This window comes from Prinia subflava, chromosome 3, assembly GCF_021018805.1.
Source record: "Prinia subflava isolate CZ2003 ecotype Zambia chromosome 3, Cam_Psub_1.2, whole genome shotgun sequence".
In the NCBI taxonomy this organism is placed as follows: Eukaryota; Metazoa; Chordata; class Aves; order Passeriformes; family Cisticolidae; genus Prinia; species Prinia subflava.
Genome location: NC_086249.1, coordinates 28,605,091 through 28,658,093, shown reverse-complemented (window position 1 = coordinate 28,658,093; position 53,003 = coordinate 28,605,091). Strand labels below are relative to the sequence as shown.

General features: G+C 43.0%; 2 protein-coding genes and 2 long non-coding RNA genes across 5 annotated transcripts; all 4 read right to left on the bottom strand.

The window, feature by feature from the left end:
* Nucleotides 1-11,841: 11,841 nt before the first annotated feature.
* LOC134548596 (uncharacterized) lies at nucleotides 11,842-28,594 on the bottom strand. Its single transcript, XR_010079818.1, has 4 exons — nucleotides 24,576-28,594; nucleotides 17,750-17,831; nucleotides 16,615-16,651; nucleotides 11,842-12,338 (listed from the first exon to the last, which is right to left on the bottom strand). It is a non-coding gene; the product is annotated as an uncharacterized LOC134548596 (long non-coding RNA).
* Nucleotides 28,595-30,026: 1,432 nt separating this feature from the next.
* LOC134548595 (uncharacterized) lies at nucleotides 30,027-32,554 on the bottom strand. Its single transcript, XR_010079817.1, has 3 exons — nucleotides 32,206-32,554; nucleotides 30,666-30,726; nucleotides 30,027-30,573 (listed from the first exon to the last, which is right to left on the bottom strand). It is a non-coding gene; the product is annotated as an uncharacterized LOC134548595 (long non-coding RNA).
* Nucleotides 32,555-36,356: 3,802 nt separating this feature from the next.
* FUT4 (fucosyltransferase 4) lies at nucleotides 36,357-40,940 on the bottom strand. Its single transcript, XM_063394503.1, has one exon. The coding sequence runs from the start codon at nucleotides 40,923-40,925 to the stop codon at nucleotides 39,708-39,710; it is 1,218 nt and encodes a 405-aa protein (XP_063250573.1). The 5' UTR covers nucleotides 40,926-40,940; the 3' UTR covers nucleotides 36,357-39,707.
* A 6,246-nt stretch (nucleotides 40,941-47,186) lies between these two features.
* Nucleotides 47,187-52,482, bottom strand: C3H11orf97 (chromosome 3 C11orf97 homolog). 2 transcript variants are annotated; one of them, XM_063394506.1, is made up of 4 exons: nucleotides 52,029-52,482; nucleotides 51,412-51,516; nucleotides 49,671-49,796; nucleotides 47,187-47,960 (listed from the first exon to the last, which is right to left on the bottom strand). In XM_063394506.1, exons 1-4 carry the CDS (start codon nucleotides 52,465-52,467, stop codon nucleotides 47,953-47,955), a joined length of 678 nt encoding a protein of 225 aa, XP_063250576.1. In that variant the 5' UTR covers nucleotides 52,468-52,482; the 3' UTR covers nucleotides 47,187-47,952. The 2 variants fall into 2 exon arrangements, with proteins under 2 accessions (XP_063250576.1, XP_063250577.1); XM_063394507.1 differs by having other exon boundaries at nucleotides 52,152-52,482.
* Between the last annotated feature and the right edge of the window lie 521 nt (nucleotides 52,483-53,003).

Below are 53,003 nucleotides of genomic sequence, written 5' to 3'. Positions count from 1 at the left end.
GTCACTTCCTGCAGGTCCCCTCTCTAGCTGCTGGAGGATCTGGGTGCACGCAGGGCAGAGCCCCACCTGACACAGGGTTCCCTCCCCAGTGGCACGGGAAAGCCAGGGCTGCTCCCGGGGTATGAGGCTGGTTCAATTATAACCCCCACCACTAATTACTCTGAGCAAGATTTTGGCCACCAGTCTTATCTAAGGCATGATGGTGGGTGAGCCCCTGTTACCATGCCCTGCCTTTTTCTCTTTGGTTCTCGTGAAAAACTAGAGAAGACTTGATGCTCTGCCTCAGAACAAATCCCAAAACTGAAACTTCTAAATATCTCAGTAGAGAGAAGTACCATTTTCTAGCCAGATCTACTTGCTACTTAAGAAAAAACCTGACTAAAGCAGAAAATACCAGCACTGCAGTGGCATTTGTTCCAGCTGAAATGTGAAGCACGTCATCTCCTCTCCTTTCAGGTTACCACCTCAGTATTTGTTAGACTTTTATTTTGTATCAATAAAGGGGTTTCAATTTGTGCATGTTGTTTAAACTCTCAGCAAGGAACCACAGTAACAATTATCCACCCCCTGGTTTGGTGATTCAGAAGAGACTCTGACGAGCACTGATGCCGTGCAACCAGGATGAGCTATCAGTGAGGAACAACCATAAAAAAAGTGTCTGCTCAGGTCAATTATAGAAGAACAGCGTCTGACAGGATGTATCCAGCTGCATCCTGGAGACTCAGACACCTGGTGATTTAATCATCCCTTGAGGTAGTATTACTTTCATATGCACATTACTGAAAAATTCATCAGCAATCCAACATTGGTGGTAGCACTTCTCGAATGGAAACAGCTTCAGGTGTGGAGCAAAGAGAGACCTCATCCAGTCAATAATATTTTCCCTGACTTCAGAAATAACGGAGCAGACGCCACATTTGCAGCAAAATAAATGGATGGCCATAGCTCTTTGTTTTACTATATGGTACCAAATAAATGCCCTACACTTCTTAATGGCCAAGAAGATACCTCCATTAATTCTGACATGGTTGTGATGTTGCAAGTAAACTAAAAAAACTTCCTGTGGCTTTACCACACACTTCATTGTAACAGTCAGTCCTACCCACATTGACCATTATGACTCTTTAATCAGAAATATCGTAGCTATGAACTCTTTTAGAGACTGCTTAGGATTATTTTTGCTACCATGAACAAACAAAGAATAAGCTTTAAATTCTATTAAATGCATTAATTTTTGCCTGATTCCTTCTCTCCCAAAGAAAGCAACTGCTCTCAGGACTTTTTTTGTTCTTATACTGGAAGCATTCTTAGCAGGTCTGTGCAAATTTGGGGCACATTCTTCTAGAGCATGGAGCAATTCCATGTCTCTTCCCAAAAAGAGGGTGCACTTTCCCCTTTCTTTCCTTCTAGTAAGCCTCTACATTTAGGTTTGCCTCAAAAAATTATGGCAGTCTTTGATTCCCTCCGTATCTGAGTCTTGTCTCTCCCCAACACACAGACACGGTCCCTGGCAAACCCATCTTCTCCTCCCCTGTGGGGACACTGAATCACATTGAATGTAGGAATGGATTATCTGCAACACCAAGGTTTAGGCTTTTCCTTCAAGAATTTTTCATGATGGATGAAACATTTCATATGTTCCATGGATGGGGCTCGAAGGAGACCAAATTTGCCTCTTCTCCCCCACAAACAAGCTGTAACAGCCAATTCTTGGCTGTCTGTGGCTTGGGCTGTGCCAGTGGGTTTTCCATTGCTGTTTTCTTTCCCAGGCACTGGAGCTTGCCCACTAGTCTCTGCAGTTTTCCAAAGGGCTGTCATTTGTGTCTGCAGTGGCCAGGACACACAGAGACCTCAGGGATGCTCCCTGTGTGTGGAAGTGCCTTGTCCACTCAACGCTTGAACTCATGAGGATCAGCAGCAGCTCCTGTGGCCCCTGTGCTCACCTCACTGCCTCCCAATTGCCAGAGGAATCAATATTTCCCTGGAAAATATCAACTAATCCTTTTTTTTTTCTTTCCCCTTCCTCATTTCAGGAATGTACCACTTTCAACAAAACTTCTGCCAGGAAAAGTTTCTTAGGTTGGAACTTTTAGTCCACATGTGGAAAAACTGCCTGGGAGGCAGCAGCAATCAGCAGTCAGGGCAGGACAATGGTGGGACCTCAGCTGGCCTGTTTCAATGCAAGTCTCTGACCTGAGCTTCCTACATCCTTAACCCTTTGGTTACGTGTTGGGCTCTAAGTCTTCTTCCAACAAAATTAATAAATAAAAAAAAAAAAAAAAAAAAAATAAGGATGGGATTTGATCCTCCCATGAAGCTGGGGGTGGGGGGGGGGAGGGTAGGGGGGAAGCTATATAAAGCTTGAAAAGTGTTTCTTCCCAGCCTTAGCTCAGGTTGTTTTACTCCCAGGGTAAGTTCTGCACACGTTTCCCGTGATGCTGCAAGTCCCAAGCCAAGACTGCATTACCCACACCCTCTGGAGCTCAGCTCTGGGAGACAAGAAGGGCTCCAGGTTCCAGAGGGTGCTTAATAGCCTGCAGCCAGACTGAAATGCAGAGGTGATGGATGTTCTGTGCTAACTTGGCTCAGCCCTTCTGCCCAGCCTTGTCCTGCCCTGGCAACAAAACATCACATACGGCTGGGACTGCTTTTCCCTGCTAGCACTGAATGAGTCCATCCTCACAAACAACAATGCCCCACCAAAACATCTTCATGGCAAAACTCCCGTTCCTCACGTCTCATCCTGCTCACCAGTTCTTCTGAACTGATGGGGGAAAGGTCTTGTGCTAAACATCTGCCCAGCTGCAAGCACTGCACTCCTCCAAAAAAGCAGACAAATTGAGAGAGAGGGTTGCGCCAGGCAGCGGGATGAGAAATTCTATGGCTGACTAATTCTGTGTGAAAACAGACACTTTTTCCTAACAAAGCCTTTCTGGGCCTCACTTCTCAGGCAGGAGCCAGGTGGGAGCTAGTCCATATCCTGGACACTGGTGGGGTGCTGCACTGCTGCCTCTTGGGGTCAAGAAGGGAAGATGGTGGGAGGCTGCCACCTATCCAGCATTTTTGTGAAACGAGCCCTTTGTCTCCCTTGTTTTCCTTTAGCCAGCACCAAAGTCAGACAGGTATCTCCAGCACCATCCAACATTCTGTTATGAACAGAATTTTATCTTCTTTACTTTGCTATTTTACTGACAAAACCACCAATAGAGAGTAACGTTGATTTAGTTACACACCCAAGTGTGTTTCCTTTCCTCTTCCAATTAGTCAGTTCAGCAGCCAAACCAAACACAGCCATCCCTGTGCCTGCTCTCTGGCCATCACTGCATCAATAAATAACAGCACTCCATTTCCAGCTTACCTTGAGAGGCCTCTCCTCGCACTGCCAGCTGTATCCAGCTCTCCTGTTGTGTGTTTTCCCAGCCCCAGTCTCCTTCCCCCCAGCTGTGTGGCTGAGCCACCTGCAGAGCAAAGGCTAAGGGGTCTGTTATGACACCAGGCATCGAGTGCCACTGCTTGGGACAGGACTCAAATCTACCTGGTGGGAGAGTTATTCCTGGTGCACATCAGTGTGTGTGGGCACAGGACTCCCTGCAGGGAGCTAACATGACCCTTTGACATCACTGGTTAAATTTAGGGAATTAGCACAGTCCTAAAATGCTCTGGAGGGAAGCTACTGCCAGGTTGACAAGAGAGAGACAACACCTTGCAACCACCTCCCCCCAAGCACAGGGCAGGGGATGGAGCCAGGGGTTTCTGTGCCAGTTCCACTGCCATGCTGCATCATCCCTTCAAAAACAACCCCCCATCAAGGTGCACTCAGCCCTGCTGCAGCACAAAAGCAGACAGCCTCCTCAGGCTTGCCCGTGACATGGACAAAGAGACTCCTCCTGAAGCTCCACGGCCCCATGGAGCTGCTGGTCCTTGCTCCACTGGTCAGGGTAGAAGGTTGTGGAGTGACAGAGGTGCCCTCACATGGTGGGGATATGGCAGGGGAGGTAAAGCTGGGCACGTCCCAGCCCATGGACTCCCCCAACACCTTGTGGAGCTGCCTAATCCCTGCCCCAGAGATCCTTGCCCCTGCAGCTCTCACTAACTAGAGCAGCCACAAGAGAAGAATAGCTCCAAAGAAAAGGAATGGGGAAAAGTCACAAGAGAGGCATCCTCCCCCAAAAGATGAAGAGGAAATTCTGAAACCCAAGAGGAATCTCTGAACCCCAAGTCTGTCTCATGTTTGTAGAGCTGGGTGGAAGCTGTAGCTGTGTAATTGCAATTCAGGTTGGTTTTGGCAACCTCAGTCCTGCCAGAAGATGGCTTCTGCAGTTTGTGGTGTCTTTCACAGACACTCTATTTTTCTCTTGATTCTTTGCTGATTCTTGCAAAGTCCTCTCTAATCTCTGTGTGAAGCACATCCCAGAAAACTATTGCAGTAACAGCTTTGAATTTTCATATGCCTTCTGCGTGGCAATTGTGAGACACCCAATCCAACATGACCAGCAGCAGCTCTCTCTTTCTGAGCGTACCATCTTGCACGAGCAGCTGCCTTGCTTTGCTGCAGTCTTGTGGCACCTGAAAAATGGAGACTGGAGTATTTTGGGTGTGAGGAAGGAACATGTGTTTGTTTTCCTGAGGGAGTAGCTCCGCAGCCACCAAACAGACGGTGAAACCGCAGCCACAGGAAGTACCTGATTCCAAACCAGACTGTGAGAAACAGGAGAACCCTTAATAGCTTTCTCAGAACCCATGCCTAGCCCCTGCTAATTGCAAAAAGGCAGTGGAGCCAAGCAGGCTGATGACCCTCAAGCCCAGCCTCTTGATTTTGACATTAATGCTGCCTAAGAGTACACTAATATAATCTGTAGAGTTTACCGTTAATATAATGAGATCTTCTTCAGATCTTAATCAAATTTATTGAATATGTGTGAGGGCTGATGAGATATTTCCAGATTTCTCTGTCTCAAGGAAAATCATTCCCATAGCTTCAGCCAGTGAAACAGTGCCATGCCTATGGGATGTGGAAGGTTCAGGTCCAGGATATTCCCTCACAGCAGAGCGCAAACAGGCCCGTATCAGCACTGTGCAGTGCAATAGTATACCTGCTGCATCAGGCATTATGTATTTCTACTAATTCTCAAATAGTTGACAAAATCAGGTACTTTTCAGAGAGAAGTCCAGAAGTTTCCCTCTTGGGATACAAACACCTGGCGTCTTCAAGGATCAGGTACCATCACTTTCAATTTCTTTCCAATATTACTCTTGTGCATCCAGACATTAATTTATGCGTTTCACAACCACTTTCATTGTGCATCATCAGGCTTTCAAAGTCTGTGACCTCTGAGGACATCTGCTGCAATTTGACTCTCTAGCTAACAAGAAAGACACGGTGCTGTTCTCAGATCAGTCATCCCTCTGCCCTTTGTTGTTCCCACTTTGATTTATGTGTTCTCTTTGATGCTGCTCAGGGACACGTTACAAGCACCTTCATCTTCCCACCTCCCACTGCAGATTCCTGAGTGTCTTCAGCCATTTCCACCAGGGCAATTACCTCTGCCAAAGGGCACCTGATTCTACCTCACAGCTCTCATGTCCAAGCTTTTGGACATAATGAACTTGATGGTGATTAGTGTAGATGCAAGCACATCTTGTGAAGAGTCATGGTGGTGATTAACATAAAAGGTACTCATTATATTATACCAGAACCAGATAATGCCAGAGCAGAGCTTCTGTGCCATCATAGTCCATAGCTGTCTGCCACAAGGAATCACCTCAGGAGATTGTGCTAAACCAGCTGAGGTAGATCTCACAGCCACTTTCATCCTGTATATGCATTTTTACTCTCAGAAGGATGTTTTCATCTTCTGATGATTAAGGACATTATTCTCAATTCCAGCCTAAATACACTCATGGTCAGTTTACATCCATTTGTTCTAAAACCTATGTTCTCTTCTAGTTTAAATAGTTTGATCCCATTCCCTTCCCTAACCCAGGAATCTACCTTTAAAATAGCAATTGCAACCAGTATACACAGCTCTAAGCTGTTTTGTACATTTTGGCTGGTCTACACCAATACCCAAAGGCTCTGACACGTAAACATTCATCTGCTTAATTCTATTCTAGTATGTAGGTCTATCAAAATTAAAGAGATTACCTGGAAACAAATGAAACATAACTTTGCAAGAGAATTGGTTGTGTAACTAGCTGTGTCTATGTGTATTCTGCATCTGAAAAGTACGTTCTTTTCAAAAGTATCATAACATGTATTTTCTGTTTTCATTTCAGAGAAGTGAATATCCTTTGATTTGACTTCTTTCATTATGAAATTACAGAGCACTTTGACAAATTAATACAATTACTTAGGTTTAAGAGATGTTACAAGCATATCTGAAGCTGAAGTACTTTTTCCCTAATACTGTGTTAAGTAATACAAAAGCAAAAGCAAACCCCTTCATCCAGAAAAACCCTTCATCCAGCAAGATGCCAAGACAGCAAAAGATCTGCATCTTTAATGATAAGTTTCTTCTTGCTCAGTGTGCAGCACTCTGTCATTTCTGATTGCTAAATATGGATTTATTAAATATACAATTTAATAATGAAAAGCTAAGAAAACTTTGGCCAAGTCAACACCATATTCCCATAAAAGTATAATATGTGCTGTTTTTACCTACACATGGGTAGCCTGCAGCTAACAAAAATGTATTTGTTGAGTGACTGAGCAAAAAAGACTTCCCACTATCTTCATCTACACAGTACCTGGGCACAAAACTGAATTATTATTCTTCATTACAATGAACTTCTGGTACAGAAATACCTATTTCAGATAAAACTACTTTGCTGTTTTTACCAACATGAATTCCTAACTCTGAGTGCACAAGCACAGCTACAGCCTGTAGTAACTGGCAATATGATGTTTCAGTGCAGAAAATTAGTTTGTCATGTGCAACCATACTGAGCTCTTTCCTCTTCTAACCTGTGTGCTGGAGCATAAAGTGAGCTTCAGCAGCTCCTTCCATGTCAGTTCATTTGATTTCTCTCTGTATAGGGATAGACAGAAATCTTTCTCATTCTCTCATTCTCTCATTCTCTCATTCTCTCTTTCCCCTGATCCAGGGTGAGACAGCTGGCCAGCAGGTAAACACCTTGGCCCAGGTGTCAGCCCTGTGAAGCTGCATCCCCTCTCCACTGCTGCATGAATGCCCTGATCAAACAGTGTTTGATGTCTCATCCTCAAGGACTACTCTGGGAGTCACACTCCTTATTTTATCCAAGATCAGAGAACTTATGGGATTTTATTTGTCTGGCACATGTGTAAGTGCCAGCTTAGGGCTCACTTCCTGCACTTCTGTCCAGTGCTTTCAGCAGTGCAGCCAAGCCAGCCCCCAACTCTCCCCCTGCTAGCAAACCCCTGCATTTCTAGCTCATAAACCAGTCTCTGTATTCCCAAAAATACTTTTTTCTTCTTTTCAAGCAGTTTTTGTTAACAGTGACCTGCCTTATCAGAAGGCCTGAGCGTTTCCAAAGGATGATTCAGCCAAGCAGCCCACCAGCTCTCCCAAAGCAGATGACTATCCTGCCAGAGGTGCCCATTCTCCTCCACTGATTAAAAAGAGAGCCTAAAGCAACTACTTTAGACTTGAATATATGATTTCTGAATATTCTAAAGCAGGGACCAAAATGGTTTTTTTCCCCAAAAAAATGGATTTATAATGGCAGACTACATTCAAAACTTTCTAACCAGGAAAGGCTACACAGATGGGGTTAGCTTTACCTGTTCTAAGCTCTTAAACTCATCCCAGGAGAATGGAGGAGCCTACTTTCAGGATGAGATTAATAAGACAAAATTCCTGTCTTGGGGTGATTTGATTCACCTTCAAAAGCTGCACCCCTCTCTGATCTCACACACCAGCAGATGGACAGTCAAGCCAGAGCTGGGAGAAGGTGGCCACTCCCTGCAGTCCCTGTCTCCAGGAGGGCTGGAGCTGGGGCACCTGTGGTCAGCTTTGGTGTGTATTTCTCGTGTTTAAAGGCTGTTATCTTCTGAATTCCTACAATGTCGTAAACTTTAGGTAGATTTCCATTCCAGTGCCCAGTGACATACTTGCAAAGCTAAATTAGGCATGCACACAGGCCTCCTGTGCCTGTTAGGTGAGGCGTGCTGATCAGCTGAAGGTTTTCTCAGGAAGAGATGGTGTTCTGCAAACTATGTTATCTTCTGGCATTTTCAGATGCTCTGTGGTTTCCCTTTGGGTGTTTTCTCATCTGTTTTTGCTGCTAGCATGTTCAGGCAGATTGAAGTGTCAGTGAGCATGGCAGAGGAATACTGCATGTGAAGCTGCATCTGCACAAACAACAGCCAGCTCCAGAGAGAAACGCTTCCCTACAGACTGGTGTGATAGAAAAATGTTCCTTTGCCTTCTGTAAAACAAAAATATCACAGTGAGTCATCCACAAAACTCTAGGGAAGCAAGCAGGACATTGTGAATATTCGCAAGGCTGCAATTAGCAGATGATTTTAATAAACCTGAAGTCACCAAAGCATAGAACCACAGAGTATTTTGGATTTAAAGACATTTTAAAGACCATCTAGTTACAACCCACCACACTGTGGGCACGGACACCTTCCGCTAGACTAGACTTCTCAGGGCCCCATCCAACCTGGCTTTGAACACTTCCAGAGACTGGCCATCCTCAGTTTCTCTGGGCAACCTGTGCCACTGCCTCACCATACACATCATAAAAAATTTCTTTCTTACTTTCAGTCTAAACCTGCTCTCAGACAGTTTAAAGCCATGCCCCTTTGTCCCATCAATATCTGCCCACGTAAATAATGATCTCATGAGGATGGATCAGGTGGAAAACACAATTTCTTTCAACACTATGGAAGTGTCTCTGTCTCTGTCTCTGTCTCTCTCATACACATACACACACACACACACATGCCTTTTGCTGTCTGTCTCCATTCTCCAATTTTTGTTTTTGCACTGTGCCAGTGGCTTCAGTTCAAAGACAATTCACACTTTCTCTGATTCAAAGTTAGTTTTGCTTTATTGCTCCATGACCGCAGGGACCAAACCAGTTTTTCCTGACACTTTACTGTGGAACTTCATAGAGGGTTGCTTCAAACACCAGAGCTGCAGTTTTGTAGCTCACCTGCAAAAGGTGACCTCCTCTGGAGGAACAGCCTGGCTGAGTGCCCTGCTTTGACCTCAGCCTTCTGCACCCGCTGCCAGGACCTGGAGGAAAATCCCTTGGCCACTTAAACAAAAAACAGGTCAGATTGGCAAAGTTTTACTATTTGACTCACAAATTCTATGACAGCCACTCTTGTCAGTGGTGTGCACACCCAGGGTGTTGCTACTTTAATTAAAGCAGTAAAATGCTGCATGTTTAAGCAGATACACCTTTCAGTTTAGCACTGGACATCTGGCATGACATAGCTGGGTCCACACTCAATTTAACAGAGTCAAAACCAGACTCCAAAGACCAAGCTCCTGTAAAATTTAGAGTAAATATTCTGGGCCTTGTTCTCTCAGTTTTATTCTGTTAGTTACATCACAGTAGTTACAGCATTAACTTCAGTCATGCTTCTAAGACCAAGGAGTGAGGGAGTAGGGGTCACACATGCTTTGTATCTTGTCTGGTTGAAGTTACAATTGATAAGGCAAAATCGGTTCTGTTTTGATTTCCCAGAACACATAAAAATAAAGCAGGCAGCTAAGATTGGTGTGATCAGTTTGAGAGACAAATCATCTGGGAATGGTGCTGAATGTGAAGAGCAATTTTGTATTACTATGATATTCATTACTTTCTGGAGGATCTCAGATGGAAATCTGAAGAAATCAGCATTAATTCCTCTATTTTACTGCTTGATAGAGAAAAACTTTCTACTGACTAGAAATGGGCATGGAGAAATTATTTTTTATTAAGTGTCTGCACACTTGCTGCTTTTGGAAATAAAAAGCATTTTACCTTAAGCGCTCATATGTGCAGAAAAACCACAAGCAGAAAGCCAATGTGCCATGTTCTAATACAAAATGAAATATGACCTTTTAAGAAACCTTCAACTTCTCAAGAGTAAATGTTGAATCTATATATATTTCAAAGTATATCAGCTAAATTAGATGCTGGATTCAAACCTGTCCTGAATAAAACCGTCCTCACATTCTTTTTTTGGCTTATTTTATTCCCTATGGTTAACTAAAAGACTTTTGAAATTTTGCTGTTATTAGCCAGTTTAGTGGGTGGGGAAACCTACTGTCAGAAGCAGAGTGGCTGCTGTGCCCATGCCCATATGCAGCTCCAACAACCAAAGTGCTCAAGGGCTTGGTCCAGGCACGAGTGGGGGTCCCCAGAAGTCAGATGCTTCTAGACCCAGCTCTTGTCCTGGGACTCCAGGACAGAGCCTGGATCAGGTCATGGATAAAATGCAAAGTGAGATATTGCAAGGTGATGTTCATTTCCTGGTCCTCACCAGATTTACTAGCTAGCTGTTTGCTGAAAAGTGAAGTTATTTCAATAAAAATGTAAAGTATTGGATACTAGTGCATGAAGTTTCCATAGTTTTTCCTTGGCCCATAAATTAGTCTGCTGCAACATTATCAGGGAATAAAAACATTGGGTCCAAACCATTTTTATGATGTTAAAACTCCCACTCCTATTTTGAAATCAATTTAGTTATTTGAAAAGAATTTTAAAAGGAAGTACACAAGTGCATGTATTACCTTGGCAGGAAGTGTAATATACTTGTAGGTGTTTAATAGCACCACTGATTTAAAGAAAGTCTGATCCAACTGGGTATGGCAAGATGGCAAGGACTTAATTAAATTTGGATTTTGAGAGATCTTTTACTGATGCATCACTAATGGCAGGTACACCTTGACCTTGACAGTTCTCAGTAAACTCATGCAATCCCTTCCTCTTCACTCTTTCTTTAAAATAACTTCCAGAAAATCTTTTTACCATTTAAGAGTGTATCAACTGTTCTTGTGCCAGTATTTAAACTCACAGTCACACATGGCTCAGGTATCCTATAACCACCATTAGAAAGTAATTGGGGGAAGACCTTGGACCAGCATATGGACAAAACACAGGGGGATTGGCAAATACAGGGAACAGCAGAGGTGAACAAATGTGGGTGCCAGTATTGCCAAACCATCTGTAAATGAAATTACCAACTTGTTGCCTTCCTAATATTTGAAATACAAGTAGGAAATGCACAAAATACTGTCATTTGAAATGTGTGACACCATCTTTTCATCCCCTTGGATTCATCACCTGAACATCAATGTTTATAGTGCAGAAAATCCAAACCACAGTAGGAGCCCTCTTCAGTGCCACATTTGTATGGCCAAAGGCTGTGCTTTAGATGGGGAAACAGTTTGGACAGACACTCAGTTGTGTCCATCAAGGCTGGACAGGAAACATGTAAACTTCTTGCAGAACAGGCTTAGTCAGAGTTTGTCTTTACAAACCCTGTGTTTGGGGATCCAAAACTGCACAGCAAGCCTGAGCACAGACCTCCTTCAAGTCACTGGTGGGGGCACAGCAAGAACAGAAACAACACTGGAGTTTCACAGACTCAGACCAGAGCAAGACCTGGAGCACTTCCTCCATTTCCAGCCCATGTGTCAGTGAGTTTTATCTGTTCATCTGTTCCCAGACTGCACAGCACTGACATCAGGGTTCATTTTCCAAAACAGCTGTACCAGTGCCGGTTTCCTTACCTTGGTATCCAGACAACAATGGAATGAGTTCAGAAAAAGCCTCAACACAATATATTTTTGTTATCCAATGTTCATACATATCAAAAATATTCCTATGATGCAAGGAAACTTTATTTCTTAAGAAATGTTTGAAATTTCATATAAGCAGACTGTAAATAAATTCTGTAAGTGGAAACAAGACCTTGAAAAGAAACTCAGAAGTCAAATGTATATGCCTGCAGAGTAGGATGTGGTCTATTTATGCCTCACATCTCAGGGCACTAGTGGGGGGTTTGCCCCTGGACACCAGAATGTGTATTCAAATGTCATCATTCCTGATGCTCTGCTACCCTGGGCACAAAAACTCCTCAGCTGTCCTAATTTAGAGAACAGATTATTCCTCATTTTAAATGTAAACCCAAGTGGTTCTGCCTTGCTAATGAGAGGGGAAGTGAGGGATGTGGAACAAGACTTTATTAGCAGCCTTGAGATTCCAATGAGATTTCAGAAGATCATTTTTACAATATGAGGTTATTCACTTCACTGGGCAGAGAGGCTGGTCAGGCAGCTCCAGACTTGGCTCCCCGTGGCTGCTCTGTCTCTCTGTTTGTGAGCATGGGGTGCTCACAGCCCAACCAGGCCCTGTGAAAAAAAGTATTTGAGAAAGTAAATGGTCATTTCTTATCTGCACCAGGGCTTCTTCTTTTTATTTTTTCCCTGTATAGCGTGCTGCTATGGAATTGCTCTCCCGAACACTGGTGGCCATAGACCACCCAAGGTCACATTCTGTATGTTCAGCCAGAGGCTCAATTTCACAATAAAAACTGTATTTTTTGGACCTGAAACATATAGCTGGTAGAGGGAAAGCAGGTTTTTACTGTTTTTGGACTAAACATGCCTAAAAACTCCTTAAAACTTGGCTGAGGAGCTGGCATGACACCTTCAGGATTTCTCTTTCCATCAGCAATTGTTGGACGCTCTCTGAGGCTGCTGCTTCTCTGTTCTTTAGCCCTTCCTTACCCCACCTGGGCTAACCTGTGGGTGATCAGTCACCTGCACTGCCTGTCCCTGCCAAGGGAACAGCCCTGCCTTCCTCATCTGCCTGCCCCCATCAGGCTCAGAAGCAGGGCTGGCAGCAGAGCACCACCCTGTCATGGTCCCTGCTGCAGTGTGCAGATGAGACGCTGTGGAGAGATGTCTGCTGACTGGCCTGCTCTCCTGCCTGCTGAGAGGGACTGGTGGCATGCCTGCAGTGATGCCTGCAGTGCCACTGGGGTGGTGCCTGGTGGGATGTCAGCTCTGATGCATATTGAGGCACCCTGGTGGGACGCCTGCTGGGATGCCTTCTACATTTAGCCAACTTTCAAGACAAGCAAGACCAAACATCTAAATATTTGTAATTCTTTCTTCCTTCACCACAGTGAAAAGAGTGTGTGCTCTGAGTAGATATGCAAAAGCATTTAAATTTTTGTGTTTACAGGCTCTGTCTTGTTCTGGAAGGAACGGTCCCAAAAGGCACAGGCTCCACAGCCATGCTCCCAGCCAGCCCACTCCAAGGCTCTTAGTCTGCCCTGAACACCAGCAGAGAAAGAGAAGCTACTAGCTTAGATTCTCCCCTGCAACTACCAGTGATGCTCTTCAGAGCCAGCTGCCCTTCACGGGGACACCAACAACAGGTTCAGAGCACAGGCACATTGCACAGTTTTTCAGCAGTTGCAGGCTTTCTGGGAAGACTTGGCAGTGCCTGGCAATGCCCCCCTGCCCCATGCCCACTGCCAGCCTGTCCCATACCCCAGATGATTCACCAGGAACCTCATGGAGAAAGCTGTGTCCTGCTGAGCTCCCTCAAGTCTCCCCTGAGCCCCTTGGAGATCTGAAAGGAGTTTCAGCATTGGTAGCACTGCTTGTGCCCACAGAACCTGTGCTGCAGGAGGTGGAGGAGCATTTTGTGCATGAGCATGAAATGCCTCAGATGCAGAGGGTGCACTTGCAGTGAAGGGTCACAGTGTCACACACAGAATTCCTCTGTCTCTGCTGCTGGCTCCACGTTCACCTCTGTGGCAACCCTCTTGTTTACTTTCTAGGAGAGCCTTTCTTCTCCAGGATACCTCATTTTCTGATTTTGAGTGTTATGAAATACCCAAATGCACACTTCTTCCATGCATGATTTCACAATATATTACCTGTTACAATACCTATTTAATATGGTTTCTTGGCCATTAAGGTTATTATTACACTTCACTCTAAAATTGTACTGGCAGCAATGCAGAACTGCTGTGAGAAACTGTGGTATCAGATTTATGTGGATCACTTAAAGAGAAATTCTGCAGTTGTATTTTTCTCTTCCAGAAGGAACATGTATGAGGAATTACTTTTAAAACCTAAGACTACATGTGTCATATTGTTCTATATGCAATTTATTCTATTTTTAATGAACTGTGATATCCTAAAGCAAAATAAAAGTTAATATGGATTGGTATGCAGTATGCACCCTTTGCAATGCAGCCAATGACTCTGTCAGCAAGTTCCACACTGGAATTTTAATTTATATCTGTAGTTTTAAAAATACAAAAATTTCTGTAAAATAGTATAGGCAAGGCAAGTTTTATTAGATGAAGAAATGCTAAAAATAGTCATGTACAGCTTCATTCAGTTCAGGTTTATGGTCTGGTTTTGAGTTCAATATTTTCTCAGAATGAGTGATGGCAGATACCCTCTGAGCCACGTATTCTCCCTTAGCTTGGCTCTCCATGCTGGGCCGTATGCAGATGCCAAACTTTTGCTCAGCAGGGTGTGAATGTCCTTGGCATTCAGGGTACATGCAAGGAACCAAGGCATGCACTTGTCCCAGGCCACAGCTGTGACAATTTGGGTCTTGAAACAATAGAGAAAACAAAGGCCTTATATCCAGGCACTTACATATATATATTTTCTAATTATAAGTGAATTTAAGCTCAGGTTTATCTCACATGCACTTGAAGTAGCTAAGTTTTAGGAAACCTTGAAACTACTACCCTTGACAATCACTGAGGATGGGCTCAGCCCTTGTAAGGTCTGCTTTCCTTCCAGGAGCTTCCTGACCTTCTTCACTGTCTAGCAGTATAGCCTACAGCAACCACACATCTTCACTGTGAATGCAGCAATTTGTTGGGCATGGAAGAGGAAAAACACCTGGTGATAGAAAACTAGGCAGTATCTCTCTACAGCTGATTTCCTTAGAGAAATAAGAAACATTAAGACTTAAAAATTTTTGGATATATGTTTTTTTGGGAAAAACCCCCAAATTCTCACAGAGCAGGTGTGTTGAACCTGCTCAGGCTCCTAGGGTGTGAAAAAAACCCCAAGAAATCTCATGTATCCTGTGGTGATGTTTAGCAGCGGGAATTTCAACACTTATGGCCATCTCTGGCTGATTTTACTATCAGGATAAAGAACAGAATGGGTGCATAAGGTATGTGAGTTTATCCACTGTTACATGTGCTATTTAAGACATTCTTATCATTGAAGATGATGTCATGGTCTCAGTTTATTAGAAGTCCTGGATGGCCTGGGATGTCTGATTCCCAGTTAGGGCTGTATTTCTGCATCCCTCAACTTCTGGATGAGTCGTTCCTCGTGATTCTGCTTATCCATCTGTGCTTCTCAATACCCATTCACACCTCAGCTGGCAGCACTCTGACAACTGTTAGCTGACTGTATTCACAGAATCACAGAACCACAGAGTACTCTGAGTTGAAAGGGACCCACAAAGGTCATCAAGTCCAACTCTGAAGTGATTGGGCCATACAGGGATTTAACTCACAACCCTGGCGCTATTAGCACCATGCTCCGACCAAAGTAACGAAGATTTACAACCACTCAGTCACTGTCAAAGGTATTAGCACAAGAAGTTTAATATATATTTGTGAAAGTGAAACAAAGTTCAATGGCAAGATTCACTGCATTACTTCACTGTATTGGTGAAGCACACAAAGAATAATCCATTTAGAATCAATCTAGAAGGATTTACACAGGAATGCATTCTGGTAGTTGATGCAGGTCATGGTGTTGCAGTAATTTCTTCACCAATGTAAGATTCATTCCAATGGGGTAGGCAGTAATAGTTGGATTGTAAGAATTGGTGGATTTCAAGAGGACCATCACACTAGGCAGATTAAAATGTAAATACACTTTTCTAAATAAAAAACTCTTGAAAAATCATGCCTAGGCTTACAAAGACCAGCGTTATCGTGAGGAATTATGTGCAGTGTACTGCTGGTCCTCAGCATATGCTCTTATAATCAAACCATTACCTTATCCTTTTTTTCTCATAAAAATGCTGGACAGTAAATTACTTAACATTTAAATGTATTTAAACCTCTTGATGAAAACTGCTCTAGAGTGGAGTACATCTCGAGTGCTGGCTAAACATGCTGAGGACAAAGGATACGTGTTTTTTACTATGAGCTCACATTGAGTCTGCATTATTTGAAATAAAGGTTAAGCCTCTGATTGTCAATTAGTTGCAACACCGTAATGCTCATATGTGGTTTTCATCAGAAGTGTTTCACATTTTGTGAATTACAGAGATGAGTAATGAAATGCTGCATTTTAGTGAATCATTGTCTCTATCACACTGACAGCTGCAAAGAGTGAAGTATGACTGTCCATATGACCAAGGCACAGGAACTAAGTCTAATTTAAGCTGCCTCTTGATGGTGGAAGTATTTATACTTTTACAAGAAGAATAAGTATTTTGCTGAATATCTGTCCAAGTGACAAAACAGATCATTGGAAACAAAGTTGTGGTTTTGAGGCTATTGAATGCAGCTCTGTGTGCCTTCCCTGGGCTGTACTAGAGGGAAATGAGGCCAGCACCACTGCTCAGGTTCACCCACTCAGATACCACAGCTTGCATCAGGAGGGGCAGGGGACTCACCTGAAGGTGATCCACTCTCCTTTAAGGTGGACTGTATCTGTCAAACAAATGTATTTGATTTAAAATACAGCAGAGGACTGATCATAATCCACGGCAACTTATTTTCCAAAAATCAGAAATCTTATTGAAAAGATTTACTAGTGATTATTATTGACCTCTCTCCTGAATCCATCTAACTTTGACTTCAGCCACTGGATTTTGCTGTGACTTCATCTGATACACTAGAAACTCCACAATCTAATTTGTTCCTCAAATAAACAGTTACAGGGATCAAAGCTGGCTCTCAATCCTCACTTCATTAAGCTAAGTAGATGAGCTTATTAAGAGTCTCACAACAAAGGCACTTTACCCAATACTTCATTAAATCTGTGACTCACCCCTAAACTGTCCCAATGTTAGGTGACACTACGACACTGCCAAATGAGAAGGTGCATTAGCTCCTCTACTGGATATTTTCCTGCACATATATATCTCTGCCCACATCTCCCTTGGTAGCACTGGGCTTTTCCATAATATGAGAGAAAAATTCAGGCTAAAAGGGACCTTGGGAGGTCAACTCCAAGATCTGCCTCAGGTGCTCAGTGCTTCACTCGGGTCTTGACAGCCTCCAAGGAGGGAGGCTGCAGAGGCTTTCTGGGTGGTGGGGTGGGTGTCCTCATAGACAAAGGATTTCTCCTTACACCCATCCAAACCTCTCAGATTTTAGCTTTTGCCCATTGCCTCTTATCCTCTTGCCTTGCACCACCATGCAGAGCCTGATTTGGGCTTCTCTATGCCCTCCCTGCAGGCTCTGGAGGTGCCCTTGGTTCCATCCCAAAACCATGCACTTTTGGGTAGGACAAAGCCCCATGCAGTATAACAAGGCTGACCAGATGAGTCACTACCTCCTGCTATTCTGCAAGGATTTGGCTGTGGCTGGAGGTAATTTTGGCATCTGCAGGTTATCCTCCCTACTCTTTTACCCATTTCCAGAAGTTTGGGTCAGCTGCAAGTGTTATGGTAAGGGCTTTGCCATCTTCCAGTTCAGTGATGATTTGATCTGTCTGAGGCTGTCCAAGAAGAAATTAAATCTCAGATTTCCCTAATAAGGAAGGCAGACACAGCAATAATAGCAGCAGTGTTAGCAAAGCCTTACCTCACAATGCTGGAATTAGGGTGGGTCACCAAGACCATTACCCAGCCTTCTGCACTGGTGGGATCTTTACCAGCATCCATCACTAGGAGTGAGGTGAAATAACATATTTAAATTTGGAGTGACTTAGTGATAAACTGATTTAGATGAGCTGATAATGCATTATTACATTTTCTACATTACAATTTTTATGATGCCTCATGCCATGTCCTGCCCCTCGTATAATCCCTGAGTGCTGATAGAGGCTCTGAAGGAAATAATTTTATGTCTGTATCTGAGGCAGGAATCTTGCCAGTACTGGAGCTGGCCCCTGACATCCTCATGCACAGAAGTCAAACCAAATGGGCAGATTTCAATAATGAGGCCAATACTCATAGTGAGGGGTCACTTCAAATCAAAGTGTGTGACCCAATTATCCTGGTGGTTGGACTTCTACAGTGCTGACAAACCTTTTTGAAATAATTGATATGGGAGAGAAAAACAGCAAAGAAAGACACTTTTCCTGTTGATGTGTCAACAACATAGGGACAAACTTTTCCTACTAGTAATACACTGATAAAAAAAGTACAATATTGTCTAAAAAATTGTCTAATTGTGTAACTAAACCACCTGCTTATTTTGAGAATCAAGAAACGTTTTAATGTGAGCTTAATCCACCCTCAAATGACCAATTTAAAAAGGAGGTTGAAATAACTTCTTTATTGGTGAATAGAAAGAGCTAATTAGTTTTAGAGTATTCTCTTGTGTCAGCTAATTCATGTAATCTGGCTGAAAGACCCCACACACGCAGATGCCTTTGTGTTTATTATTTATTATAATTAAATCTTGCTGTAAATTGCACAGAACCCATGGGTCCCGTCCCCAGGAGACATGGAGGTGGTATGCAGGGCTCTGCTTCCACACACCTCCCTATAGCAAGGTTTTTCCACTGTTTTAAACACATAAAGTTTTTCTCATGAAATGGGAAGAATTTATCAATTCTGACTGATCTGGTTACCCCACAAATTGCTTCTTCATACAAGATGACAGCTGGAAAATAAGATCCATGTAGCAGAGCTGAAGATACCTGTCTAAATGGTCTGTGCGGAATAAACTGGTGACAGCTCCAGACCGAATCTTGTCAGGATCAAAAAGCTGGAGGGGAGACCTCTGTGGTGGCAATGCTTCCGGACCAGGGAGAAAATGCAGCATGCTCCCTCTTACCCTTTTCGGGGGGGGAATTAAAGCAAATGTGCTTCATTAGAGGTGCAGAAGGACAGAGTGTCCTGACAGCTGTTGACCCTGCACCTACTGCACTTCCATCCTGCTCCCTCCTCAGCCTCTTCACATCTATCCTAAAAAACAAAGAAATTACTCCCTGTGCACAAATATGCCTTATACAGCTTTCAGTGAGCTACTCTAATATCAATCACAGCCCACCCATGGGAGCAAACCTCCAGAGCAGGTTGTAGGGCAGCACGTAGCTTCTCTCCCTTGCAGTCATGCTGGTACCAGTATCCAAAATAACTACTCTAAGTTTTCTGATCTCTGCACTCTCAGCACTCGCTTCCCTCTCTGACTCTCCTCCCTGAGGGCCAGAAGTCAGGCTGCATTTTCTTCAAGTGCAAAACAAACGGGTGCCTGAGTAAACAAAAGGCAGTAGCCTCAGCTCTGCTTCAGATTTGAGTGTTGCTGCCTTGCCCCAGGAATGCCACCCTGCACTCGGGCACTTGTAATCTGAACAAGCCCATGTGCAGTAAACACATCCAGCTGTGCCCTAATAACTGCCAAACACCAGTCTCCTGCTCATCTTCCGAGATAAGGAGCAGTCATCAGTGTGATACCACATCTACCAGATATAATTCTCAGAAAACCTGTTTTGTGGTTGGGTTGTTTGGGGTTTTTGTGGGGTTTTTTTGGTAAAATCTGGATTTTTGGGGTAACTAGTTCAATTGCTTCCAAAATGAGTCTATAAGGATACTGCAACAATACCTGCATGCTGTAGCATGCTCAACAGCAGCTTCTTCAGTTGGCAGCAGACACATTGGCCACTGTGACCCTGGAAAATGACTGTCTGCAGATATACAAGCCTTGTTCAAACACGTGTGTGCCAACGTGAAGTGTGTTCAGAGGAGAGAACACCTCTGCTATAAGTACAGGCTGGAAGAGCTGGGGTTGTTCACTGTGGAGAAGAGAAAGCTCTGATGAGACATTACAGCACCTCCCAGCACCTTAAGGGGGCTTACAGAAGAGCAGAAGAGGGACTTTCTGCAAGGATATGAAGTGATAGGACAAGGCAGAATGGCTTTAAACTGACAGAGTGTAGGTTTAGATCAGATAATAGAAGAATCTCTTTACCGCGAGGGCAGGGAGGCAGTGGCACAGGCTGCCCAGAGTTGTGCATGCCTCATTCCTGGAAGTGTTCAAGACCAGGCTGGATGGGGATTTGAGCAACCTGGTCCAGAAGAAGGTGTCTCTCGCTGTCATAGTGCAGGCTGGAACTGGATGATCTTTAACAAATCCATACCACTCGGTGATTCTGTGGTCCAAAGCAGCTACCCCAAGTAAGCCCAGCTCTAGCAGGAGCTTAACCAGTGAAACGTGCTGGGTAATGAGCACCAGCAAAGCAAAGAGGTGCCAGCACAGCACCTACTGATGCCACTCCTTTGCCTCCCCACACTTCCACAATCAGCACAGTTTCCCTTCACAAACAACCTCTTCCAGCAGCAGACAGGAACTGTCATTCCCAAGAGCTCCTGCTCCTTGATAAAGAGACAGTCCAGTGTCATTCCCTACAGAACAGCAGCACAAGCAGCCCCTGCAGCCAAGGAACTTCTATTCATGGGGGCATACACCACAGATACAAACTGTGTAGCACTGAATAGCAACCCTAAATCAAAGACCATCTTTATTTTTCTCTATGACTGTTACAAGGACATAGCTGTCCTTTCTCCAGGAGCAGGCTTTTCTCCCCGTGTTTTGAAAGCCCAGTTGTGTTATTATAAAGAACACTTGATAGGCAGCTCCAGACTGTGGAGGCACATAGAAATATACAATTTATGGTGAAAGTTAGGTTTGTGAATTTACTCTCTGCTCTTCTAAGGTTTGTTACCTTGTAAGAGCTGGTTCACTCAAACAAAATTGGCCCACAATCTGCAACATCAGACATGCCTCTGTATCTGCAGAAACATTTAATTTGATACAAAAGACAAGAATTCAAGGGCGCACTGACATAATTGAGAAACAGCTGTCAAGTAAGAAAGCTTCAGTTTTCAAAGAATCTGGTTGTATTTCACACAATTACTTGAGAAAAGCAACCCAATGCTGGCTGATTAGTTTGGGTGGCAGCTGCCAACACGATGTGACCCCTCCAAAGACCCTCTTAGGTCGTTGCCTGTTTCACCAGCCGCTCCCTTCAGAGTGCAGATGGAGCAGCAGGAGCAGCTGAGAATCGCAGTGCTCTAACCCCATCTAGGGGCCTGAGCCAGGGCTCAGCTCCTGCAGAGGCACCTGCAGCTGGCAGCCCAGGCCTAGCTGAGAAGGGCGCTGCTTTTGAACAAAAAAGCACCGTTCCAGCCCCAAAGCCCCACTTACTCTGCCTTTTCCATATAACTCATTTGTCACTCAGCTCTTAAACCCTATTATACCTGCACTATGTCACACTGCTTTTGTTTTCAGTTTTCATTTAGTTTTACCACATTGTGCTTCTACTCTAGCCTTCATTTTCCCTGCTTGTTGCCCCCAATAAATACTGATTAAATATAAACCTAAGTATGTGCTTTAAAAGATCAAATACTTTATGAGGGATTAGACTGGTTAAACATGATTGAAACAAACATTATTTTTAAAAGCCAGTAAACCCATGAATTTGCTTCAGTAAGAGAAAGCCAAATCAAACTTTGAAAATGGAACATTCAGCTTCTGTTCACATCAAGATTAGCACTGAGGAGTACAGTGCATCTCCCTCTTCTTTCTGTTCATCCTAGACTTTACTGAGGGCTTTGGAGGCAAAGTCCTCAGTTTTAGATGCATGGGCACTGTGGGTCCCAGTTCTTCTGAAAAAGGAAGAATTACAGAATGGTTTGGTTGGAAGGGGCACTCAAACCCAGAAAGTGTAATATTTAAAGTGCTCACAAAGCAAGTAAGTAACAATTTTTAAATTTTTTTCTCTTGCCATACACACATGCAAAATTGCATGCCTATTTATTTACCTCGGCAGGGTCAAAAGCTTCTGGGTCTTGTGACAGCACCGCGAGGTGCTCCTGCTTTCCTATGAAATTCTTTCAGGCTGTACAGGCCTGCAAGTAGCAGGCACTCTGAAGCCAGTTTTGAGTCTATCATTGTGTAGTATTGATACAATTGCAGCCTCCTTGGGAAACCTTACACTATAGAGGCTCGTGTGTGCTTTCCCTTCAGTTCCACTACAGTAGCCAGTTTTAAATGGAAAAAAAATTGTCTTAAGACATTATTGGTAGAAATATCTTAGTTCTTATTGGTTTGTGATAACAGTATCTTCCCTTTGAAACACAAAAAAAATTAAGAAGCCTGACGTGAGAATAAAAATATTATTTTTCCACTATCAATATGTACTACCTTGTGGAAATTATGATGACAGCAAATATAAGGAGGGAAAATTAATTCTAAAGCCACAATTAAATATGTAAATTGACACTGAGTTAACATTTAGGGGTCTTCTGAAGGACTGTGGAAACAAGGCTTCAAATCAAGAACCAACTGCACTGAAAGCAAACCCAAAGAGCCCTGCAAATCTGTGTCACAGAAGGCAGATGAATGTAAAACATTCATTTTCAATGTTGTTACAGTATAACACAGAACTGGGGCAGAATTGAGGAGTTCAGCACAGAGCCCAAATTCCCACAGACAGGCATTGTAAAAGCACACACCATTACAGATCTTTCGTAGCTCCCAACATAATGGGTTTGCTGCAAGAGAACAGCACCTTCTGAGTCTGCATTTCAGCATCATCCTAGGACAAATCCCTCTCATAGCAGCAGATTGCATCCACCAGTGCCCCTCAGGAAGCACAATGCCATAATCCCTTCAGCAGGGATTAGGAGAGGAGCAGAGGGGCCATCCCATCTGAACAGCTCCCGCTGGAAAGTCGCCAGCAGAGCCTGCCCAGCTTCCTTACACGATCCCACTGCAGCCCACTGGGATTTCTGGTGGTATCTCCCTGCAAAGGTCAAACCCAAAATGTCTTTCAGGTAACTGCTGATGGGAGCAATGGGCCCTGCATTTCCCCTCTGCACCATACCAGAGTGAAAAAAACCAACCATAGTCTTTCTAAAGATTTCCATATAATTTAGGCATTTTTAAAACCCATTACAAGAGACAAGCAAAAGGATGTTCATAGGGAACAGAACACAGCAAGTGTATGTTTTGAAGGAGCAAAGAGGCTGCTAATGGGCTAACATATCAGGGTGCCTGATGAACTTGGGAGGAGCTTGGTGTTAGCCAGAGAAAGGTGGGTAGCATAAGGAGATCAATCACTTTGATGCTGTGTGTCTGAGGAATCCCGGTATTTCATTCTAATTCTGACCAATGCTAGCAGACAGCCAAGATAACAAGCAGCCGTGAATGTAAATTTTAAAAAAATACTTATATTTGTATTTAATATCTGAATTTTAAAAATACAAATAATGTTTGCTCAAAAAAAGAAAGTTTTCTCTGTTACTTTCTACAGAAGATTTTGCCCTCACTAGACTTACTAAAATCCTTGAACCAAAAAAATTGCAAATACTCTGTACAACTGTCTTGTCAGGAAAGAGCTGAAGCATGGAAAGAAAATTGGGTTGTCAAAAACCAGACACCTCAAAATCCTCTCTTGGCTGAGGGAAACTCCTACACATGTTCTGAGCACCCTCTCAGAGGTAATGACTATCTATAACCCGAGATGAGAATTTGACACAAGAGTGCTTTTGTTTTCAAGAGCTGATTGAGTCACTTAGGAGTCACTGACAGCAAAAAATGGCAAGGTTAACTCATTCCAGTGCTCAACCACTATCCAAACCCCATCCCACAAATGCAGGGAAGGGCAATAAAAAAGTCTTTATTCTGTTGGGTTTACGACCTCTACCTGACACTGTCTTCCTGGTATTTATTGCTCAATCCTGAACCTTACGGTGAGCCTTCCTCCCCTTCTCTGCCATTGGGAAATTCGTCCCTCCTGCAGCATGGAAAAAAATGCATGGGAAAAATGGATATATGGAGAAAAACCTAAAATTATTCTTTTTAATGGGTCCAGTGGGATTGATGAAGTTTAGATGTAGCTAGCATTGCTGTCTTCTGTTTCTCCTGGGTTTGCAAGATGAATAGCAGATCTGAAGGTTTGTTATAGTTAATTGTTTTTTATTTGCCCTGCAGAGTACTCAGCATTGGAATGCAAAATTAATCTTACTAAACTTGTCCCAATCAGTTTAATGGCTAGTATGGCATTAAAATATATTAATTCTTTTTTCAAAAATGCAAAAGACAAATTACTTTGCAAAACACTGCAAAGTTTTATGGAATAATAAACAATAATAAATTATTCTATAAACAAAGATAAATGATTTTACAAAACAAGAAGTGTTTCATTTTTATACCCATTGAAATTTATTTATTTATGGTACTCTTTGCCTAAATCTCATAAATATCAATACCTTAGGTCAGAAAATACTATGTTTCAGCAATCCAGTTAGATATTTAATAATAGCATTATTATCTCTACTAGGAAATAAGGAAACAAACTAGGAAATAAATTATTATTTCTACTAGGAAATAAAGCAGAGAATGAGAGAGAGAACAAAAGAGATGTTCTCTGCCCTAATGAGTTTCTAATGTTGCTTACCATTCATTTGCTTAGGCAAAGCAGGGCAGCTGGTTGCACATTCTGGAGCCAGGTTTGATGCTCCCTGTGGCCAGACCATGTGCAAGCTCCTTTCTCAGGCTGCAGGACCCGAGCAGTCACTGGTTCAGCCCATCTGCAGACTCTGTTAATCCATCTGTGACACCACCAACAACACCTGGCCACATCTGTGCTGTGCCATGCCCACAGCACCATCCCAGCAGAGAGGGTTTTAAGAACACTGTGTCATGGTGTGTCCTGCTGGGGGTGGGGAGGCTTGCTGCTGGCAAGGGGATGGGCAGGGAGAGCCATGGTACTTACACACCACCCACTGCACACACGGGATACCGAAGCACCCACCTCAGCAAGCCATGCCTCTGGAGATGTTTGTGGGGGTTATTTCATCACCTACGATTTTTGTACAACCTCCAGATGGAATTTTATTACATAAAATCAATTAATTTTGTGTTTAGTTTTGGCATATGAGATCTGATGTCTGGTTTATAAACAGATTTTTCTATCCAAGCTGTGAAACTAAATTAAGGAAGAGTAGTACAACAAAAACGGTTGCAAAAGACATCTGCATCTGAGATGGTCATTTAAGACTCCTTTTACAGTCACTGGGCAGAAACAGTCCATGATTCATCTCATCCTAAATATAACTGGCTAGAGAGGCATGGATAAATAATGCTTAAAGATGAGAAATAATCATTCGTCATATATATTTTTATGCAGCATAGAAAAAACAGTGTTCATTGTATATTCAGTATAGTTACATTTTTCAAGAGTTTCAAGAAAAACAAGCCTTACTCAAATAAAAATAGGGGTTTTTTCCTTTTTATTCACTTTTTTCTTTTTTTTTTTTTTCCAGTTAGAGGAATGTAGAGCTGACGTTTTCATAATGTCAGTGTAAAAAGATAGAATTAATTAAGGCTGCCTTTTCTGTGTGTTTACACCATCCTAATTCATATTGTTCTTGCTTTATCCATCTGGATCTGGCTTCTGCTGCAGCAGGGAGAAGAGGGGGAGCAGAGCTGGCTCTGCTGTCACCTTCTGCCAATGCATGTGAGCATGGATTCCAGCTCCCACCCAGACTCCCACACTCTAGCTGGAGATATGGGACACTGGAGAAGCAATGAGCGAGGGAACCATCAAACCCCAGCTTTACCTTGCTCTTCACTGAAAGCTTTAACACTCCAAAAGCCACACAGTGCAAAAGCAGCACCGTGACAGGGGTGCAACAAAGCAGATGTTCAACACACAACACTGCAGCTAAAGCAGCACGCTCTAAGAGGAGAAATCAATAGCAAGAGGAAAGAGGTTAAAAACTCCTCTCCTGCCTGTCCTCAGCTGCACACAGACATTAATTGCCATTGTGCTGCAGGAAACCCCAGACCCCATACTCTGTACTGATGGCATGAAGATTAGGAGATGGAGATTAAGCTGTTTTCTACTGAATGTGAAATGCCTGAAATCTGAGATCTCTGAGCCATCTTGGATTAGTTACTAGCAGCTCTGGCAGGTGCTAGTGGAGTGGATTTTGCAATCTGATGTTGGAAGTCAGTTCCTCACCTCTCAAAACCAAAATTACTCAAACATTGTAACATCCAGACCCTGCTGTCATGCTTGTCTCAGTTGCTGGGCTTTTAAGGACAACTGAACAAGCTGAGCTCATCAATGAAAGGCTGGTGTAATTACAAATTTTCTTTTCTTATTTTAGGTTTCAGGAAGTCTATAGGTTTCTTGTTTGATACATGCAATCCTTATGTGTTAACAGACAGGCAGTCCTAGAGGAATCCTTCAATCTTTTTATAACTCTAAATGCACACAGAGGTGCATTCAAAGAGCAGAGGCAGCAGAAGGCTTCAAAGTACAAGAACTACAGCGTACAAAGCTTGTCATGGTTTCAGCTGGGATAGAAGTAATTTTCTTCCTAGTAGCTGGTTGTCTTAGTTTAGGACAAAATTCTACAACTCTCTCTCTCACTACCGGGTTCGGGAGGAATTTCTTCAGAGGAGAAGGTGGAAAAAACTTGTTTATTGAGAAACAATGAAAAAAAACCACTCCCTAACACAAGGAAAACAGTCTGAGATGACAAGAAATGTTTTTACTAGTCTAAGAGAGGGTGAGTAGTCTCTGCTGGGGAGGGTGCTAAAGCTTCTTTTACGTGCAGACTCCGGGGGGTGTTCCTTTGATGTTCTTGAATCAGGGCCCGAAGCAGGTCTGATGTCTTCAAGGAAGGGAGGAAGGAAAGAAGGGGAAACACAAAAGCAGAAAAAGATGGCAAAAAAGCAAGCAAAAAGCAGAAAGCAAAGGGCAAAGCCAGCAAAAGCAGCCTAAAGCTAGCAGGGGCTCAGCCACAGACAAAACAAACTGGGCACACGGGAACAGGGAAAAAAAAATAAAAAAACAAAAACAAAAAAAAAGAAAACCAACCACGATTTGGGATACAAAGCATGAAAATGTCCTGTCACCCCAGGACACTGGTACGGTGCTATGTTTTGGATTTAGGATGAGAATAATGCAGAGAAAAATGCTGATAACACACTGATGTTTTAGCTGTTGCTAAGTAGTGCTTACTCTTTGTCAAGGACTTTCCAGCTGCTCACTCTGCCCTGCCAGTGGGAGGAGGCTGGGAGTGTACACGAAGATGGGAGGGGATACAGCCAGGACAGCTGATCCCAATGGCCAAAGGGACGTTCCATACCATATGGCATCATGCTGAATAATAAAACTGGGGAAGCTGGCCAGGAGAGACCAATCTCTGCTGAGGGACTGGCTGGGCATCATTCAGGAACTGATGAGCTACTGCAGTGTGCATCCCTTGTTTTGCACATTCTATTATTATTATTAATAATAATAATAATAATAATAATAATAATTTTTCCCTTCCTTTTCTGTCCTGTTAAACTATCTTTATCTCAACCCACAGCTTTTTTTCCAAATGGCTGGGAGTTTAGGTGCCTGCCCATTTAAATCAAAATGCAAGAAAACCGATAAGCAAGTGAAGTGCATTTATCAATGGACACAGCAGGGAGAAGCTGTATCTTTTAAGTTTTAACAGAGACCATTCTTTTTGCAAGAGCATGCACATTCCAGCTGTCCTCACTGGTGACACTGTGACCATGAGAAGAAAAACAAAGGAAATTAATATTTCTGAGTATTTCTCCATGGACACATTCTATTTGAACACTCATGCAGTTTACTGCATGTATGGTTGTCTCCATTTGGTGCTTCAATTATACCAAAATGTTGGTTATTAGATGAAGATTTGACAAAGAAAAGGCCCCAGGTGATAAACCTTTTGACCTCATTCTCTTTGCCTATGTTCTAAGGAAAACACTGTTTGCCAGTGAACAGTGATCTGACTATTTGCTTCTTGTCTGACAAAGGAAGGGCAATGGAACAAAGGATTCAGTGTTCAGGTGAGTCCTGGCCCCAGGTGAGAGCCACCTAGCAATGCCTTGGCAAGGACAGAGATGGCTTAACTCTTTTCTGGAAAGGGACCAGAAGCAAAAGTGACAATTATATCCATGTACCAACTGATGGGAATCAGCTGCCATTGTAATATAAGTACAGAACAAAACAGAAGCACTGTGGTAGCCCAACCTGCTCCTGGAGGAGTTCTCTGTGTACCTGGGCATTTTTCCAACCAGGCCTTTTTCTGCGTAGGCTGTGTCTCAGTTATCTGCACTTATCTTACTTTAGTATTGGATCACAGCAACGGAAGGCTAGAAAATTGCTCTCAGGCCATGGTATGAAAACCTGCTCAACTGAGACCCAGGGTGGCCTCCAAACTTTTCCCAAGGCGACCCCATGGGCCTGAATTTCACTTCTAGAATTGAATTACATCTGGGTCTTTCACCTCTCTGTCCTAGGACATACTTGAAGTCTCAGATAAAATCCAAGACAGTAATTCTTAATCAAAACATCCGGAATGCTCTCTGGGACCTGGTGGGTTATTCTACCAGAGCCTATGATTCCTGTTGCTTAATGCAGTCTTTTTTAAAATTGGCAGCAGCTTTTGAACTAGAAGCCCACCTTCACTGTAAAAGGACATTGCCTGCAGTGAGCTCCATTAGCTGATATATGTATTACTCTTCAGGGCACTTTTATCTCCAAAGCTGGGCTGAGGATCAAGGAAAGTTGTTCTTTACTTGGTAGGTCATGTTTCTTCTGTTCGCTTTAGCCCATTGGTTTGAGGTTCTGCTCTGGATACCATGCATGTAAGAGCAAACTAATTTTCTATTAGCCTTTGAAGAGAATAGGGAACACCACCTTCAAAGATGAGGAAAATCACCTCATTTTACCCAAAATATGTAGCAACCTGGCCAAGGATGGGTGTTGGTGCTTGCCACCGTCACTGCTGCTCTTTGCTCCAAGAGGCAATGGCCCATTGCTCTGACACAGCCCCTCCTCTTCCTCATGGCCCCCAAGACTGTACACACTTTGCTGTGTGCAGACACGAATGCATCCCCCATCGCCAGTGTGTGTCCCCAGGGAGGCAATGAAATGTAGCACATGATGGGTAGAGCATCAGGTTATTGAAAATCATGGTGTGTCCCCTGAAAATCAAAACACAAGACATGACCATCTGACATCTCTCCTTTATATTAAAGAGGTATGTATAAGCAGTGAAGAAGAGAAACCTCTCTTTTGCTCTGGGGCTATGGGCTTCTCTGGAACTTTGAAACACAACCCATGAGGTCATGCTCACTGCAAACAAAGGCACACAATGCACTGTTGCTTCCTGCAGACCCTGGCAGTCACCCAGTTCAGTTTGTGCTGCGAAGTGTGAGATTGCAAAGATCAAAGAGATGCAAAATACCAGGGGTATATAAACATACTACTACACAAATGCAATGCAAACATTGCACATGGAAAGAGCAGTTTGACCTTATTTCACTTTCTTCTGCTTTCAGAATAAACATCACGTCAGCATGGTCCTTCTGGTTGGTGTTGGAGCAGTCTTTTTGTTGTGTCTCCTGTGATAATTTCTGTGGCCATGTAGGAAAACACAGCACTAGCACGTAGGGTGATACACCAAGAAAAGGATGAAATCTACTTGTGCCTCTTGGACTACCTCTTACAGAAGACATAGAATCATAAAATATCTAGAATATTGTCCTAAGATCAAAGATCAAGAAAGATTCCATGTCTGGTCACAGGACTTAGGACCCCTCAGATACCTCTGTCTTGTTTTATATCAGACTTTGTGGAGGCTGAAACAAAGATAACATTTTATGACATTTTCACTAAAGCCAGACCTTCCTTTAACTTAGTTGTAATGCTGAGTTTTCATCATATAAACCAACCTAGGATGTAAGTGAAATTATTTTCTTTTAAAAGAATGGAGAAGTACCTGTAAAATCAGATGATTGGCAACCCTCTGGTAAAACCAGAGAGGTGAGATGTCACAGAAACAAATGGATACTTTCCCTTTGATGCAGAAGCAGCATTTCAGAAGGCTCAATATAAAAGGCTTTAATGTGCTGTAAACACCATGAGAAAAAACAGGCACTACGTGGTCAGACCCTTCAGTGAGAACAAAGCCAGTGTTCCCTTGCAGTGGCATCTTTTTGTTCTCTTACACACCTGTCAGTCACCCAGGCCACGTTCCTTCAGCGTTTGCACGTGCACAGGTAAATCTCTATTGCAGGTCCAAGAGAGTACTTCAGCATTCCTGAGAACACCCTGCTGAATGCAGTAGGGTTGGACAGAAACAGGAGTCAAAGCAGATGTTTCTAAACACAGAATCCTACAGATGTACAAATCATGTTTAATTTCAGTATCAAGGGAAATGCCTGAGTCCTTCTGGGTCCAAACCTTATTGGTACAGCAGTCTGCTTTGCCTGTAGGATCTCTGATGCTGAAGCATCTTGCAACACACACACATTTGTAAAATGTAAAAATTATATCCATGTTTCATATCACCCTTCAAACTGAAGTCTGTATTTAAGCCATAAGGAATCCATATATGCATCAATATGACACATCAGAGCTGAAAAGAAATAAGCACTGGTTAGGATCTCTGGTTTCATCTGAAGAGCAGCAAAAATGAGCAAGTGATGAAATTTGTTGTCCACCTCTTACCTGTATTCTGTCAAACCAATCCTGACTTAGTACATGGGCTCTCATCCAGTCCATCTTGAAGCTGAAAGTGCCAGATTCAGACTGTTATGTGGAAGTGACAGTAGACCCACTCTAACACCAGGCAACAGGTTCCTAGTCCCAAAGTTACCTTTTATTTATGTAACTTCAGATAAACAATTTGAAATTACCCCCTGCATTCTTAAGTTTTAACCAAAGGGTTATAAAGTGACAGTTTCATCTGAACTCATGAAATCTATTCTATTTCTTTGCTCATTTGCATATATTTTTGTGGCAGCATTAAAGTTGCTAGACTGTGCCAGATATGCAAAAGCAGCAGAGCATAGTACAGCAGTGCAGTAAGTGTGCTGTCCTGGCATGATTTAAAACTCAGATCCCAATCTAGACCAAGAGAGATGGACATGACAGAGAAACTGATCTCTTTTTTAAAGTCTTGCTCCAGCTGCTGGCTTCATAGCTCATAATGTGGTCTAGACCGATAAGAAGCAGAAGTTTGCATAAGAGCTGATGACACTTCATAAACACCAAAACCACTTTTGAAATCCACAGGATACATGGATGTTGACAGAACAATAGAAGCAGCAGGTGGCTGAACAATATCCCAAGCAACCAGCAATTTTTGGCAGCCTGCATGTACTCCAATAGTTAACATCAGAGGAAAAAAACCCCAGACTACTTTCTCTTTGGCCAGTATAATACTCTGCCTTTTTAAAGTAGCATTTGCAAAATAAATGAATTTATTAATCAGAAAACACACAGGATATGGCCTAGATAAAAGTCTTTCTGAAGTATCCGATGTCTCATAAAAGGTGTACCTAGAGACATCTGGGCTTGTAGGTTTGGCTTGTGGTCCTGATTGAGGATGTAGGGCCAAGATATGATCTGCTGTTGGTTCACAGCTTTTCTGTGCAGAGCCAGCACAAGTAACACTGCTCAAGTATTAAGACAAGTTACAAGATGCAGGGGCATAGTGAGACATGGGAGGAGTTAAACAGCATGGTCAGGTCTGTCTCTGCATCCCCCAGGCAGATGTGAGCATGGGATCTGAGATGCCAGCACTCACACACAGAGCTCACTGTCCCCTCTGGACCCTACACATCTGCCAGAGGAAAGCAGACGGCCTCAAGGGCAAGTTAAAACTATCCAGATCCCCTTGCAGTTCAGCCAGATCAAGCAGGTGAACTAGCCATGGAACAAGATGAGGGAGTGCTCTGAGCCAGTCAAGGATCAAACCTGAATTTGGAGAGAAGCAGCTATTCAGAAAAATTGGAAATGGAGATTTCTACATCCCCATTTCTACCACTGTCATGGGTAACATCACAGGCCAAATAGAATTTCTTCAATCTGGCTTTTAGAGACACTTATCTTCAAGAAGCTCTTACATTCTTTGGGTATAATTAGCTTTAGGTAAAGCAAGAGGATAACATCATTCAGTTCTACATTTCACTTTCCTTCTCTGTCCAACTGCCTGACTACTCACAATCCCAAAAGGCCACCAAAAAAAAGAAAACAACATACATACCTTTTGTTTCATGATGCTACTTTTCTGTTAAGTATCAAAGCCCATCAGACCACGATAACAGCCCAAGCAGCTGAGCTGACCAGCAGTCCATCAAGAGGAAAATGAGATCAAGATGTGGAGGTTGATCCATTGCAGAAATGTGACAGGTACACAAATCAACCACCAGAACAAAAGGAAGAAATCAAGAATTTAAACTGTAAAAACCCCGTTCAGATGCCTAAATATCATGAGTAACTGTCCCACAGCCAGCAAACAGTTTGAAGAGTCCATAACTCAGCCAGCTGGAGAGGTTGGACAGTTGTGAGAGTTTGTCAAGTTCTAAGACCATTGGTTGTAAAAAAAGTTTGGCTAAAACTACTTCTGCCCTTAAGGCAATGTTCAGAAAAGGATTTTTCCCACAGTATGTCACAAGTCATTAAGCAGTGCAAAGAATGCAGCTTATGCCTCTGCCTCATACATCTACAAGAGGAGGAGTGAGATTCATCTTTCTTCTGAGACACTGAAGATGTATCTTCACTTGTTCCTCAGTGCCCCAATGGTCCTATTGATGATACTCAATCCAGATGAAAGGATTGTGTATTTTGCTTCTGTGCTCAGGGTAAAATTATTTCCAGATGTGAAATCCTAGAGGAATCCTCCCCTAGTTCCTGTCCTGGTCAGGTCACTAGGGCTGCCAGTGAGGCTGCTGCAAACTTTTCAACTAACACATTTATTTTACAGCCTTGGTGATGTCCTTGCTTTCTTCTGCTCTCTTCTGGCTGCTTACCTGGGAAAAACCTTATGGGGCCTTTCTGACTTGTGTCTGCAGCTTTTAGTCACAGGAACATTGTCAGACTATGGCAAAGTCTATGCCTGTGACCAAAAGTGTCTCCCTTTGTGCTCTGTTGTAAAGTACCTTGTATTTCTCAAATGCTTTAGGCAGTGGGGCTCAAAGTACTTTAGTAACTTTTAAAAATCCCCACCACTTTGGTGACATTACCTTATCTTCTCCATCTCCCACATGGAGTCAAGCCCAGGTCTGCTACTCACTCATACTACCTGCAGTGATGGTGCCTTTGGGCTGCTCCAGAATGCCTCTCTCCCTGACCCTGAGCAGGAGACCAGATTTCATCTCCTCTGTATCAGTAGCCCCATTAAAAATTCTTTACTAAAAACTCAGCAGCTCCTGTGGATTAATCTTTACTTTAATAAATACCTCAGTAATAGCAACAAAAAATGACTCAACTGTGAAGACAGCACAGGAAACATTCCTCACCACAGACACCATAATAGACAGTGTGGTGAACCTGGTGTTTTTTGGTTGGTTTGGTTTTTTTTTTTTTCATTAAGGATTCTCATTAATATGCTTTATCAGAGCCTGAACTCAGGACAAATTCTGCTCTAATTAATCTGACAATTTTTTTCACAGCACAGACTTACTGTCTCTGCTCATAGTCTGTCTCTATGATTCTTTGATTCTGAGATAATACATCAGTGGGACTGTTTGGGGATATGTGATACAATAATCTTCACCACTAAATGGAAAACTCACAGCATAAAGTCTCAGCCTCAAAAACTGATGAGATGTTTCAGTCCAGGCTGGGGTCTCCAACAAGATACTGCCCTAAAACACGCTCCTCTGTTTTGTATTCAGCTTGTACTGCTCACTTGCACTTACCCCAGAACTCTTGCAAAATACAACCAAAATTCCCAGCAAACATCCATAGATTAATTTATCTCCTCTTAGCTCTCCTTCTCTAAAGTAACAAAACATTTAAAAAGACATCTTCAGGTCTGTGCACATTTGAGGAGTAACATGTAAATGACAGAGAAGCAAAACTAACATTAAGGCAAGCAAAACATACACTTGGGACAGGAAGGGGAACAAAAATGTTCAGAGCTCTGCCTTAATTTCAGGAGGCCATTCCTATTCAGAAGTAGGTGTAAGCATGAGCACCAGCATGACTCTGAACCATTGTTTTCTGGTTTCAGTTTGGGCTAGGGCTAGCACTTCCAAGAACATTCTCTGTTTGTTCCCACTTAACAACTCAAAATGTCTACCCATGCTTTTCCACAATTGCGTGTCTTTTTTATTTTTTTCCTTTTAAATTTCAGTACCATTTTTCCATTTTGAATCCACCTTTGCCTTTAGGACAATTATGTTGCTGTATTTCATGCAGTCCTGTTGTGCTTGCTTCAAATGAATCAATCATTTTTATACTACCCTTAGTTATTTGGCAGCATCACAAATGCACCAAAACATATTCACAATCCGATAATCTACGCTTTCTATTTGCAATCATCTTCCTGCCTTCTGCTTAAAAGCAAGGTGGCCAATTTCCAGTCATAGGCATTCACGTGATCAGGATCTCAGAGCCATAGTAGGCCACAGCTTGGGCAACAGCTCCCTAATGTTCTGTCTTTTCCTGGACTGAGCTTCTCATAATCCAAAATATCTACAGCGTTGTTTAAATCAATGGCAAATTCAAGGAGGCAAATGCAGAATTTTCTTCCGTAATGCATACAGCCAACCTATGGGTTGATTAACTTCAAAAGATGTTTTGATAAATAAAAATTCAAGTTCCAAATTTGGGACTATGTTTCATAGTTATTAAAAGAATATTATTAAAATATTAAGCATTCCTGAAATAAAGTCCAGTTTTAAATATTTTGCAAACATTAAACCCATGCAATTATATGGACCTAAAATCATTGAAGGAATTCAGTAAACTATCTACTCCTTTAGAGAAATTTTTTCAGTTAAAAGGGGGTCATAGCTTCTTGATGCTTCTTGAACACATTGAGCACCTTTAGTGCCAGCAGAAAGAAATCCCTGCAGCTCTCACAGCATTCCTGAAAAACAGGTTCAACTTTTTTTATCTCAAATAATCTTTGGGGTGAGACTCAGGAACAGCTGCCATTGTTTCAAAATTAAGCTTAAGTATTTAGCTCAAGACCATAAAAAAAAACCCAAACTGCAGAATGCAAAGAAGACATAGAAATTCTGGCCTGGGGTATTGTTTTTTAAATGACCACACAGAAGAAAACATATAATTATGCAAATTGTTAAACTGAGTTGGTTACATAAACCAAGCTGGCTACAGGTAAGTTATTCAAATAATGACTTTTTTTACTGATTAAAAACAGGCTGTTGTACTTGGATCCTGAGCTATCTTTAGTTAAACACACTTAAATCCACATTAAGTCACTGTGTTCTCGTCAACAAATTTTAGATTAAGTCACCTCTGTGTGCCCTACAAAAGGATATTTACTCTCTTAAAACAAACACCATTGTATATGACTCTTGGATAAAGATCTGTGTGAGTTTAATCAGGCATAACTCAATCAAGAGTCACCAAACAAGCTTGACCAAATGGTACCAAATATTTGTCAGAAAAATATTTACACCAGTGTCCCCAACCCAGTGTTCAGTGCCATCTGGAAAATGAGCAAAAAAATGTTTTCCTCCTCAGGCAGGAGTAAGCAAGCAGTCAGTTTAAGCTCTGCTTAGAAAATTTAAATGTGATAATAATACAACTTCAATCACCTTAGGGGGAAAAGCAAGGTCTGAAGTTCTGACCCCTCCCTAGCCAGGCAGGAATTTTCAGGAATGCTTTCTCAATACTGTGCACCAAGGTGTACAGAAGGTGAGTGAAGAGACAGGTATGGCATCACTTGTGCAGCAATCAGTGTTAAAACTAGCTCAGGGAAAACAGCTATTGGCCCTTGGACTTTTGTTGCTCAGTTGAAGACAACCACGAAAAAAGCTGTAGCTAAAAAGGTAGATACAGCACTACATGCTAAATACCAAAATAAACATAGCCTCATTTTGAAATTTAAGCGGGGGGGCCAAAAAGAATCCAACCACATTCAAATTCTCTGTATCAAGAGAAAGTTTGTTTTTTGATTTTGTTTGAAATGACATTTTTCCAACACCTAGTTTCAATAAATGCACCTTTTCATATAGAAAATAACTCAGCACAGCCTCTCCTATGCAAATATTTTTCTCCTGGCAGAACCAGGTTTCATGCCTAACCTCAGATGGTCGGACTACTTTGAGGACAATCAGCCACTTTTATTTATGAAACAAACATGAAAAGACATTTGTTCTCCTTAAAAAGCAATTTTCTTCAGCCTTCATAACACAGACAACAGAATACAAAAAAAAAGGGTTCTTTTGCACTACTTCCTTTAATTTTATTGAGTGTCAATGTATATAATTAATATAAAGTTACTTCATTCTATCAAGATCAAGACACCTTACAGTATAAAATTCCCTGAGATACAATATGCAATTTGAGGGATCACATAATTCTCTATTTGATTTACATCATAATCAAAAAGTAATGGTAATTCTTCTCCTTATAAAACCCAGAAGATAATGATCTTCCTTTCTCTCCCTCCACCCCCCAATATTTTAAGGCATAGAATAAAAACTTTTTCAAAACATATTCAAGGAAATGTTTCTACTTAAAACAGAGGATAGCTTTCCCCAATTTTTACAACTGGATTGTATACATCATCTGTAATGCCTTGTGGTGTCTGGTACCCAATGTACAAACCAGTTTGTTCGGGCAAACTCTATATTTATCATTGAAGTAGAGCTCCACAAAGTGCATTACAAGAGCTGGTCCTTTGTAACAGTACACTATTAGCTCATGATGTGGATGACCAAAACCCAGAGATTGATAGAAATTCTTTAATACTGACTTCAGCAGCTATAGGCCTGGGCTGAGTTTCCTCCCAAATGGAAAGCCACAAATTTGCAACACCCAAGTAAGAATTATGAAATTAGAAAAGGCTCCTCTTCTCCCAATGCAAGTGCTCTGTAATAATTATTACAAATCTGCAGTTTTCACCATATAGTTCTTGAAAATCCTCAATGTGCAATTTACAAACACCGTGCAATTCTGATCACTTTACACAAATAATGTTTTAATTGCTTTGTAGCTCTTTTCTGAATTTTACAAAAATATTTCCTCAAATATTTCAACTCTTTTTTTTTTTTTTCAGAGAGGCTGAGAAAAAATATTAATGTTTGCGATCTCCAGAAATTCCCGTGCTCCTGTAGCCTGATCATCTTCATATGGCATTACTAATGATTGCACAGAAGAACTGTGTGCCTGGAAGCTTTCACAAAATGCTAAAAATATTAGGAAAACTGAAAAAAAATGCACTAGTTTCAGCAGACTGATAAAAAGTAGTGCCAATCTTAAATATTATTTCATCACTTTTAAGATTGGGGTTTTGTATACAGTTATGTGAATTCTGAAAAAAACTGAACAGAAAAAAAAATTCAAAGGAAAAGAGGGTGCTTATCATCCTGACACTTAGATATTACTGTTAATATTATACCTAAATTGCAGTTTTAAAAATATCAAATCCAGTATTATGGGAGTAGTAACTACTGAGAGAGAAACAGATGACCATGCCATGAAGAACACTGTTTTACCTTAAACAATCACTTTATACCTCTTGAAGTGAAAATGCAGCATTAGGAATCATTCCTACTATATCCCACATTGCATAGATTGATTTTACTCCCTTCCCAATAAATACTCTACAACAACCCTGGCACTGACAACAAAAAGGTTAATCAAGTACTTTCAGCGAACCCTCCTTGAACAAAAGCAGAAGGGAATAATTGCAGAAGCATGCAAGATTTGAACCGGCAAAACTGTACAAATTATTAATGAACTTCATTATTATTAGGTTTTTTCCAATAATCCTTGGCTTCATGCTTACCTAATCAGGGGGAACATCTAACTTGAAATAAATTACAGTGGACTGCCAGCTCATACATCTTAAAAGCACTCATCCAACATCCCATACAGCTTAAATCAAATCTAATCCTTTCCTAACCTAAATATGACTCCCAAATGCCAGTGAGGTTGCCTGTTCTGATGCTCATCTTTTATTTGCCACTGACTTTCTTCTTTTCCCACCTGTTCTGTGCCCATGATTTTATTCTGAATGAAGACTCTGAGTAACTCCATGGACTAAAAAGCAGCGGAATGAATACTTTATTCATTTGGCCAGGTCTCTTATAATTGTCTTTTTTTTGCCACCAGACTTCATAGCTGCAGAGGACAGGGAGGTTGAGCATGGCAAGGATGTGTAATGGTAACTGAAGTTTCTTTCTGGCTTTGGCTGAGCAAGATTACACATAACCAAAAAGTAACCACACACCCACTACTACAGCAAAAGGTGGGAGTCTAAAAGGGAAGAACTATGTAAATGTTCCTGACAGGCACTGAGTGAAGGGAGTTCTACTTTAAGAACCTATTTATTGATTAAAACACTGAGCCAGAAAACCTAAGGAAGAGGAAATAGGAAATCCTTCCCTTTTTATAGTCTTTTCGCACAAAAACTGTATTTTACCAAAAGTGTGGATCTTATTCTCCACAGTAATTTTCTTTTTGAATGGAAGTGATTTGGGAGTTTGGGGATTTTTTTGGTAATTATTATTTTAAAAACAACAAAACAGCATTCTGACTAGTCTGTCCCCCAGCACAATTTTTAAAAACGCATGCCATAAACCAAAAGAGTTGCTACACCACAGCACTGTCTACTGATACTTGAGCAAAAAGTTAGCCTTTCTGTATATATACTTACTACAGTAATAAAATCCCTGCCATTCTGAGCCTTTCCCTGCATTTTCCTGTATGGCAATAATTTTGCAGAGAAAAACATGCAGATACCTGTAAACATTTTCTAATTCCTGAATAAAGGGAGGATGGAAGTGTTCCAACTTTCTTCCCTACAGTCTCAGCTTTCCTGTACTTAAAGTTCTACTCTACTTTCATACAGGATAAACATGCCTATGGTTTCAGCAAGTAGTAGGAGAAATACTTTACATCATCTGAGCTGTTTGTCCACTCAGATTCAGTCCCCTTCATACACTTTTTCCTAAACGGAACAATTATTTGGTTCAAAGCATTATTAGCGGGCTTCTGCAATTTCAAGCATTGCTAAAAGGTGCTACTGTATCATAAGATTCTTACATTCAACACTTGCGGCTCAGAATTTGTCTGTAAATAGCTTTTACACGCATAAAAAACAGTTTAAAACATTCATTTTTGTCTTAGTATTACAGAAACCCAGCACTGATCACGTATCCTCTGTGAGCAGAGGAAAGCTTCACGGTCCAGGAAGTTGTCATAGCCATCAAAATTGGTTTCAGCTGCACAGCTGAGGAATTTGGCATCGGATATTTATGTTGAGCTGTGCAAAACTTCAAAAGTTCTGTAACAGTACAACTTCTGGAAATGTAACTTTGCTCTTTAGGAATCATCTGGCATAATGTCTCTTTGTATCTTCATAATTTTCTGTTTAATAAAAAAATCTTCCTTTGGTAGGCGTTTCACAGCTTATTTTCCTGTACCTGTATGCTTCTCCAACTGGTGCCAGCCTTGTGTGGCTGATGCCGACTACCTGGGCTCACGATCTCTGGGAGACCCATCCTTCCCGACACCGTGATGCTTGGCCCAGGCTGTCCAGGCACACCTCGCCCGCCAGGAACATCAGCTTTCGAACCAGCTGGCCAGATTTCGAACAGTCTTGATCTGATTCCCAGCTGCCCTAACAGCCTCGCAGACCTTGCAGAAATGCTCATCCCAGAACGAGGTGACGTGGACTTCGTACTTCTTTCTCCAGGCAAAGTACCGCCTGTAGCTGGGTTTGTTCTTGTCGAGGAATTTCAGGTAGGTGGCCAGCAGCCGGGGACTGGGGAAGTCGTCAACGTGGATGAAGGAATCGGGGGGGATGAAGCGCTCGTAGTTGGCCCTGCGGGGTCCGAGGACGACGGGCACGGCGCTGGCAGAGAAAGCGTTTCTCCAGAGCTTCTCGGTGATGTAGTCGGTGTGCTGGGAGTTCTCGAAGGCCAGGTAGAACTTGTAGGCTGACACGGTCTCCACCAGGCCGCCCTCGGCCAGCGCCAGCCCCCGCGCCCCGTACACGTCGATGGGCAGGTGCTCCTTCAGCTGGCGGTAGTAGCGCACCCGGGCGTGCTCCTCGTTCCAGTTGCTGATGACCCAGGCCACCAGCCGCGTCTTGCGGGGCAGGACGAAGGGCCGAGGCGCCGGCGGCACGTACAGGTACCCGTAGGGAACGAACACGTCGGAGTCGCGGCGGTAGGACATGGTCCAGTTGAAGAGCCCGGCCAGCCCCCTCAGACCGGGCGAGTGCGACGGCGACTCGAAGTTCATCCACACCCAGCGCTGGCGCGGGGGCCGCGGCGGGGCCCCTCGGGGCAGCCCCTCGGCGCCGTGCCGCGCCAGGTCGCGGTGGTGGAACAGCACCGCCTGCGCCTCGCCCAACAGGCTGCGGTCCGCGCTGAGCCGGCAGCCGCTGATGTTGTAGCGCCGCCGGCAGTCAGGCAAGCGCCGCGGGCGGCCGAAGGGCTCCCACCACAGCAGCACGGTCACGGCCTCGCCGTCCGCCCCGGCCGGCTCGGGCAGCGCCGAGTACAGGGCGAGCGCGGCGGCGGCGCCCAGCAGCCCGGCCGCCAGCGCCCACCGCCGCCCGCGCAGCCGCCGCCGCCACCGCCGGCAGCAGCCGCGGCAGCGCCGCGGGGCCGCATCCATCCCCGCCGCCCGCTGCCGCCGCTCTGCCCCTCGCAGGGCACCGGCGGCGCCGGGGCCGGGCAGCGCATCCTGGGGCTGGGGCTGCTGCCGCCGCCGCCGCTCTGCCCCCACCCCCGGCCCCGGCGGCGGGGAGGTGCTGCCGCCCCTCCCGGCCATGCCGGCCCGTCCTCCGCCCGCCACCGCCCGGCGCGGGTGCCGCCCCTCGGCCCGCCCGCCGCTGCCGCTCCGCCCTCGGGGACAGCGGTGCTCGGGCTCCCGGCGGGAGTGCGCGGCCTCGCCGCCTCCCCCGTGCGGCAGCAGCGCCGCGGCAGCCGGGCAGCTGCGGCCCCTCGGTTGCTCGGGCCGCTCGGTTGCTCATGCCCGACTCGGGGCCGCAGAGGGAATCTGTGTCCCCGCACTCAGGAGGGGTCCCCGGTGAGAGCCCCAGCCCAGCACGGAAGGGTTGTAGGGACGCTCACAAGGGCGCCCGCACCCTGGCACCTCTGGTTGGTTGACCTCGGCTTGGTGCCAAGGGTTTATCACAGCCTCCTTGTCACTGCCTTCATCAGCGAGGCAGAGGACAGAAAATATAACTCTGGCTCTCTGATCGACATAAGGACAGGGAGAGATCACTCAGCAGTTACAGTCACGGGCAAAACAAAATCGATTCGGGGAAATGAATTTATTGCCAATCAAATCAGACTAGGGAAATGGGAAATGAAACCATAACTGAAAAATACCTTCTCCCCACCCCTCTCTTCCTGGGCTAAATGTCGCTCACATTTTCTCTGCTTCCTCTGCAACAGCAGCACGGGAAGAGGGGGTTCATCACATGCTGTCTCTGCTGCTCCTTCCTCCTCAGGGGAAGGACTCCTCACATCCTTCCCCTGCTCCAGTGGGGCCCTCCCACAGTCCTTTGAACTTCTCTAACGTGAGTCCTTCTCAGGGCCTGCAGTTTTCATGAACTGCTCCAGCGTGGGTCCTTTCCACAGGGTGCAGTCTTTCAGGAACAGGCTGCTCCAGTGTGGGTCCCCAGTGGGGTCACAAGTCCTACCAACAAGCCTGCCCCAGCATAGGCTTCTTTTCTCCAGGGGGCCACAGATCCTGCCAGGAGCCTGCTCAGCAGCGGAGCCTCCTATGTGCATCCACCTGCTCTGGTGCGAGGTCCTCCATGGGCTCCAGGGTAACATGCTGCCTCACCACGGGCCATTCTGCTCCCGCCCCTGCAGCACCTCCACCCCTTTCTCCTGCATTGCCCTTGGTGTCTGCTCTCACATATTTTCATTCCTCTCTTCTCTGCATGCAATTGCTTCTGTGCAGTAACTTTTTTCCTTCTTGCATACATTATCCCAAAGGTGCTATTGCTGTCACCGATGGGGTCAGCCATGGCCAGTGGTGGGTCTGTCTTGGGGCTGCCTGGTATTGGCTCCACTAGACATGGGGGGAAGTTTCTAGCACCTTCTCCGAGAAGCCACCTCTGTCACCCCATCACTACCAGAACCTTGCCACACAAACCCCATACATGAGCACATGCAGGAGCATGGGGCAGAGGGCGGGGAGAGGAGAGCCCTGCCATACACATCACGAAGGCTGCCACAGTCTCAGGTCTCCCCTGCCCTGTTGCCCGTGAGAAAGCAGGACTGCCCTGCTGCTTCCCGTGTGCATTCTCACTTATTTCTTCCAGTCCACACCCGAAACTGCCAGAGGTTTCAAACTCTGGCAAAAGGGTTTTCCCACACCACCTGAGCTATTATTTACATGCAGTATCCTGTGGCCTCCCTTGGAAGAGGCAGAGGATTTTTTAAAAAAACAGATGTAATTTAGAGAGTGAGGTTGGCAACAATTTTGAGTAAGTCACTAATTTAGGGGGAAAAAAGTGACAGCTGCCACAGTAGCTTTGAATTCCTATCAAATTCAATCAGTTTTAAGCACCTCTAGGAAGTGCAACAATTTGGAAAACTAAAGGAAAATAATTTTTAAAAGAGGATTCTTTTTGCTCCTTAACAGCTTTCTTAGACTCATACATGTTTACTTTAAAATCTCACAGTTTTTTAAAAACTACAAAACCTCATCATTACCAGAAAATTACATTTTCCAGCTCTGCTTCACAGAATTGCTGTGAAAAAGTACATCACACAGGCTCAAAACTTTTTTCCTAAGTAATTTGCTTTAGTTAACTGAGAGCTTGTTGACTCACACAGTTCAAACAGTGTTTGTACAGAACTGAACAAGTTTCCAGCTCTGACATTGCACACGCTCATATCCAACAGCTGTAGATCCAAGATCCTCTCATATATATCTTCTGAAGGCAGCAGAGTTACACCAGGCATAAATTCTCACTGACTGTTTGGATTTCAGCACAGATTTTACATACCACATACCTCAAGGCACTGCAACCTGACTCCATATTAGTAAGAAAGGCAATTCAGGCGTGTTTACTCAAAAAAATTCAGCACAGTTGTGTGTGTGAAGGTGGTGTTATGTTAGAAGCTAAGTCATGTACATCCATAAACCTATTGTACATATTCATTCCATACTGTGTACATAGTACTGCCATGGTCCATGCTGCAAGCACTCAAAAAATATAAGAAATGCCAGCAGCTGTGGTTGGAGTTGGTGTCTGGAGCTGCCTGCTTCAACATACAGAGTTGATTGGAAAGGATCTCCAGGGCACACTAGTCCACCCTAGTGGAAGAGGTGAATCATTGCCGGCACTAATGGGAATTTGGGAAAGTTATTTTCCTATAGTCGAAAACTGAAAAAAATCCAAAAAAACCACAAACCACCCAAACAAACAAGCCCAGATATCCAATCCTAAGGAAGAGCAGACTCCTGTGAAGCCTTAAGCTGTACATAGATCCAGAGCCCACCCAATACAATGAACACTACATAAAATGAACATAATCCCTAGTCTGCATTAATCAAGGATTCAAAATGGTCCAAACCCACAACTGTTAGTTATTTTGTTTATTCAGACATTTTTCCAATAATATGGGAAATCTGGGACTTGTGAAAAAGAGTGGGAGAGCTCAATTGACTTCTGTGGAATTCTGATTCACTCGATAAATTTGATCATATCAACTGCAATGACAGTACTTATTTTCCTTCAGGAGCTTTCAGCACTGATGCGTGACTTCAGAGGAGCCTTTATCTACTCATGTTTTTCTTTCCATTACTTGCAGATTTGCTGCTAAGCATTCCAAATTCAAAGCCTGACCAGTTAGACTGATGATGAAAGGTCTGATCCCGCCTATGGTAAGTCAACAAAAATGTTGGCATTAACTGAGCATTTATGAAATGTTTCAGGACAATGTAACATGGAAATCTTTATAAGCCAAATAGTGAAAAATTTGAAAGACCAAACAACGCCCCCCAAAAAAATTCCCTTGTGAGGATTCAGAGCAAGAGTTGCCTAGTTACTTTTGATTTTTTGCAGTCTCACAGTGAAACTTCAGTGTGAATTTCATCTGCACTTCAGTGGCATCCATATTAAGACTAGTGCTACACTGAGACAAATCTGTTGCATTATTTAGCATGAAATCAAGACATGGCTTTCTGTATTCCTCAACACAACATTAGCAAAAGCTCTACAATGCATCTTAAAAAGAGCTCTTACTGAAATCCACAGTAAGTTGTGGTTGCATATACAACATAGCTATCCAGAACTATAATAATATTTGGTTTATTATGGCAAATAAGAATTTAATAATTTCAAGATGAGAGGACAGTAGCGTAAATCTCTATGAGTAATACTGTCACCTTAAATTAATTTTCCTTTTACACCTGCCACTGTGGAAACTAAGCATATGTTTATTTACATGTTGTATGTAGTCCACTAGTTCAAAAATCTTTATAGAATTTATATCTAGAGCAAAATGAAATGTATATTTGAGATATATTTTAGAATTTTACAAATTACAGATGTGACTGTTTTGTTGCTGCCATCTTCAAACCCTCTCAATATGGGAAAGAGCAGAAATACCTTTTAATTGGATATTCATCATAGTCACTACTGAAGGTAATGACAGTTGTGCCTTCATCTACAAGTCTAGCAGACTCCTAGAAATCTTGATGTAGTAAATTTAGCAGCCAGATGTGATGTGTTGCTGTAGAGTGAGGGATACAGGGAGTGACCTCACTGTCAGGACCAAGGTTGAAAGTCAGGTGTCCTCAGATCTGTGTGTAGGTCAGATGTTTCTCTTCCCTTTTAAATGTCTCATTTCTTGTGTAGAGAAGTAAATACCAGCCTGGCAGTATCCCATGTCAAATTCAGTTTGCCTCATTACAAATAATAATACACAGGAGATCCATGGCAAGATCACATCAGCTACTTTGTGCTGGCAGGGTGTTGTCAAGCAGTTTTGTTCGCTCTGACTTGGGAAAAACTCCACGGACACCACTGAGAAGTACAACATGATGAAGGTTGAGTAGTGTTGCCAGATGCCTGAAGGCCTCCCACAGGGAACACATCTGGTTTTGTCTGCTTTGGAGATAAACCAGTCCAGGAGATAGCCCCATTGGACCGAGGACCACCCACGATTCTCGGCACTACATATGCAGCTTGGGAGTGCTTTAACTGCTCCGTGAAAGTCACAGCAAGTTTTCATGTTGCTGATAGTCAGGAATTTAAAATAATACGCTGTGTGTTAGTAATGAAGCTGTTGCAAAATAAAAAATATTTTGCTTCTTTGAAGGTTGAATATTTGCCATCACTAACAGCAGGAAATATTTTCGCCTGGAACTTCCCAACTGGCCTCCTCTGCTACTCTGACTCACTCTGTTTTGTCCCACTATAGAAATATTTAAGCCTAGAAAAGTCTTTGAAGCTATTTGTCAACTGTTTTACAAAGACAGTTGAAAAGATGCTGTAAGACATGCTTGTGTTTTCAGCCACAGCTATCAACGCAGACATTCTGTCAGCTGGGGAAACCTTGTGGAGTTTCTCATCATAAGAAAATATGATCAGCTTCAAAGCGTGGGAGGATGCTGTATGGTACTAAAATGACACTAAGAATGATGTTGAAGTCTTTTCTTCATAAATAGTGCCTATGGTCTTAATGCAAGTTTTGCCAAGTAAAAACCTAAATTCTCTATGAAAAGGCGTGATAAAAGTTTTGTTCTGGATAAATGATACACTTCGTATTTCATCATGAAGTTTAAATGCCTGTAATTTGATTACCTAGTGTTTCATATGCAGGATTATGATCTTTCTTCTTGGAAGTTTAAAATTCAGAAATATGATGAGAGATAGAAGAACCAGTTGAAAGTTGATGCCTGAACAGTTTCTGGACAAACAAATTCATGTTTCTGCATATGCAGCAAAGGCAATGCTAAAATATTTGCTACAGTTTCACTTGTGATTGTGAGCAATGTTGGATTAAAATCATGTGAAGTTGATATTTCCAGGTCAAGGCACAGGCATGAACAAATGTGCTATGCACACTGCGTATGAAGGATCCTGTCCAGAACACTCTTCAGACTTCCCCTGAAGCACACAGCTTTGTTGTTCAGCAGTGTAGACCAGAGTGGAAATCAGAGCAGAATTTTTTCCTGGCAGTCCCACACAATCCTCAGACATCTGACACATGTGTGGGTACTAGCAAGCCAGAATTTGGCTCCATGGATATTTGTAAGCAGTTATCAATAATTTCCATCTTCCTTGAGTTTTCTGAGCACTGGACTTCACCTTAAGCAGCCACAATGGCAAGAGGCAGTGATGTGCAACCAACACTGATGCTCCCATTTTACCCAGTGAGCATCTCTGAGGATGGAGAGCAAGGATTTGTGGTAAAACTTCTCTTTGGACATCTTTGAACATCTGGGATTGGGGTCATATCTCAGTCCAGGAGACAAAACTAGCCCTAGTTTGGAGTAAATATCCTAAACTACATATAATCAAGTTATGGGGCTCACAATACCAACTGCTTTAAAACCTCGACCCCCTCCTGTTGTGCTTCGTTACTTAATAATGTAGATGTAACCTTGGAAAAATGTGTTTAACCACTAGTACTAATACAGGCAATGATGTAATGATATAAGCGATGATAAAAATTGTGTTTCAAAAAGTAGTGATGAGTTTGGCAATGAAATAATAAATAATAAATTAAAAAAGTAAAGGAGAGCTGAAGAGTTAGTAAAAAGTCACTATGATAATACAAAGCAAACTAATATTCAGTTGGTGTTACCTCACTGTAATAATGGTTTAAGAGTGAGAGTGGCAAGTTATTTCAGGTTCCATGCTGTCTCTGTGGTTGTTTGATACTATGAGTGGTTGTTTGATACTATGACAGCTCTGATATGGAGAGAGGTCTATTTATGTTAAACTTTCATCAAATCAGGCTAGATACCAAATCACAAACGCTTGCCTTCTGAAATGCTCAGTTTAATGGATGAACTCAGCCTAAAGCATTAATAGGCATTTGTCACTGTAGGAAAAAAAAAAAAAAAAAAAAAAAAAAAAAAAAAAAAAAAAAAAAAAAAAAAAAGATGAGAGATCCAAATATTTCAGAAGGTGAAGAGCATAGAAAAGCTTTATTGTCTAATTCTTCCTACTTTTTATAAGGTGTTCCGATACAGACTTAACATGATTGGTGAATAGGAACGACACCTCTCTAATCCCATTGGTTAAACTAGAGAAACAGCTAAAACTTTTTTTTTTTTTTTTTTTTTTTTTTGAGAACTAGAAGGCAAAACACCACCTGGAGAAAGATTGTTTTGAGAAAGGATAGTTGTTTGCCGAGATTGTTTTGAGAAGAAGCTTTCTTGAGAAATTTTCCCTTGGGGAAAAAAGTTAGCAGCTGCTAGCAGGCTAAATTCTCTCAAACCCAGAAATATCAGGCCCACAGGTATTTTTTCAATGACATTAAAATAATCTACTGGAACTTAGAATCACTTTGCAAAAGAGAAAACTGTGAAAATATTGACTTCCACAGTGGCATGTTTTTCAGCAAGAACATTTTGTAATCTTTGGATTGTGACGTTTTCATCACTGGTGGAAATATGGATCATATTTGGCTACTTACAACATCAGATTAAAAAATAGCATGAGGATATGAATAAAACAACAAAAAGGACTAGCTCTATATTCAAATAGAACTTTATTCAAAATTGTATAAATAAACATCAACATTACCAAAGGTAGCTAGTTATGCTGATGTTTGATTTGACACATCAAAGCAGGCTCAGGTCTTCACAGCACTGACATTCAGCAATCTATAAAAAAGACAACATCTCTAAGGATGGATGAAACACCACATAGTGAGCTCTCCAAACCACTGGTCACTTAGGGAAAGGCAGTAAAAGGAAGAAGCAAAGTGCCTTTACTTAAGTAAAGTCAGCAATATATTTTTTTTCTTTTTCTCTCTTCTATTTATATCTCCTGCATATTTTCCCTTCATTTATTACAGTTTCTATCTCTGTGTTCCTGAACTATATTCTCCTCTTTTCTGTTTCCTTCAGGAATCTCTAACCTTCTGTGACTCCTCTTTCATTCCCCTTATCAGTGCTTCTTCCTTTTCCTTCACTGCTTTCTCTCCCTCTGGCACTAAACACAGCAGGCTCATCTTCTCTCATCTCCCTTTTGTCCATTTCTATAGCCTGTACCCACTCCATCTCCCCCCTAGTCTCTCCTTTCTTCCCCAGATCTTTACAAAGAAAAGAGTGCATGAATGGGGATGGTTTGGTGAACATAGGAGCTGAAGCCAGATTGCATCCAGTTCTTCTTCCATTATGTATCTTTTCTGCCACCTTTCTCTCATGATGCCTGCCTGCCCACTGCAAAACAGGCAGCATAGCTAGTGAGGAGAGCACCACTTGTCTCTAGCAGCAGTCCCTGAGAATGAAGGTACATCCAAATTGCCAAAGGAAAATCAACATATTTGCAGCACCTACAGCAATCTGAATAAACTGCTTTGTTTTAAGTCTCTTCTTTCTTCACGGTTCTGAACAGGAAATGGTGAAGATCAAGATCTTTGAAAACTCTGCTTGCCTTCAGTAGAAGCCTGAGGTACATGAGCTTAAAAATAATGCCAACATCTCAAAACTTCAAGTCATTCTGTAGGTGTTAGGTCTGCTCTATAACTAAAGTGTTCCTACAAGTAAGTAACTCTAAAGTAAAGGCAGCGTGGCAGAAGGCTGTACTGGTTAAACACTTCCAATACCAGTAACAGCTTAATCCATGCTGCACTTGTAACTAAGATGCTACTATCTCCTGATCTCACAAGATCAAGATAGCAAGAAAGGAGTGCTAGTCATGCAGCTTCCTGTATTTTTAAACCACTACCCCCCAAGAATGTGGGAAGGAGTTTCATGTAATGGCAAAATATGCTGAGTTCATATATTCAGCAAGGTCACGGCACTAAAAATATTCCATTTAAAAAGCAAACAAACTCTGTTTCCTTAGAGTTTAAAGAGAGTTAGGTTAGGAGAGAATGTGGACACACACTAAGCTAAAATCTATAAAGAACATGTCTGCTCCACAAAAGCCACACTCTACAGACTGTAAAGAGAAACACATTTCCCAGGGCACCAGCTGACCATTGCAGGCAAATACGAAAATGCCGGAAAGAATAGCTAGATCAAGCTCTTTTCAGGTGGTGTGCTGGAGGAGTGCTTTCCAAACGATTGAATTTCTTAAGGCTGGATGCTAAGAACAGTAAAGTTCATAATGAACATGAAAACAACATTCACCATCTATCAATAGAAACCAAGTGATTATTCCACAAAATAGACATGGAACCTTTACAAAAGATTTCAGAATATGAAATAAGGTGACTCAACACAGCAATCCTGAACAGATTTCTTCTGCAAAGATTTCAGTGTTGCCTACTTACTAAAGGAAGAGGTGCATTAGCTCTGCAGAAAGATGCCCTGCAACTTAAAAATGAGGTGTTACAGTGAAAATTTCTTATTATTGACACTTACTTTTCATTCTTGTGTGTCTTGAGTAGAATTCAGGCTGTAAAAGTAAATCGTTGCTGTTCTGTGACACTGGTTTCAGGTTTCTAATGGAGAAATTGTTCTTCACATTCCAAACTCCTTCCAGAGCCACTGTTAACAATTTGGCAAAATAATAGCTTTATAACTGATTACCTCAGCTTGTTCTAGAATTAATATAAAACTACACAATAATATTCTTTCATAGTTAATGAAAAGAGATTGACATCTTTAGAGGGCAATTCAGATTGTCAAAGGTACAACAACGCTTTCTACTGTTTATAGAAGCTCTTAGGACTACTCAGGCACCTAACTGAAGCAGGATACAGCTTGTCCATAATAAATAAGAAACAGCAGTAATACCACTGATATAGTCAGCATCCTTTTTTGGTCATACTGGAATACCAAGTACCCTCACAAAAATATAGAAAACAACAACACCCACCCCCCAAAAAAACCCAAATCAAACCAACTAACCAAAAAAACAAAAAATCAAAGCCATTACCATCAAAAAAAAATTAAAAGTGAATTTATTTTGTGGAAAGGTTACAATTTACTTGCCATCTGATTTATTTTAAACAATAAACTGTGTAAATCTGTAACCATCCAACCTGACAACTGCTGTCTATCAGAGCCCAGGCCACTTTGTAAAGATCTCTAATTGTCCAAATGGCTGAAAAAGGAATTCAGCACTTGCTGAATAATCTGTACACCAGCATCTATATTTATTGTATTTATAATTTATCATTGTTATGCTATTCCTATAACATTATGCTGTACATACAATTTCTGTACTGAGCTTGCTATAGATCTATATTATACAGTCCTGCAACAAATATTTGTGTAGGTTTCTCTATTATCTTTAGTACTTTAAGCCTTTGTAACACACATTTCTTTGGGACACTCCTCAAAAGTCATGAGAACATATAAGGTAGCATCCATTTATTCAACCAGACTGAAATACTCCAGACAATTTTGATCCATTGGCAGAGGGATGCAGAAAAAACAGTTGTGTTCAGCTGTTAGCAACATTAGGCACACACAAGCAGATTGAGCAGACCAGTGATAACATCTGCAACTCACCTCTGTGTTCAGGACTCGTTTTCAGTCAACAGGAAAAGAACAGGCACTTTTAGAGCACGACACATGCAATGACAGGTGTTTAGGACATGTCAAAAGAATGTCCAAAGTACCTTTTTTCCTCTTCTTACTACACACAGAGGCTACCTAAGTCAGTCATTTGCAGGTGTGTGCTGTAATTCCCTACAGAGCCTAATCACAGCAATAAGAATTACAGGCTCAAATGGTCTTTACATCTGCTGGACACCAACAGCATCACCTAATTTAGGTACATTTTTGTCTGTGAATCCAACTGTTTTAAATTCATTTTGAGTGAGTTTAGGAATGGATCTCAATCCTACATAAGAAAAACCGTATTCTAATAACTACAGCATTTCTTTCAAAGAAAAAGGTAACAAAATCTCCCTACTGCTTGGCAATGGTTTCTGGTTTATTAAACTGATATATCATACGGAATTATCTGTGTTCTCTCTGGTCTCATAATTTCTGACCAAATAAAAGAGAAAAGAGTAATAAAGACCAAATGCAATTCTGCTGTTTCTAAATGTTCTGCACATAATTACATAAATGTTCTGTAATTTTGCCATATTTTCTCAAAACAATCACTTCTCCTGACAAACATTTGCTGTTTGCTGATAAAGGAGATTACCTGCAGCTGGATGTTTAACATTGCATTCTTCTTCCTGAAAATGAAAGTGCTCCTCCAGTATTTCTTTAACTCTCCTAGGAGGCTCAACACACACACATTTCTGCCCTGTTAGTAAAATATATTACAAAACAACCAGTTATTATAAATCCCCTGAATGCTGATGAACTTTGCTGAATGCAATTGCCAAGTTAGGCTACTCTGCATCCGCCTTCAATACAGAGAACCAAATCATTTACAAATATACGATAGTGTTCACCCAGGCCCTACTCCCCAATGCTGAGCAATAACCAAATCATTTACAAAGATATGATAGTGTTCACCCAGGCCCCACTCCTACACCCAGGCCACCCACTCCTACTCCCTCCTCAACGCTGAGCAATTCCTCAGGGCAGGAGGATGGCACAGGACAGGACCCTGGTGGGTACAGGCAGACGGGGTGTGCTGGGAGACAAAGGCACCCCAGGGCCCCTCGGGGAGACGGCCACTGTGCCTCCCCATGACAGACATCCCAAGGCAGGGCCGGAGACGGAGAGACATGCAAGAAGATGTCCTCGCTGCAGGAAGTCTCCAAAGAGCTGAAGAGGGATGCGGACACCCCAAGGCACCCGGGCCAGCACCTGCCGCGCGGCTGGGGGACATCAGCGAGGAGCCGCGGGGATCGGCCGGGCTCCCGGGGGCACACCGCGGGGTGGGCCGGGCTGGGGCAGGGGTGGCCGGGGGCCGGGGCCGGCCGTGCTCACGGGGCTGCTCGCCGCGGGCGTCGCTGGCCGGCTCCCCGGCGGCCGCCGCCGCGGGCACCCGCCGGCCCGCCGCCCTCATGGCCGCCGCGCGCGGGCGTTGTGCCGGGCTGCTGCCCCGCGGTTGCCAGGCTGCCCGGCGGGCGGGGCCGCCCCGGCGGGGCCGCGCCTCGGCGGCGGCCGGCTCCAGGGGCACGGTGCAGCCAGCGGCCAGCCCAGGGACAGCAGGGGCACGGGATGAGGGACAGGTCTGGGTGTCATTGAGAGCTGCTGCTCCTTTGTGCCACTCAGCGTGGCCACGGTAGCGGGGCACGCACATCACAAACTCCGTACCACTATGGGCTGTCACCACGGGCCTGCCCGACGGAAGGATGCCATGTCATCCTCGCCCGAGGCACTGCCGGACTGAGGGGAAGAACGACAGCGTCCAGTCTAACTGATGTATATTTACTGCTACTCAAAAGTATTAGTTTGGTCATAAAAAGAGGCATCTTCAGACAATAGTTATTGGACTGAAGTGGCCTTGTAATTCACGCCTCCATTATCCCTTGATACATTTCAAGGTATATTCATCTTCCACAGATGTCCTGAAACCAAAGTTTCAAAAACAAGCATTAAAATCATGTTACACCATTCATAGTTCAGAAGCTGTGCTTCCATTTTCCAACAGAAAGTGCCGAACATTACACACTGCTTCTAAAAGGGGGGTGACCAAGACACCCTTCACAACAGCTTGATCAGAGCACCAAATGTGGGCCAGCAAACCCCAACCCTGCTGCTACTGCTACAATTGTGCGGTGTATGTGTTAGCAGAGGGAGCTTGAGATGACTCTGTAAGGCATCTGCACAGGACAG

Excerpts from the sequence above, each read along its gene's own strand:
- FUT4 (XM_063394503.1), bottom strand. The coding sequence starts at position 40,925 with ATGGCCGGGAGGGGCGGCAGCACCTCCCCGCCGCCGGGGCCGGGGGTG.
- C3H11orf97 (XM_063394506.1), bottom strand. The coding sequence starts at position 52,467 with ATGTGCGTGCCCCGCTACCGTGGCCACGCTGAGTGGCACAAAGGAGCA. Across the intron at positions 51,517-52,028 it reads GTCCCCCAGCCGCGCGGCAG|GGCAGAAATGTGTGTGTGTT; the intron begins GTGCTGGCCCGG and ends TTTTACTAACAG. Across the intron at positions 49,797-51,411 it reads TGTTAAACATCCAGCTGCAG|TGGCTCTGGAAGGAGTTTGG; the intron begins GTAATCTCCTTT and ends AATTGTTAACAG.